We start from the raw sequence: 72,089 nt of genomic DNA, 5'->3' as shown, positions 1-72,089 counted from the left end.
AGACTATTTTGAATAAAATAAATTGATTTTGCCGAAAAAACCATTTGTTTTGTTTTGTTTTATTTTTAAGTCATGTTTACTTTGGAACGCACCTTGTATAAATTGGCCGTAGCGCTATTAAAGTGCAGGCCACTGAATTCGAATTTTGGTGGTAAATTTTAATAATTTCGACTCGCTGTTGGATATAATTTAATGTTTATTAAATTATTTTTTCTTTCAAATCATTTCTGGAAACCCTGAGCTCAAAACTCAAATATTGCCTTTAAGGCTGTCAAAGAAAGTCAAAAAAACTTTGCACCACCAATCATTGAAGAAAAACCTCTAACTAAAATTTTATAACATCGGCATTTTGTTGCTCCTCTCATATTACATTTTCTCATATGCTCGTACCACTTTATTCTTTTTCTTGTATTTTCAAAATTTCTTTCTCGTGTCATTAATTTCACCGTTCCAGTAAATATCTAATTGTTTTGTTATTGCACTTCTTTTATTGCTTTATTCTTTTTATAGCTTTTTAGGTATTTTTACGGTTTATTCATATACATTTATAAATACATATAACGGTGGTTACAGACTTACATGTATTCTCTGCTGGATTTTGACTAATGAGTCAGTGGCCAAATGTAGTACTTAATGGCAAAATAAATGAAATATAAATTTTTTGCAGATAGTTTACCCTTATTATACAAGTGGTGCAGATTTAAAAGTTTATAGCGAAAAAAATGTGATGGGTAAATTTGAAGAGAGCCGAAAAAAGGCTTCTGAGGTCGAGATAGATAGAGTGCACCACACCTCCATAATCGAAAACTACTGTCAACACAACCTTAATTTTTGACCTGCTTTGACGTGGCTTTTTCGGTTTCGGCGCACCTCCGCCGGACCTCAGGTCTACTGATCGTCTGTTTCCGGCTTGTAAGCATAGATCCAACACTCATCGCCAGTAAAATACGTTTCATGACATGCTGGTGGTCGGAAAGCAGTGTTTCAACCTCCAGACCGTAACGCGATGCCGTTTTTCGAAAAAAAATTAGAACCAATCTTTATTTCACTTTTCTTTGACCAAAATGGACTTTCAAAGTGGTTCTCCGATATTCCAACCAGTAAGATCTCTGATTGTTAATCGTTGATTCTAAAGCACCAATTCTTTTACTTTATTTTTTTGACTTGTTGTTCATCAGTTGATGATGATGACTGTCCTAGACGTGTTTCGTCGTCAACGCGTTCTCGACCTTCTTTGCATAATTTCTACCAATGTAAAACATTTGCTCGATATAAACATTTATCACGCAAGACATTTTCCAACATTCTGAACGTTTCGGCACCAGAAATTTGATACCGCACACAAAATTTAATAGAACTTCTTTGTTGAATATTTTCTCTCATCGTAAAAATCGCCAAATACACGTTTCATAATTTAGAAAGGCAAACGTATACTAAACACTAATCATTATTTTGATGTGACGTTTGGCACAGATGTCACTGACAGTCATACTAACCTAGAAGAAAATATTTCGACGATTGTATTTTTGCGCCAAATTTTTTATTTTTTTTGCCCGCATCTTATATCCCAAACACACGGTATTTTATCTTACGTTTCCGGTGGGCTTCAACCTACCATGCATTTTTTTTCTTTTTTTTTAAAGGGCTTCCGCACTAGTCTATAAGTGTGAAAACATACAGGGTTTGTCCGGAAAGAAATAGGGCTGATTTTCTTCCGCCGCGACTATACTTCGGAGCGTGCGCGCACCGACTGGACTCGATAGAGGGCGTTCCTAGATAACGAATGAGCAGCTAGTCAGTTGTCTCTGAGCACTTGGAGAGTCAGAACAAACATTTTCGCGCGACGTGTTTCTGCGAGTGGTGCAAGCCGAAAGCGAATAATTTTTGAATAACGTAATCACAGGTCCGAATGGACGAAATCACTCCAGCTCTGAAAGTATTCGATGTAGTACCCGACGGTGGAAGCAGACCTCAACTCCGCTGGAAAGACCATGTGGAGAAGGACCTGGCTTCACTTGGAATCTCCAATTGGCGCCAAGCAGCGAAAAGAAGAAACGACTGGCGCGCTGTTGTCAACTCGGCTAAAATCGCGTAAGCGGTGTCTACTCCAGTAACAAAGAAGAAGACTATTTCCAAATATATGTGAATACTTAAATAAGCTTTCGTCGCATGCGTTGAGCAGGGGTTAATTATCTAATTTCGATACAAAGTTATTGCGAAAGTATTTTATGATTTCTATTGTGTGCCAATCTACCAAGCCTCTTATAAAGATATTTATTATTATTTGTTTTTATTATTTCTTTTACGAGCTACGGAATTTCTCGTGCGATTAAATTTCTACACGAAATACGGGGTAGTCGGCACACCTCATTAAGGAAAAGAAGTATGACTCATATACTATGTATTGTATGTGTATATAAATATACATATGTATGAATATGTATCACAATTACGTGTATGATTTGAGGAGAAAATCAAAATATCAATAAATATAAATGTATAAAGTTTTTTGTTTTAATTGTGCAAATTTAAGGCTTAATTCATAAGAGAGAAAATACTGATACAGAAGAAACCGGTTACGCAACGTGGTGATAACTTCTAAAGAGAGATTTGAATCACTAAAAAATCCCTTTCTGGTCTAGTCTAGGCAACAAGGGACGTCAATTAATGCCTCTTTTAGACAACACTTGCCCAAGAACTTGGCGAACTGTTGCTCAGAAGTTGTATAACAAATATGTATTATAAATAGTTTTAAAGCCAAGCCAGTTTTGTTAGCCTTTAATATTTCACGAGATGTCAACTGAGAAAGTTTGGCAGTTTTCGAGTATGAACTATTCTTTGGATTAAATAAAAATGCGAATGAAACAATGTCTTTTACCCAGCTGCTACTAAAGTGGCAGTAGACGCACTGCTAAGAAGCACCGCTCGTTGAAAGAGGTGAGCATTCACTCCAACAGCAGAACGACAATACTAGCGCTGAGTTCGCTAGCTGTGCAGATAATCTTGCTTCAATGGTTTTCCTTTGAAAAAGTAGGGAACTTCGAAATGAATCATCCTTCATATGTTTATACCAATACATTTATATCAGTGCTTTGTTCTATTCTCCAGTTATCCAAAATAAAAGTGAAATGAAAGTGTTAAGTGAATTAACCTTCCATTAGTTGGTATTGAACACAAATTTGGTATTATTGCTAAGTGTTTTCTCTGCATGGTACATAAATATGTACTTTCATCCAGTACTATTGCCCTTAGGCAAGTATCTTCTTCAGCTGGTAGATAAGCAGAATAAAAGGGCAACAATGCTTACCGGATACGCTCACTGATCCGCCTACCTTTTCATTAGACATACATAACCCGATTAAGCCCCACAATGGTCGTTAGTGAATGCCATCAGCGGAAGGACATTTTCGTGCATACAGGTCGACAATGCAGACAAACTCACTTTCCGATGAAATTTCCAAAAATAGCGAAACACGAATGACAATATCTAAGAGACACAAATAGAGGCACTCTCGCTAACGGCACATTCCGGTAGTAACGGCAGCAGGAAGTTGGCCTGTTCGATCGTGTATATAAGTGAATAGTTTACTGGCTGATGACATTTCCCGTTAGACGGCATGGAAATGCCGATTTCGCGTACCAAATATATATGCATATGTAGCAAGTGGCAGCCGCAAGAGCTGATTGAGTCATTGCCAAAATATGCTTGCGGTTGCACGTATGTGATTTAAGGCATTGTATTGGAATCAGAATCGTCTTTTGTTTTATGTTTATTGAATTTTCTTGATATGTCAATTTTTTTTCTTTTGGATAAAAGAGATTTTTAGCAGCTCTTCGTCCGTCCGTCGTTCGCATATAGCCAAATTCGCTTAGGACGTTTCTTATAAGATTTATTACCAACACTGTGATATGGATGAAATCGTATGATAACTCCGCCCACTCCCCATGTAACGGTACTGTTAAAATCTACCAAAAGCCCTATAAATCAATAATCAGAGATCAGAGATATTAAATATTACCACCAAGATGGTATGAGAGCGCTTTATGGGAGCCAGTGTAAAAATTGGACGAAGGGCGTGCCACCACCCACTTTTATACATGGCTCAGGACCTGTTCGACTAATTTCAACCAAATTTGGGACATAACATTCTTATTTCACAGTGCGAAATGCTAGGTCTTTTTGTCACAAATGAATTGAATCGGGTCGATACTTCTCTTAGCTCCCATATACCTCACTTCCAGGTGAATTTATACCGTATATATCGACCAACACGTGAGTTATCTTTATGAAAATGAGAGAGTGTATCTTTGGATGAATCCAAGTATTTCGTAGTGGAGCGCGTGTTTCTAATCACTGGATCACGACGTTTATCTAAGAGAGATTCGGGTGAGCTTTTGATGACGAATGATAGACTGAGGCTAGCGGCAATATTTGCTCTTTTGGATGAAGATGAAGCAAGCTTATAAAGATTATCATACAATTTACTTCGAAGGTAATGATTGAGCTTATTCCTTGCAAGAGGGAACGAAGGTTTGCATTTATATTGTGTCAACGAGCCTTTGGGCATAAAGCCGTCTTTGATACAAATTCAGACTTTCCGACCTTCTCAATAAAACTGCACAGAAGTTTCCAACTAAAATTCGTTATTAGAAGAGAATAGAGGATAGGATGCGTGGCAAATCAGAGGTCTTCAAATCATAACCTCAAATTTCTAGATCCTACAATTTAGAATTTTAAAATATTGAAACCACAATATTAATAGCACTAATAAGTGGCTTACGTGTCAAATTCTTATATGTTTTATACCCTGTGTACGCGAGTATGAGAATATTTACGATTTATTTATTTATTTACTTCAGTTTAATTATAGCTTGCGAACTTGTTTTTAATTTTCCGCATACTAAACCGAATTATTTATTTATATTTTCAGAATTTCAACAATCTTCACACGCCTGCTCGACATCAGAACACGTCCCCACTCAAGAACTTCGCGAATTCCGCATAAATTTTAAACCCCCCACACACACACACACCAGAGACACGTCGAAAATGTCGGCGTCCCGCGCCAACACCCCACCTTCCGAATCGGACGAGGCGACGTCACACAACCACACCAATGGTGGTGAAACGAATCACAACAACAACTTAAAATTGAAATCAACACAAAATGGCGACGGCGGCAGCAGCAACGATAAACTTTCGCCGGATCAAGATATATACATAAATCAAGCCGATGGCTTACCCAGCCAACATCCCACATTACCCGAAGGAGATGTAGACAGCGACAGTGAAAAGGAAGCTGTCGATCCTGATTCCTTCGACGATTTGCCCACATCCATAATTGTGACTAATATACACTCGGAGGTGTTTACCAATCCAGAACTGAAACAACAAATGGAGGAACTCTTTCGCACCTTCTGCGATTCGGCGACCTTTCAGTGGTTACGTAGCTTCCGACGTTTGCGCGTCAACTATGACAATGCCATAGCAGCGGCCAATGCACGCATCAAATTGCATCAGTATGAATTTAATAAGAAGACGACGATAACTTGTTACTTTGCACAGCCCGTAACGCCAGTCTCGAATAAAAATCTACAACCACCAGCGCCGGTCAAGCAATTCCTAATCTCGCCACCAGCTTCACCGCCAGCCGGTTGGGAGCCACGCGAAGAAAACGAGCCGCTGGTCAATCATGATCTCTTGGCGGCCTTGGCCAGTCTAACGCCCGGCGAGTCACACGAGCTGCATCCCCAGACCGAAGATCAGCCGGGCATTATTGTGCACACGGCCATGTTGCCAGAGGGCGCGGTAAGCGCACCAACACTAGCGATCGGCGCCAAACCGACCATAGTGCAAACCAAATGTCCGGAGCGTGCGTAAAGCGTGACAACGGAACGTTCCTGCTTTGGATGGGCTGCTGGACGGGCTGGACGAATTAGTTTTAAGTACAATGGCAGGTGCTGAGCACCGAATTGAAAGTGAAACGAAGTTAAAGCGTAACTAGTTAATGCAAATACAAATTTAGTACAGCAATGAGCTAAAATATATATATATATATAAATACATATATAAATATTGTTGTAATTAGGCTGTTTTTGTAAATGAATTGTTCTGTGAAAATATAACTGGATTCCTATCACTTCGAAATTGTAGGCTCGCTCGGCGCATGTTGAGCTATAAACTGAAGTTTTTACATGTACATACACACATATGGTACATAGTACATATGTATGCACCTCTCACATCACTGCGTCTAACAACAAAACAAAACTAAGTGAGAATTTTAAAGAGTTTTTCGGAAACTTTAAATTTAAGCCTAAATGTATATACATACATACACATTTTTATGTACATACTTATGAATTTATTATTTAATTATGTTTTTTTATTACTACTTTATTTTTTTATTTTATTATTATTATTTATTCATCAATTTTAATTAATTGTAAAAAGTAAATTTGAGCATTATTTATATTAAAGTGTAAATAACTTATCCAAACACATTTTTTTTATTTTAATTCAACAATATTCAAAGTGTACATTCTTTTTATATAAACCAGTCCTTACAATAAATTGTATGTCAAAAGAGCGTTAATTAATTTTTTATGAATAAATTATTTATGTGTATATATTGAAGTGTAGCTTTTGTGTTTTTTTTTTTTTGAATTTCGTTTTTCATTCTATTTTTTGATAAATTTTTATTATTATTATTATATTTTGAATTAAATTTGCTGCCCAAAATCTCGTTATAGGATAAATGTTTCAATATTTTAATTTTGTATTATACTATGTTAACTTTTTTATATTTATTAAAGTATTTTATTCCTTTCTAAAGGGGATACATGGGTTTTCTCGGGTAAAATACAGCCTTTTTCAGCAAAATCAAATATTTTATTAAATTTTTTTTATTGTTAAAACATACACAATTAACAAAGAAATTCTGAAATTTTTGGAAAAAAAATATTTTTAATTCGGCCATTGCGACGCCATTTCCGGTGATCCCTCGGAAAGAATATTCACCCGCGTTGATAGGATAACTCCTTATCGGATCATCTAAAGGAAAAAATAAGTGTTTTAGTTAAAATCTTGACTTAGGACTTGGACGAAGTAGCAAAAACCTGAAAACTGAACTTTTGGAAGACATTTTTACAAAAAAATTTAAATTTCAGTGAAAATGAAGATCGGTTGAATAGTTCTCAAGAAATCTTGCTAACCGACTTCAAAAACACAGTTTCGAGAAAAACGCAAATAAAAACTGTGCACTTAGCCTAGCCTAGTGTCTCCGAAACTATTACTCAGATCAACTTAAAAATTTAGAAAAACCCTAGAATGTGTTGTAGAACTTATTAATACAATAAAAAATGGATTTTTAGAAACCCATGAGCCCATGTTACCCCAAAATTCTTGTTTTAATCTTAATTTTATATTTATATTTTAATTTTTTTATTTCAACATTTTTTGTTTTCTTAATCCTTTTATTTACTTTTAATATTTTTCATAATTATTTTTTTATTTAATTTTTTATACATATGTATTTATATAAAAATTTTTTACCAAAATTTTATTTCAATTATTCTAACCAGCTTTTTACCATTTTTTAGTTTCAAAAAAAAATAATAATATTATTTTGTTTTGTTTTTCCTGTTGTAATGCGTGCAGTGTTTTCTTAATAATTTTTGAAATTAAATTTTCTAATTTTTTAAATATTTTTTTATTATTTTATTTTGGATTTAAATTTTATTTGTTTCGAATTTTGTTTTATTTTTTTAATATTTTTTTTTCAACATATGTATAAACACATAAACAAAGCCGTCATTATTTTTAGACACAATCGTATCTCTGAAACTTCCAATTTAATGAATAAACATAAATACATATATTTTAAATGTTTGAACTTTACACCTGAAATCAATGCCACCAGTTACTCAATGGATGCAATGCACGCAGATCTTTCCACACTTAACAAATGTATGTATGTAAACCGGATGTATATATATATTTGAATATATACACATATACATGTATGAATGATCGTTTGAAACCATTCAAGAAAAAATTAATAAAAAATGTACATGAAATAATTGTTTTATTTATAAATTGTGAGAAACAAAACTAATAAAAGCAAAAAACAAGGAAATCTGAATTTAAAAATATAAAAATGAATTAATCACTGTAAATACATGAAATACATATTAACATATTAAAATAATGAAATTGTGATTAGAATGTTTAGGTACCATATAATACTATTATGTAATATTTAATTATCGTAAGCACTAAAGATGTTTCATTGTAAAAATAAATATTGGAAAAACAAACTAAGTTTTCTTCTATGAAGGTCCAGCTGTAGAAGATTGATATAGAAAAAAGTAAAAACATCGAGCCAACTCGAACAAAAATTAAGGAGACCTATAACAATAATGTATTACTCGTTGAGCAAAAAGTGGTGCCAAACCAGGTTTCGATACCAATTCCGACTAATATCTGAAAGTATTTGTGTCACGAATAAGATTCTCCTAAACTCCACTTGAAGCTCATAACAGATTTCAAAGCTTTAGCTTCCTCAATTTGTGGGTTTCCCTAAGACGCCTTGTATCAAAAGGAAAAAAGAAGTTCAACAAATGGTGTGACATGGTGTGATCTGAGCTTAATGAATTAGAAACTAGAGTTTTGTGTTCCTTTTAGCTGTCCCTTTCAGTAGAATCACCGAGTGTGCTGCTTAGGAAAATCGCTTCATATAGAAATGAGCAGCACAACAGGGCGAAAACACCTACTAATTAACAACTACATAATAGCGAGCGGAGAAGTGACGAGCGAAAAATAAAATGTTTGATAAATTGAGGTTAAGTCACTAACATAAAGTCGTTAAAGATATATAATGAAGACATCAAGCTAATAAACCATTTTTCAGAAATATAGTATATTTGGTCGGTTTCACTTGAAGCTTAGAGATGCGTTATTTCGAAAAATTTTTTGTATAAATTTGTTGATCTTTATTATTTATTTATTTTTAGGTAGGTTTGTTGAAAAACAGTTAGAAACTACTTATTTACCGCGAAATATCTACTTTTCGACTAGTGTCTCCTTACGTCAACTGAACAGAGTTTCACCCATTAATCGATTACGATTTTGTAAGATTATCGATAGAATTTTTTTAATAATCGATTTATGCTCATCTCGTAATTAGTTGCAATTAGATATTAGATTTACATTTTCAATTTCAGAAACTCCAAATAAAAGCCCCTATCATATGTAGCGCATAGTGCAAAAATTGTTGCTGAAGAGGGTTGATTGCCCCAAATTACTTTTTTTTAATTATTATATATAAACATATTAAAGTTTAGCAGAAACTGCGAATAAAGCTAATTTACAAAGCAATAATAATCGATTTTTTTCTATTTATCGACTTTTTATATTTATCGATTTTTTTACAAAAATAATTTTTTTTAAGAATCGACTTATGTTCATCTGGTAATTAGTTTCATGTTTCTAATACCATGTTCAGGCCGAAAATTTAAACGGACTAGATTACATTTAATTACATTCACTAATCAGCCCGTTCTCACTGCCGTTTGAAAGATTAAAAAACAGCTGTTATTGCCATTCAAGAATTCACATCGCTTAATATTTCTCAAAAGAAAAGATTGTCATATAGTATTTTCAAATAAAAGCCATGTCTTTTTAAATATTTTCCATATAATAGAAATAATGGATGCATTTTTTCATTTGTTAAGTCGATTTTCAGGTGAAATTAGATTCATTGCTTAAAAAAAATTGTTTGTTTACATTTTTGCCCCTTTGTAGTGTCTAAATCAGCTGTGATAATGTAACAGATTTCCAATGCTGACAAGTAGATGGCGCAAAATCAGAGTCGCACAGAGAGATTTAGCGTGGATCAGTTTCAAATCATTTCAATGAAGTGATTTGGAACTGTCATTTTTGTATGGCGAAATCTTGATAAATTTATAAGATTAGTGGGATAAACCACTCAACAGCCGAAATCGTGTGATTAAGTGTCGGTCTGAACATGGTATAAGTTCAGAAACTAAGCTCTCACATATGTATGTACGAGTATATCTGTACAGTAGTGGTAAAATTTCTGTTGAAAGGTGTTGTTTTAATAATAAAGTTAAAAAAAAAGCTTTAAAATAAATTTTTGTTTATGTAGCAATAATAATCGATTTCTTCTATTGATCAATTTTTTATTAATCGAATTTTTATATTTATCGATTAATTTAAGTTTACCGATTTTTAACTAACTAACTTAAGGATCCCACTTATTAAATGTACATATATCTGTTCCGTAGTGCGGAAATTGCTGTTGAACAGTGTTGATTGCTCCAAAGTTCATTTAAATATTATAAGCATAAATCAATTTGTGGTTTCCAAGCGTGTTTATTGTATATTGCATTTACTCGTACATACTTATAAATATGTTTTTTCCTTATCAAGTTCATTACACCCACGAATTAATCAGTCGAATGTTATTTATGTATATTTGAATAGCTTTAGCTGTAATTAGTTAGAAAAAAATTTTAAATTTTAAATATTAATACAAGGCAGAAGAACACATACATATAAATACATTGCAGCTAAATTTATCAATTAAGAACAAAACTGTTAAACTTGCACAAAAAATGTAATTGGGAAGAACAATGAAACGAATTACTAAATGTAACAACTAAAAATAAAATAAATGAAAATTATAAACATAATGAAATCACATGTTATTTGTATGTATGTATATATGTTAATGGAAAAAAATAATTGATGTGCACCATCGTGTGTGACTAATCCGCATACAGAGGACACTTGAGCATATAATTGTAATTTACATGTCTGTATGTACGTGCTGTGTCACACCCAAATTATCGTAAAAACCATGAATGAAAAGGGTGCTAAATGAAACAAATTTAAAAGCATATGTTCATATACATATGTGTGTATATGTATATATACTATATATGTAAGTATATCAGTGTGTATTGAAAAACTAAAGCATTGTCAACATATATACTTATGTTGATGCTAAATAAATATGTACACATAATAACATTGTTAAATTTTATGAGAAACAAATTAAAGAAACAACATTTATGAAATAAATGGAAATAAATTATTTAAAAATTATTATAAAGTGTGTGAAATATTAAAGTTTTTAGACTTTTGAAGCTCTATGCTTTTTGCGCAATTCATTTTCAACAAGTTCTGTCTAAGGCTTTGGTTTTCAGGGGGATTACTTTCAAGGAGACGAATTTGAAAATTATGAACATGTCACTTTTTTTTTTTGCGCATAGTACTATCTTCTCCACCGCTTATGATACATACAACATCCAGGACAAATTCTTTAATTTGTTTAACAAAATTCTCAATTAATTTATTCTTCAACATTATTGCTGATGTTCGTTGATACATTTGAAAATATCTGTAATGAAATTTAAGAAATTCATTATTTAATAAATTTCAGGTGTTTTTCTTAGACATGTGGCTTTCAATGAGACGATCAAGTTTTCAGAGTTGGTCTCCTTGATAGCTGTTACTTGTTTTATACTCTATTTGGCTTGCCATTTCACAATGAATGGACTTACTCCGAATGTAAAAACCTAGGTGCGTCGTCAAACAGCTGCTCCACCTACCTACCTGCTCCTGAACAACGTTTGCAAATCCTACAAATTTATTAAAATAAAAATTAAATATTGGTACAGAATCGGTAATGCGAGCGATCGCGGATCACTTTTCACCATGTTTACTTTAAAGAATAATGCGCGTCTTCAGAGACGCCGTACAGTGCGCAGTCCAAAGTACCACCTGTTGGCAAGAGTTGTTCTGCGTTGGATTTAGAGGCTGACATTGTTGTTGGTGTTAATATTGGTTACAAGTTAGACTTAATTATCTACGACTTCGAAGTTGTGACAGTCAACAATGACGTGGGAGCCAAATCGGGAGTGTGACGACTGTTTGTTTGATGACTTCGTCTTGACCTCGTTCACTATCAGACCCATTAGTGGAACCTGCTGATGGCTTTTTGAGAAATACTGCTGAGTTGACAATCCACTTAAAAATCAAAGAACATTGCGTGTTCGTTAAGATGGCCACCCTGGGAACATATTCGTTTTACAATTCATTACCAAATAAAAAATATAATTTGTTAATTTGTTTTTATTGTTTTATTTTACAGTTTTATCAAAATTAATAATATATGCGAAATATTACAGTTTTGTTCGTATCTAACGGGAATGTGTGCTATATTTAACTGCTTAGAAAACATCGTCATAAAATATTCTCTCCAACGATATTATTTCTTCTTCGAACTTCGTAACTCGTAAAGGATGTGGGTGTAAGTTCAACACTAAGCCGAGGTAACAATTTAAAAAACAATTTACTACTTATTTAATAAGTAATAACAATAAAAATATACGATTTGGAAATAACATACATAAGTAGATATGTATAACAAAAACTCTGAATATCAGTGGAAGGCGATTGTGTAGATTTCTGCTATTTCTGTATCGTTTTCAGTGGCACCATCTGTTCGGGGTCTTCCGGGTAACTACTGGCTCTTCTGGGCTTACGACCCGCGCATTGTGTGAACCATGTGTCACCCTTGCCAAAGTTCTCGCCATCTTCTAATGACTCGGGCATAGGTTGGTTCATTGTCTCCGGCAGGAACATAACCCAAAAACCAGAAATGAGTGAAATAATACCGAAGACAACGGCAGGAATTTTCGGATCAAATGAATCGAGTAGCGTGATTAGTGGCGTAAGGGCACCGGAGAAACGCGCGCACATCGAACCCAGACCCATCGCAGAGTTACGCACAACAGTGGGAAACAGCTCGGCTGAATAGTTGTAGATCACAGCAAAGGAACCGGCAATAAATAGTTTACCCATCATAACGATACCCGTCGACGTGTTACTACCTTGTGCAATAAATGCAGTTACAATGCAACATAGACCGCCAGCAATCATAAGCGTGCTGGTAATGGGACGGCGGCCCAAACGATCTAGTACCACCATAATTGTAAAGTAGCTGGGGAACTCTACGAGACCCATAACGAAGAGTATGAGGAAGGGATTGCCATACAATTTGCCAGCGCTGAGTGAAAGCCCGTAATAGACAAGTGAGTTGGCAAACCAACAAAGGCAAACATTAAGTGTCTTCATACGTAGATTGGGTGTACTGAAAAGACCACCCAAGCCGGCGGAGGGCTTCTCCTCCGCTGCTGTCTGTTGCTTGGATTTCTGTACATAGTAATTTTTATCCACCGGTATGCCAGAGCCGTTAATGCGTAAACCTCTGATAACAATATCAACTGCCTCCTCGGCACGTCCCTGCATCCATAACCAACGTGGCGATTCGTCTAACCACCACCAATGGCCGATGAAGAGCAGACCGTGTAGACCATAAATTATTTGCAGCAGCTGACGATCCTTGATGAGCGCACCCCAACCGGCTACCAACATGATGCCACCGGCGAAGACAGTCTGTAAATGTTAATTTTAGGCGTGTTTTAGACTAGAGGAAGCATGAACACTATATTATGATACGCACCTGGAATGTAATGCCGCAAACAGTACGTTTACTGGCGCCCACCAGTTCCATGGTGAGTACGAAGCCACATATGTATGAGCCCGCCGAGCCGAATAGGCCCAAGAAGAAACGCGCTGCCATAAATGAAAAATACTCCGGTATGAAAGCCACTGCGACACCAATGATCAACTGCAGTAGCGCCGACCAACAGAATACGGTTTTACGTCCAATTTTATCGGCTAGTCCACCCAAAGTTACAGCACCGGTGAATACGCCCAACATTAGAACAGTTTGTGCCACAGAACCGAGCCATCGGCGATCACATACTAAATTCCAATCAATAGCGCGTGTATCCTGATAATATGTACGATCATATACATACGAGGTACATGCGACCGTATTATTTTGCGCATCGTACATATGACAGTTATCCAACTCGCCAGTGGGTTTCAATGGTATCGCGGCGAGTATGTCCGAGGAGTTCCAAGGTGTGAAAGAGTAACTGCTATTATCGACGCCCTCGATGAAACAACGATGTTCCGGCACTGCGGCTATGGTAACTAGCGAGAGCAAATGCAGACCAGCTGTTAGGCCAGAGAGCACTTGTAGAAAGAATTGTATAGCCTGGTAGCGTCCAAACTCGCCTGGAAATTAAAAAAGTTGATAGTGGATAAATCTTATATTATTTGGAAATGCTAATTAAAATGTATGAATATAAATGCGGTAAAAGAACTATCAGGGTATCCTACCCCCGAAACATATAGAACCGATATAATTTCAATAGTTTGAAAATTCAGCCTAAATGGCGAAATCTGTTCAAATAAATTGAGGTGATCGACTTGGCAGGGGTCTGAAATATGGTTGTCTGTAGTACTAGATTCAGCAGAAGAAAATTCATCAAGCTGATAGCCGGATCGGAAAGTTCAAAACCAGATCAATAATGTTGTGACATACGAATGATGTGTCCCCATTGTCCTTGACGTAGGTACGCTCCACCGACTCGGACCACTATATTGTTTGCAGCCAAGATACGCACTCACCTCTGTGCAGCAAAAAACGCACGTCAACAAACACAAGGAAGGTTCGACGTCGAGAAGCTACAATAACAACCGACAGCTAAACGATATTTTATTCGACATGCACTCTTGCACTCAGAATGCACTCCTTAGCAACTCGGTATAAAGGAACTGTGCGTCAGAATTTCAAGCTTCTTAAGTACAGCTGCAACTGAAACCACTGGTTTTTCGGAAAGTTCGAAAGACAGCTGGTAGGATGAGGAATAACGTGTCGCAATAGAGAGAAACGGACGGCCTACATCGCAATGTTGCGATCGACCACAATACGAGCGGATAGATAGCGGGAGTTGAAGAGGGAAGTGAGATGCATTTGCAGACAAAAAAGAAAGAAGCCTTAATACGGGAGTATGAAGAACTTGAAAAGCTGGCGAACCCGATGATCCATCTGATGAGTCTGAGCTTTGCGGAAGATTTATGGTCCAGAATATCAAGAGACAGCGGCTACGCCGGCTACGTCATGTTGTCCGGATGGAAGAGAACATTTCAGCGTTGAAAGTTTTCGATTCAGTACCCGCCGGTAGAAGCAGAAGAAGAGTGAGATCTCCACTGCGTTTGAGAAATCAGGTGGAGAAAGTCAGGGTTGCACTTGGTATCTCGAATTGGCGCCAAATAGCGAAAAGAAGAAACGACTGACGCGCTGTTGTTAACTCTGCTATAACCAAGAGGTGTCTACGCCATTTAATCATTTTCAAACAATTGAAAGGAAGGTTGACGAATTTATTACTGCCCTTCAGTCTCTAGCCGTACGCTTAGTTAGCTGGCGTGTTAAGAAAGTCTCAGTCAGTCAAATAACACTGTGAGACCTTCCACTGAGTCCTTAGTGACTCATAAAGAGTATTTCTGTTCAACTTGGTCGTCAGTCAATTTGTGTGGAACAAACCGTACAAACACCTTTCGTAAGCCCAAATGTTTGGTCATGCGATAAATCGGTGTTTTGGAGATGTTCAATTCCGTTTCCATGAATTTCAATGATGATTTCGATGGAATTTCCGTTGATCACGGACCACTTTGAAACCACGTTGGAGCCACTCGTGCACTCTGCTACGGTATAGGCAATCATCGCCATGAGCTTGTTTCATCTATTGAAACGTTTCGGTAAAAGCTTTACCAATTTTAAAACAAAACCATTTCGCACCGATAACACAAACATACTGACCTTAAAACGCATTAACTTCACTTTCAATCAATGAAATGTCATGAAATTCTCACTGGACAATCGATAAAGAAAGCAGATTCTAAAGTACCAGTCATATAGAAGGCGCCACCAGATGGCGCTGGATTCAAAAAGTCCTGTTTACTTTTAAATGCATCTTGTAGATATAGATATTTATCTATCAACATCTCTTGTGGATCGTCCCAACAAATAATACAGCTCTACAAAAAAATATCTTTTCATGTTGCGTTGGCTATCTTTATAAATTTTGTTGGTTTCAATGGTCTAGATTACGAATTTCTTAAATAAGAGATTGAATGTGCTCTCGAATTTTTAATAATTATATTTCTTGCATTTCGATCACTTATCGGCACTCTCAAGCTCCTTACCGAAAATAAGCAAAAAATTATGCAGTCGCCTAAGTGCCCTGTTTAACTTAATGAAAATGTCTTATGAAATTCTCTGAAATCAGTTCAATCGAAAGTTAGTTTATCAAAATGAATTTAAATAGTATTGAATACGTGATCAATTCAGGAATGATAAAACAATTTTTCAAAACATTGGACGTTGAAAGATTTCTTCTTAGTTACATTTATAAACAATTTCGGAAGCTTGGTATGGAAAAGTGGATTACGAGTATTTGTTAGTTCTCAAAATATGCTGACAAACTGAGAACAAGTATCAGTGTCAAGTTAGACTACATCCGCCAGCATCTGGATAAAATCGCTATTTTTATAAGTACTTGATCCGATCCGCTCGTTCAGTTTATATTGTGGCTTTATGGTAAAGTGGTCCGATATCGGTGGTTCCGACCTAAGTACATGGTTCGCGTATACATAGACAGACAGACGGATGATGCACATCGCTAAATCGACTCAGCTTGGCATGTTGGTCATTTAAAAAGGGTGTCTCAAAATTAGATTGGAATTAATTACAAAATAACGCAAGATTTTAAATTGCCACCATTTATATAGTAAAGTGTTGGCAACTCTAAAACAAAAGAATACCGACCGCTGACAGCTTACGCTTAGTAAAAATGGATTATTGAACAATATTTCAAAAATTATGAAAGTTCGGCGACCGCAGTTCGAAAATTTCATATAAAATATGGTAATTGAAATGGCCGCAAATTTAAATTTTGCCTTAATTTTGGGACCCCTCGTATACATACATATTTTATAGGGCCTTTCCTTCTAGCTGTAACAACCGTCATGGCAACATAATGTACTATGTTCAGGGTATGATAAAAACGTTGAGTTAGTGTCATTTATTTGAAAATTGGCGAACTTTGTTACAAATGTATTGCATGCTTTTAGGCGTCATTGTGAAAATTTAGTAAAGTTGTTACTATATTAATTGGAAACACAGTGGAGTCTATCTTAATGAAATTTTACTGAAGAATCTGCGAGTTCCCAGCAAAGAAAAACAAAAAAATTAAGAAAATCGAAAAAATTTCAGTTACGAAAATAATTACAATTTAACACTGCCTATTTAAAGTTTACGCGTAGTCAGTATTACAAATCATGCTTGCTTGACAATACTTTCCAAATGTGTAAATATACCGCAATGTACCTTTGAATCCACCTTTTAATGGATACCAACTACTTATTCATTACTAATGCGCGCTTCATCTAAACTAATGCTTTAATTTAACTCTCTGTTCCAGTGATATAAATGGTTATGCAAATATCTACATACATATATAGCATAAAGTTATTCAGCCATAGTGATTGTCAACCATAATGTATAATTCATGATAATTACATATCTACGCTTATGTGGGAAGCTCTCCTTCAAAATTTCTTACTTAAGCATTATTATGTCTCTAGGTCTAAGCGAATATTAAATTGTGATGAATTCAGCAACTCGCATTCACTACGCAGCTTAACTAACTGTTTACTATTGTAATGCAAAAAAATAATATATTTATATACATACATACATATATAGTTAGGTATTTTGTCTAACCAGTTATTGATTTTCCATTCACTTAAGTATACCGCTAATGTGGTTAACTTCAAATTTGCATTGGAAAAAATTATTATTTGTGGTTACGGTTAGTTTGCAATGAAGTGGGCTTAATTTAAAATATTTCAGTAATTCTGCCAGTATATGATATTAAATACGTGTATATAGATTCGTATATAGAGAGTGCGAAAAATAATCATTATACGATTTAACGAGTCCCTATGTATCATTTCATCATTGAAAGACTTACGTCTGAACAACGATTTCAAATTATTCAGTTTTGTTACGAAATTTCATGTTCTGTAAAGAATGTCTTCGCGCACTTTGCTCAACTTATGGTCGACATAACCGGCGCCCTACGCAGCAACTCGTACTGAGGCTATGGGACGGCATCAAAAATTGGACTCAACGGATGGACCATCTGAGACGTAGCCGCGGGCCAACATATGAAAGAGATAATCTTCAAAAGATAAATGCCAATTTTCGAATACTAATTAACATTCCCCATTAAATTTTAATTTTCTGTGTTTTTCTTTAAAAATTAGAGAACCTTTAAATGGATCACCCTGTATATCTTATATATATCAAGAAGACTATTATGAGGTTAGCGAGTATAAAAAAATTTTATTAAAATACGTACTATGCAATATTTTTTCTGTTTCGCTCGCACTTAGCTCATTGTTTCTGATTAAAAAGTGAAGAAGTAATTATTATTTTTCAATCAGTCTTCATTCGCTTTACCTTTGAATCGTTGCGAATTCAACAAATGACTGGTATAACTCCAATAAACTGCCATAATCAATATAAAGTGGTTATGCCACTTTAAAGAGGTACTCAACATACTCTCTCATTGCTTTCACTTGCAATTTTTTTTTATAAGAGAGCGCTGCTCTGGCTCAACAAGCAGAAAAGTGGCGTATGGCAGACGACTGTCTGTTAGTCTTTTATAGTACATACATACATATATTTCAATATCTTTATTAAAATTGTGTTTATCAAATGCAAACAATTATAATGTTGAGCACTTAATAGTTGAACTAAATTTGTATTTGCTTTTCCAACCGATTTGTGATTTTATTGTATTTATGAGAGTGTAAACAAGCTAAATAGCGCATAAAAATGCAACGAAAACGCTGGCTAAGCCATGTTGTTCGCATGGAAGATGATGCTCCAGTGAAACACATGACATGGGACCCTTAGGTGGACAACGGAAGTAAGGGCGTGTAGGCCCAATGGATGGATCAAGTGCATAGCGACTTGGCTGCACTTGGGATGTACCACTGACGTGAACTCGCAAAGGTTAGAGGCAACTGACGAAACTTCGTGTTCTCGTCTCAGACCGGCTTATGGTTGTACTCGTAGTGCCATAGAAGAAGAAGTACGCCAATATTTTGAGGCAATAATATTACATCTTGTTTTTCAAGGATAACACGCGATATGGAGCAGAAGCTCGAACGAATATCTGGCAGTGATTATATTATATTACAATTATTGGAATTTAAGCTTTATCAGTTTTAATTTTATTATTATATCATCTTAATTTCACACTAATATTAATATATTATATATTTTACTGAAATATTGTAAAAACTTGTATCTGTGAAACGATTCCACTTCCCACAGTGAAGCTCATCACCACTATCTCTTTTATTATTTTATGCAAATAATTCATGATACTGAAAGTACACAACATTCTCTAGTAATATAATAAATCAATGACCTTGTGCATAATTCTAATTGCCGTTACTCGTGTAAATTGAGTAAATGGCCTCGAAATTAAATTATAAAAATTTAATTACGCCTTTCAACAAATACGATTGTAACTCTTATAGCGTACAACCATGCCATAAGTGTTTACATGTGTATGCACATACGTATATGTTAATATTATACATTATATAAATACAATACATAGACACAGCTTTGGCTAAAACGCTGGTTTGTTAAGCTTGACATACTTAGTTGTGGCGAAATCGCTAACTTTAAGGTATTAACTACTATTCGAACTGCAATGTTTCATTAACAGACTGATAATACATATGCATATACATATACGTTTTCATATTAGGATGGGTAAAAAAACGAATATCTTTTCGCTGGGTACATTGGAAAATTGGTAGACAGACACCTATACGAAAGTTTCAAACAGTATGAGCTCATAATTATAATGGTAAGTACCAAGCAAGAAACAAATATTCTTTTTCTGAACTGCTCTGAGTATAAGTAAAAATATGTAAATTTAAAGAAAATAATGTACTAACTAAATAACTAGTTCAACACTAATATCGTATCATAGTACCATCATAATCATTGAGCATAAGCTTGGTTGCTGAGCCGTGTTTGAGGGGTTGCATGGTTTTACGGATTTAAAAAAAATTAATTTTTTATTGTGTTCTTAAATGCTACAACACTTCTAGAATATTTTCCTTAGTTAATCCGAGTAATAGTTTCGGAGATACAGTCTTGAGAACTGCGCCGTCTTTAAACGCGATTTTCTCAAAACTGTATTTTTGAAGTCGGTTGGCAAGATTTTTCGAAAACTACTCAACCGATCTTCATAAAATTTTGAACAGTTCTTTGAGATACTATTCTTAAAGGCTTGGAAGAAGGATTTTTTCGATAATAACTGTTTAAAAAAATATCACGAAATTTTCATTTTTTTGTAAAAATGTCTCCGGAAAATCCAATTTACAGGTTTTTTCTTTCGTCCAAGTTCTAAGTTAAAGTTTTAAATAAAATTCGTATTTTTTTCACTTCAGATGATCTTGAAAGGAGTTATCTTGCCAACGAGGGCGCCGAGTTTAAAATATTTTTCTTCCAAAAATTTCAGAATTTCTTGGTTAATATTATATGTTTGTAACAATAATAAATTCTAATAAAATATTTAATTTTTTATGTGAGAATAAATGTTGAAAAACGCTCTTTTTATCCGAGGAAACCCCTTGTCTAATGGGTCAGGTATAAATCCAGTCTTTCATGCGTGGCTGTTCGCTATTTTATTAGTGGATCAGGTTTGCCACCTTTGCTGACTCATTTTTTATACTTCCCTCGATTGTCTTTAACCAATATTTGGCGCCGATGGCTGATATTATCTACTCCTTCGATATCAACGGGCGGCATAATAAGTAATACTTTGCAGCGTCGGTTGATATAGTTCAGATAACAATTATTACTCGTATTACATAAATTCGATGCAATATGTTTATGGATCTACCATACAATTTAACATCTACAGCCAAGGTCCATATTGGAGGCGCATAAAATGTTACTACTTTGCGATAAGAGGAGACCGGCGGGAAAGCACGTCTCTATTTGTTTACAATAACATTGTCAACGCGTTATAGATCTAATATGCTTTACGCCAGGTGTTCCTTAAATTTGAGTCAAATATTACATTGAGATACTTCAATTGTTTCGTATATACATATTTATTTATAAGTACATATGTTACTTACAAATAAACGGCTCTACATTCCAAAACGGAGACCTCTATAATGCATAAAACTATTAAGCAGTAACTACGATTTTTAAAAAGACCGATTTTCTATCAAACGACCCAAAAGGGTTCGTTGAATTTATAGATCTCTCCTGGCTAATTGAAAGCGAACAATATATTTCAAGTACTTGAAATGCAGAAAAGATTTTGGCACTGCCTTTAATAAATAGAATCACAATTCTGAAGTTGAAGCAGCTTAGAATAAAATTCAGGAAAATCTAGACCTCAAAAATTCTATCGAGAGTAACTAGCCACCGCATGTCTAATATTTGCTTAGTTATATGAAGAATTCTCTACAACTGTCATCCACAAAAATCGAATTTTGAAATCCACAATTTAATTTTCCAATACATAAATGTACATATACTATATATATCAAGAAGATAACTGTGTTGGGACATATTAAACGCAATTTATTTACGCTTATTATGGTAATATTTCAAAATGACAATTTGTGTGTCAACATATTAATAAACAATGATTTTTCAATTATTGAGACCACAGCAATTCAGTCCACGTACAATATTTTTAGCTGTCTTCACTTCTCAATTGTCTGTCGAATGAAAAGAAGCTCAATGATTAAATACTAAAACAAATGGAACCATAGAATTTAGCAATAGTTGCAGCAATGCCGTTATTTGACGTCGATTGTCCGTCACTGATGACTGTGGTAATTGAGTGCGTAAATTAAACAAGATTGCTTACAGACACACATTCTAAAATGCAGATAAATATGTAGGCATATGGAAAAAAATATTCGATACACTTACAACGCCCATAAATTGGGCCAATCATTGTAAATTAGATGACCATTTCAGAACAATTAAAACAAGTGACAGAAGCCACTTGCACTAATTGACTCTTACATACATACATTATTACATAATGATCGCTGAATGTAGACATACTTACATGCAGAAGTATGTGTTCGAAAAATAACATGTGATCCAATTTGACGAACTCATTCAGGAAAATAATCAGAAACGGATTAGAAAAGATTTCATTCTCCCAGGCTAGCACAATCGCATTTGACAGTTGTCCCGCCAATATGCCAAGTCCACAATATCGAAGAAAATGAAAAACAACAAGGTGTTAGGAAGAGGACAGTTGGATGAAAAAGTAAGAGGCGATTAGAATGTGTGTGCCGTAAAATGGATGCATACAAAGGCCGTGACATCCATGTCCAGGGTGTAAAAGAGAAAAGCAAAAATAGACGTTACTCGGCTAGCAGCAGTCATAAATTACAACAACTGTATTGGTGGAATGGACTTGTGCGACAGACTAATCGCTTACTATCGAACTGCAATGCGAACAAGAAAGTGGACAGTAAGAACATTTTGCCAATTTCTTAATTTGGTTGTCGCAAATTTTTGGATAAATTTTGGATACAGCCGCTGTGGCATCGAAAAAGATGTCCAACGAAAAGCCAAGTTAGGCTTACTCTAATACCAACTGAATCTGGTCTAAGCGAGGATGAAGTACAGCAGTGCAACGGTCCAACCTAACATCTTGGCTCCTGGTTACAAAACCCGTCCCAGCGCCAGTACTACGAGAAGATCCAGCTCGACTTCCAAAAGCGATGCACAGCGGGCTACTGAATTGCCAGTAATAGTTACACTTATACATCTTTTGTGAAGAGAAAGCTCTGCTCACACACATGTCAAACATGGCAAGCAGCGATGTAGCGAATCGAAGGCGGCTTTGGCGTGTTCAAAACGAACCGCCTTGACTTTAGCGACATTTTTAATTGAATATTAGCAAATTAAACAATTCAATTGTACTTATTAATTAATTTGACTCAAAGTTTCTATTCGCATGTGTATATTATATTGTATATGTACGTACATAAGTACAAGTATTTATATACTCGTATTACGTGCTAAGCTTTTATGTATACAATATGTATATTTACTAACTTTGGCACTAATAAGTCTATGATTCAGATATGAGCGCGTGCCAACATTCAAATAAATTTATGAATGAAGCCGTTTTTAATTATATTTCTAGTCTCGTCTTCCGCAGATTTGTTAATTGTTTTAATTAAATATTTCCTATTTAGAATTTAAAAAATAAATATAACTTAAAATTGTTACATATTTAAAATATTTTTGACCCACGAAAGATATGTTCAAACCAGTGGAACAAAATACTTGCTTTTCAGGCCTTTATCCTCTGGAAATTAAATTGTGCTATGCAGGCCGAAGTTGCAAGAAGTTATGTTTGTACCCGTATATACATATATATACTGTATGCTATAAGTGAGTCGTATCAATTAATATAAAAAAAATTAATTTCTCGCAAAAACCCTTTAGTCAAAATATTTTTTTTTAGGTTGGTATGACTGTGCCTTATGTGTCATTAAAAAAATTATTAGTGTTTAGTGCATTCGGCAATTTTTACGATGAGTGAAGTTCCATTAAATTTTGTGTGCGGCATCACATTTAAGGTTCCGAAATGTTCAGAAGGTTGGAGAAAGTCTTCGGTGATAATTTTGATTGCTACAAATTATTCGGAGAGGGTCGAGAACGCGGTGATGATGAACCACGTCCAGAACGGCCATCAACATCAACTGATGATCATCGACGATCAACAGTCAGAAATCTTTCTGGTTCTGGATTGGTTCGAAAATCACTAATTTTTTTCAAAAAAACAGAATGTCATGAAACGTATTATTACTGGCGTTCGCGTAAAGCTATTCGTAGAAGGAGGCTGGAATTATGGTCCGACCACTTCGACCGTGTGACTTTTGGCTATTCTGCAAGATCCATCTACCGCTCCGGGTAACCGTTTTGAGTCAATTGAAGACATTAAACGTGGTCCGCTAATTGAGGTACCTCCAAACCATTTAATAGAAGTTCAGATAAAAAGATTTAATTGACAAATTTAACTGTCAGTTCAAACAAGCTATTAATATAGTTCTTTACTATTCTTACTTGAATTGAGTATTTGTACTTTTCTAATTTATTTATAATCGATAAATTCCACAGTCATTGGTCTGGGTGTCTAAATATTAATCAAACCTCAACTATTCTCCGAAGCAATTACGAAAGGTCAGTTTCCTATAGCATGCCGCTACTGCAGTTAACAGTATTATCAATAAATACCGTTGCTATCAAATCGATTTATCAGTATCTATATACAATCGCCATTTAATCAATAACAAATATGAAAATGTTTGTATAGATTTTGTGTGCCACTAGAATGTCAAAGTAAAGCGCGTTAATGACTGTCAACAAAGGCTACCGCTTAATCCCGTTTGACTTATAATTACGGAATACACTGATTCCATACTATTTGCTGAGAGGTATGTACATACTTAGTTCATTTGTATTCGCTTATTTAACAGTAAGCTAAGATTTAGTCATATAATCACATAAGTACAATGATATATAATATATGTTGATAACTATAGCTCATACAGACTTATCGTACTATATGTACTTTTGTTGGTGCACTTAAGTATCTGTATCACAGTTAGTCGAGAAGTATTATTTTGGTTTTAAAAACTCAGACGAAATATATTTACGAGCGTATATGTATGTGTGTACAAATGAAGCATACAGTAAAAACATATATATGTACATATGTAAAAGTTGTACTTCAACACCGTGATATTTACATTACCGATTAGACAAAGGTACAGATATCGCATCTATATATAGTACATACATATGCAAACAGATAATAGAATTTTAAGTGTTACGCCAACAGCTGTTGTTAACTAGCAAATATTTTAGCTGGAACATACAATCGTGCTAAGTAATCTAGATTGAGTTAATGTATATTTGAGAAAGTATTTTTATAGGGTGCGAAGGAAAGGTTCGACGTCGAGAAGCAATCACAACAGACAGCCGAACGATTTTCTACTCGACTTGCACCCATGCTCTCAGAGAGCACTCGTCAGCAAATCGGTATAAGGGAACTACATACAGCTGCAAATGAAACCATTGGTTTTCGGAAAAGGCAAAAGAATAGTTGAAGAACCTCGCAACGTTACAATCGACGACTACACGTGCGGGATCGGATAGAGACCGAGAGCTGAAGAGAGAAGCGAAGCGTATTTGCAGACAAAAAAGTGAAGAGCTTGACAAGCTAGTAGACAGGGGTAATGCTCGAAAATTCTAAAAAACGATGCGGCGACTAACAGAAGGTTGCAAGACCGGAGGATACTCTTGTAGAAACCCCAGAGGAGATCTAGTGGCTGATGCCCAAAGAATACTAAAATTATTTAGAGAAAACTTCTCCAACCTGCTGAATGGCAGTGAAAGTATAACGCCAGGAGAAGGCGAACCCGATTCCCCAATCGATGATAATGGAGCAGAAGTTCCATTGTCCGACCATGAAGAAGTTCAAATAGCAATTAGCCGTCTGAAGAAGCTAGGTTTTCTTTTTATTACAAGGCCGTAAATGTGCTCAAGTGTTTCCGATATTTATGTGTACTTAAAATAATTAAGTTTTTCGAAAATGTGTCTTTGATCACGTTTTTCAAAACAGCTAGCTGTAAAAAATACTACTCTCTTTACCACTATTGTTCAAATCATATTAGTAAACATGGGCAATTGCCACAATATAAAATCTAAGTAATGAACTCAATAAAAAAGAATAAAGAAAAAATATGGAGTAAAGACTCAATCAAGACTGATCTCAAATTATAATAAAATATTCAATAGACTTCAAAGAAACTCGGAACATACAAGGTGCGTTCCAAAGAAAACAGGACTTAAAAAAAAAGCACAACAAATGGTTTTTACGGCAAAATCAATTTATTTTATTCAAATAGTTTCCTTCTGAAACAGACATACAGCTTTTTGCACGGTCCAAAAGCATTTCGAAAGAGTGTTTTAGCTCATTGGCCGGTATGGCCGCCAGTATGACGGTGCAAGCTTTTTGAATGGCCTCTACGGCTGCATAACGCTTTCCTTTCATGGGCAAATGCCTTTTTCGAAAAGGAAGAAGTCGCACGGTGCCATATCAGCTGAATACGGGGAGTGGTTAATGGTTAAAATGTGATTTTTGGTCAAATAATCGGTCACAAGATGTCCTTTGAATGTTGTTCACTTCCAAACGATGAAATGTCATGAAATTTCCACTGGACAATCGATAAAGATAGCAGATTCTAACGCACCAATCATATAGATGGCGCCCTATATGGTACTTACATATATTCTGATCTTCAAAAACATTTAATCCCGAGGAATACATCAAAGAAAAAAAGACTCATGAGAAACCCAGAAAAGTTGCTATGTACACTTGATCACAATGATTTCCGGTATAAATGATTGTTTGTGGGTAAATATAAAGTTCTTCGAGTCATCTATTCAAAAGCTATGTAAATAGACCAGAGCATGAAAGAAGCTGTGGTACGTAGTTATAGTCCACGGACTCCAAGTACCAGATGTTTCATAATCTCCTTTTTGATAACGAATCTGTAGTCTAGAAAGAAGTTAGACAGTCAACGACAATTTGAGATCCCATTAACTGGTTTGATGTATGAAAAACGGTAAAAGTCAAAAACATATCGACAATAGAACGTAATAAAACTTGAAATTCAAAGTCAAGTTTATGTAATATTACAATAATAAAATGATTTGAAAACTCTATACCTAAATATAGCGAAAGTTGCACGCACAACACATAATATATAATATATACAGTACATAGACCCATCGCTCAACAACAATTTAAAGCCCACACTTGTATTTTTTAGCCGTGAGTGTTTTAGCAATGAGATTAATTAATTAAAATTGCAAATCAATTAAAAGGGTTAAATAAGGGGTTCGAATTCATTAGATGGCATACATATACTAAGTTTAACAAGTACATACATACATACTCGTATGAATGTGCATATATATAAGTAAGGAAATGATAAGCTTTACATGTATACACAGTACATATCACGGGTTATCACGGAAACCTACTAAGTTCGCTTTTTTTAACTTTTTCCACAAGGTTGTTGAACAAACTGAATACTATAATCCTATCTCATAAGATTACACCCAAGGAAAAAAATCAGATGTTAAGTTTATTGTTCTCTGTTCTTTTTAAAAAATTCCTAGGATAATTCAAAAAACTTGTGACTTACAAAGTTGTAAACAAATTATATACCTGCTTATAATATTGGGTATTCGAAAAAGTCTTTTCTTATTTCTAATCAATCTTCAACTAATTTGTTTTTATAATTATAATAATAAATAAATAAAGAAATACATATGTACCAATTTGGTCGACCTCACCTTTCCAACTCTATGCAAGTATTATACGACATAATGCGATTGGTCTATAGATCACTTTTCATACAGAGAAATATAAATCAATGACTAAATTCAGCAAGATTTTAAAAGTTCCAAGAAACACTTTCACTATTTATGCTTAACATGATATATAATTGTGATCACTTATATCATCGTGACGAGCTGAATCGCTTTAGCTAAATCCTCTCTCTATTTATTTGCCCGTCTGTATATACGAGTATGTACGCGGATTGGTCCCTCAGTTCTTGAGACACACGTCCTTTTCTCTCCAAGAAGCCAAGATGCATTTATCGGAACCACAGATGTTAGACTGCTATAACATATAGCTGCCATACAAACTGAACTATCAGAATTAAATGCTTGTGTGTTTTAATTTGAGGAGATTAATTACAAGCTGAGTTATAACTAAGACTCTTCTCCGGTTAGAGATCCCCTTCTTCAGTGAACTTTTTAAGCATTCATTGAGTTTTCAAAAGCTTGCCTAAGTATTTTATTCCTAACAGCGTTTAATGTGTTAAAGCATTCGGATCGCTCAGCTGAGGCAAGAAAATTTTGGATCCCTCGTTTATTTTGTTTTAGATAGCACCGGTTCCAAGGGGAAGGTTCATGTAAAGATGATACCGAATATTGTCCCAGTAGCCAATGTAAATGAATTTCGATTTACTTTTCCTTACCAACAGAATAAATTGGTAAAGTTATGCCATCTTTGAGGGCTCTAGACTAGCTTAACTCTTCAATATTGACTTGTGTCGACAATTGTGTACTAGATAAAATGGAATTAAACCCAAATTTACGAGTTATATATGTAGTAAGTTTAATGTTCTAATAATACGATCGGTGAACCCGCATGCCTAATATTTCAAGCTTAATTTATATATTTATATTACCAGTTAGCATTATTAAATACTTTTCAATAAATGCATTTGTAAATAATTAATTCTCGAGTGTGCTGCATCCGAGCGCTGTTCTCGACATGTGTTGAACAAATTAACTGTTTAAAGTTTCGTAGCATTCGCATTCCAGTTTTATGGCTTCGTTTATGGTTTCAGAATGTTTAATTACTTTTTAACTGGCTAAACGGGTTTTTTACGGTCACGTTGCCAGCTTTTCGCATAATTTCCAGGTAATAGGGGATTTCTATTGTCACTCATTTAATTGGTGATTATTTGTTAGAAATCTATGTGTTTCAAAATAATTCATAAAAAAAGCTAGAATTGGAATATTGTAAATAAAATTGAGGGACTTCATTCCTGAAATCATGCTATTATTAATTTATAACTCTTTCAACTCAAATGCCCTCCTAACCTCATTAGTGATACGATGAACGCTGAACAAGTACCGTGTTTTTCACGAAAGCCGAAATGATTATTTGAAATAGTTTCGTATTCGTGGAGAAAAGGAGATATTTTGGACAGCAATACCTACTTTTTCAAAAAGCTTTGAGTGAACGGGTAACGGCTAATTGGTCGATATGATGACGGCAGCGTTGCGTCTTTTCTCGGTTTGATTATCATGATAATCTGCGAGTTTTTGCATGTTTTTGTAAATTAACCAAGCTTTAGATTGACGTTGAAAAGTTGTGATAAAAAATTTAAAGCAATATTTGGTATATCTATTAGCACTTGCGGTGTTATGTGGTCGTTACCAGGTGACTTTTTCATTCAATGTTTTGGTTATGACTTTTATCTCAGATGGAGTTGCATACACTTCGGGGACATTCCTCAGTACATTGTTGGGCAGATATGGAATAGAAAAATTGTTCATTGCCATGAGTGGTTGAAATTTTGGCAAGGATGATCGCCAAAACAGTTTTTTTCTTCAGAACAGGCCCAAACACCTGTGCGGGGAAAACATTGTGACTTTCTTTGAGAAGAATTCAGCGTCAAAGTAGAAATAAACCTTTTTAAGTGCTTTTCGTAATTGGTTCTCAGCAACCTTCAATTTTAATTTGGATGATGGCTATGATGTTGCTTCAGTAGCCGCTGTTGAGAGCAATCCGTTGAATAAGTTAATATTGTACTCTATATCCATTTGAAATATAACGTCAGCCTTTTTCTAAAAAAAATTTTGTTACAAACATACACTATTGACAAAAAAAAAATTTTAAATTTTTGAAAAAAAAATATTTTAAACTCAGCCATTGCGACGCCATTTCAAAAAAGATGCGCCCGCCTTGGCACGATAACTCCTTACAGCATCATTTAAAGTGAAAAAATATATGTTTTGGTTAAAGCCTTAACTTAGAACTTGGACGAAGGAAAAACACTGAAAATTGAATTTTTTAAATAAGCAATTATTTGAAACATGAGGAGTATTATACTTGTATTAAAAAGTATTTATACTGTTTAATATCATGGTGGAAAATTATATCGATCTTCTAATATCAAATCTTATTAATTTGAAAAAAAAAACAATATACATATAATACTATAGTCAGTTCGAATAGAAAAATTTCACAAAACGATGTAGGCCAATTTTGAGAATCTTGTGAGAACTTCTTTTGCAGTGGCTGCAATGGCATGATGCGCGTGCAGTAAAGCCAGGCCGATCAATCTATCTTGAAGCATGTTCGTCCTCAGGCACGTTTTCATGCGGCGAAGTGTCGAAGAAGAGCGTTCAGAGCTCGCAGTCGTCGCAGGAAGTGTGTGTGCGAAGAAAACTTTCAATTATGGGGTATAGGTCTACATCGCAGTTCTTCAATGTTTCCAACACACTAATGGGTAACATGTTGTCTTTTGACCAGTGTCTCCAATGGCACTGTCAGTGATCAAATTCAGCCTTGAATTTCCCAGAATACAAAATATATTTGAACTCAATATTATTCATTTGATCAGTAACTTTATAGACTAACTAGCGACTTGCGACGAAAAGCAATAAAAATGTTGTTAAAGCCGATATCACAGGCTGTTTTTCCTACAGGGGATGTCCATGTATTTATACTTATTGCTAGAAATCTATTGTTATGAACAGCAGTTTGCATTTCTTATTGCATAGTGCAAAAATAACTTGCAGATGGCTATGTAAATATGTATATGGATATGCAAATGCGCTTATAATACTTTTATTTTAATGCTAGACACATGAAAAACCAATGATGTCGTTCTTCAGACTGCAGTTAAAACAGAATTGAAAACTTGAACATTGGCACATGTAAATATAATTACATATACACATGTACATGTAGGCAGAGAGTTGTAGATATTTATATAAATACTTTGCCACTTATAATAATAAAATTTGAGTACAATGAACTGGGATGTTTAAGTAAATACGGTGAAAATATATGTATATACATACATATGTATATAACTTTGAAACACTTGTATAATTCTTAGCCAATAAAATGCAAGTTTTACAGAATTTAATAAGTAAATGAATGTACAGATAAAGGAGGCTTTATGGATTTATTGAGAGATCACTTCGGTGAGCAAACAATTTCACGTTTTGGGCCGGTCGATAGGCTACCAAGATAGTGTGATATCACACCGTTAGACTTTTTCCTGCGGGGATATGTAAAGCCTAAAGTCTATGCGAACAGTGCGCTTTGATTCAGACTTTGGACAAAAACATCACGCGTGCCTTTCGCCAGTTAGTAGTTGAAATGCTCGAACGAGTCATCGAAAATTGGACTCAACGGATGGACTATCTGAGACGTAGCCGCAGCCAACATTTGAAAGCGATAATCTTCGAAAAATAAATGCCAAAGAATGTTTTTTCAAATGATAATAAACATTGTCCATTAAATTTGAAGTTTTTGGGGTTTTTTTAAGTAGGAAACCTTGAATTGCATCACCCTTTACTGTCAGCAACACAATTTCGGTATAGCGGAACGGTTTTGTTTGCAAGTCTGAAGAATCTAAGAAAGGTCATCTTCAAATATACTTAAGTCTTTCTAGAAGAAAAGCAAGCAACAAATATTCAATAATACAAAACACCTGAGTTCACTTGACAAACGTACCATCTGCAGAAATTGGTGATAAAATCGTTACTAACCTAATTTTAATTGCTACATTTTGGTCGCTCAACAACAAAAAAATATTTGCGGATGCAAAACATTGATAACTACAAATGGATGTTTAATAAGTGTTCTCATATATTTATTACAGATTATCACATTACAGATAAAACACTTCAAACGAAATCATAAGACCTCTTGAGAATTTATAATATATTCGATAGATAAGATCCAATCCTTGAACTAAAATGATGCCAGTCATATATGTACGTATAATACAGAAAATACATAGTGTACAATTAATCTGTTATCAATCGTTTTATGAACGTTCTATATACGAGTATGTATGTATGTCCCTACTATGTCATAAACAGGGTGGTATATTTGGTGTTCTACTTTTAAAAGTAAAATGATAGTAAATTCAATTCAAACAACGTATAACATGTTTTGTTTTTGTTTTATTTTCTTCGTGAAAGAAAATCTTCCTGCTATTTCTGTAGCGCAATTTCACGCCATTGACTGCTCAGGTGGACTACGTAGTAGTCATTCTGTTAATTCAGTTTCCAATGCAATGCAATTCTCCAATGGACGAGTGAAATGATGAAGTCATGTTTCATCTATCGCCACAAAACGATGCAAAAATTATGTTATGTATTGCGTTTGAACCTCTCCAAAAACTGCTCCGAAACATCAACTCGTCGTTGTTTTTGGTGAAAAGAGAGTTCGCGCGACAACCACTTTGCACAGAGCTTTCTCATACCCAAATATTTGTGAATGATATGATATACACGTTCAATTGATATCTTTAGAGTGTCTACTATCTCAAACAACTTTACTTTACGGTTATCCAAACTTATTTATGGGACTTTTTTGATCATAATCTATACCACCCTATATATTTCTGAAAAATGTATGGCCGTCGGTACACTCCTGGCAAAAGTAAAACATATGTATACATACGATAGATCTGTTGCCATGTTCTGGTTATGATAAGCTGTAAATCAACGGGAGGGCAAGTAAATACGAAAACTCGTACAAAAGTCGCGACCACAAACACAATTCTATTGATAAGCCAACTCTGTAGACACACCTTCATACAAATGTATGTACAAACAAAGCATTGAGGCAATACTTTTTTGCAAAAATATTTAATTAAGGCAGGCGTTTTATATACGTATATATATTTACACAAAAACATGCTATTTTAATAAGAACTTTTCCACTGCTCAAAAATATTTGACTGCCTAAAGTAATAATGCTCTTGTCTGACATTTATAAAAGTGGATCAGTTAAGCTGTGTGTTAGAAATTTATGAATGTTTTATAAATACTCGTATTTAGAATTTTAAATTAAATGCGTCATAATTTATGACAACAAACAATTTGATAGACGCTGAGCGAATTTCTCACGCGTGAATGGGAAAGGTGAGAAACTGGCAAAGCATTATAATAGGCCATAATAATAATAATACATGTAAGCTGAACGACAAAACTAAGATAACGGGTGATCTAGTAGAGGTATTTTTTTTCAATAGACTTTTTTTACGGAATATATTGAGAGAACTTTTCGGTGAGCAGATAATTTCACGTTTTGGGCCAGTCGATTGGCCACCAAGATCGTGTGATATCACACCGTTAGTTTTTCACTGTGTGGATATGAAAAATCTAAAGTCTATGCGGACAATCTCGCTTCGATTCAGGCATTAGAATAAAGCATCACTGGTGTCATTCGCCTGTTAGAAGCCGAAGTCCTCGAACGTGTCATTGAAAATTGGGCTCAACGGATAGAGCAACCTAGACGTAGCCGCGGCGAACATTTTAAAAGTGATAATCTTCAAGAAATAAATGCCAAAGAATGTTCTTCCGAATGATAACTAACATTCCCCCGTGTTTTTACTTTAAGAAAGTAGGGAACCTCAAAATGGATCACCCTTTACCTAACAAGCGCAATGATAAATTTAGCAAAAATTATACATATGCATATACATTTTCTTAGTCGAAAGTTTGCGACTCTTAAAATAGCATATTCATAAATTTTATAGATAAAATACTAAGACTAAGGAGTATAAACGATTTCTTAAATAAAAGTGTGGAGCAAAAGTGTAACAGGTAAAAAAATAAGAGAAATATTTTAAAATAAAAAGTGCCAACATTTTATTAGAATTAAAATTTTATGAAAACAAACTAAAGGTTGTCTAGCTTAAAATAGTTTTCTCAACAACAAACAGCAATTTAATTTATAAAAGTAAAAAAGAGGGGCACCAAAAATCGTTAAAGATTTTTCGTGAGATTATGGGTCTAAAACCGATTTCGGAACCGCGATTTTTTAAACGAAAAATTAATACATTTGAAAAAGATTAAAAAATAATACCGTAAACAGGTCTTTTTGGACATGCTTGATCATATGAACTCCGATCCCACATTCATGGAGATCATTCTAACTGTCGATGAGACATGGGATTATGAGTTTGACAAACGAGTCAACAATCATCGGAATGAAGGGAAAAAAACGCGCCGAAACCAAAAAAAAAAAACAAAAACACTCCAAAGCCGCTCAAAAATCAAGGTAATGCTCATTGTTTTTTTCAATATTCGTGTTTTGGTACATCAAGAATTTGTTCTGGAGGGATTGTTAAAAAACAATTCATGGATTTTACACGATGATAATACACCATCGCATCGAGCCACAATTGTGACTTAATACAATGAGTACCATCGATCAACCACCGTATTTACCAGATTTGACAAAATTCGCAATAGGACTGGAAGGCCATCCCAAAAAAGGTTTATAGAAAATCGTTGATATAAGTGTATTACATCTGCTGGGGACTACTTCGAAGGCTACAAAATAAATGTTGATGAATAATTAAATATTTTTTAATTTCTGGGTACTTTTTTTGTCACAATTTCGAGAAGCATTATATAGAAATGGACTTAGAATAGAGATTCGTATATTAATTTATATTCACTTAAGTATTAATTGGGTAATTAGTAAATTCCTCTATCTTATTGGAAGATGCGAACAATTAATTTATCAAATTCTGAATAAATAGCAAAATGCACTTAGTAGTCCTAATTGGGAGTCTAAATGGACATGGAATACTATATTATATATAGTACTTTCTCCAACCGGAAGCGCTATGGGCCAAATGATAACTTTGCTCCCTTTATTTTACTATCTGACAAGCCTATATTTTATGATTTGTAGCAAAAAATGTATGAAGGTTCTGACTTCAGTTAATTTCGTTGAAAAATTTAATGATATTTTACAAAACCAGATCTTGGAGAGTGGCTTATGGAACAAACAACTGGTATAAATTGACATAATTCATTGAAGAGAGAACAATAAGTGATTTACCACTCTATGGAGTAACCCATAGACTAACTTTATTATATAAAAATTTACCAACTTTCTTTTATAAAATAAATAAAATAAAAATTTTTCCGCAAGCGACTAGAGCTCAAACATTTAGCAAACAAAAGGCGACACGGATGGACTATAACAAAATGTGTTTCTAGTTTGATAAAAAATATGTACACATTTCTTGTAAAAACTTATATTTTTTATCAGGTTGGGTATTTCTGCCAACGCACTCTTTTATTGAGAAATCAATGTCAAGTGCCTGAATATTGCTTATTACATACGTTTTAAATGTATGTATGTACATATGTATGTATATTAATTTCTAATACATTGAAGTGGTATTTAATCAACAAAAGCTAGACAAAGTCTTATCAGTAAAATATGTAACTTTTTGGTTTTCTTGTCACTGGGTCCACGCGTTACTTTAATGGAACAAGAATGAAAATGATGTTAATTACCTTGTTTAATTATAATTATTTATTTCATTTTATTATAACAGAAACACAACGCAATTTTTTATAAAGAAATATGATAATTTTCATTATTCTGAACATTAATGAAGCTGAGAAAATAAGAGTTCCAACACTGTGAGGGTTTATTATTTAATAACAACTACAATATATACTTCTTTCGATTTTCAAAGTATGGCGCTTGTTAATAACCGTTAAAGATCTCGACTGCAATTAAATTAGGCTCGACTGGAGAAATAATGCACTTCTCAAGTCATAAAATGTTTGCTCTCAATAGTACCTTAACTTTTCAAATTACTGAGCAAGATGAAATGATACTAATTATGAATCGTAACTTGGTCGGATGAAAGCATGCCTGACGATTGGAACCTAAGTGTGCTCTACCCAATCCACAAAAAGGAGGACCCCACAATCTGCTCCAATTACCGTGGGATAAGTCTCCTTAATATCGCATATAAGGTCTTATCGAGCGTAGTGTGTGAAACACTGAAGCCCATCGTCAACAAACTGATAGGACATTATCAGTGTGGCTTAAGACCTGGAAAATCTACTAACGATATTATTTTTACCATACACCAAATTTTGGAAAAGGCCCATGAAAAGAGGTCCAACACATACCACCTTAAAGCCGCCTTCAACAGTACGGAAAGGTCGTTAAGCCTTTATGCTGCTATGTCTGTCCCTATTGGGTCACTTTGTCAATCTACTGCTGGAGAAAATAAGACGAGCTGCAGAACTATATACAGAAGATACGCCGATGATATTGATGTCATTGGCCTCAACAACCGCACCTTTAATTCTTCTTTCTCCAGACTGGATACGGAACCGAAGCTTATGGGTCTGGTTGTGAACGAGGACAAGACTTCATCAAACAAACATTCAACGCATTTGCGTCTTAGTTAGTACGTCATTGTTGACAGTCATAAGTTTGAAGTCGTAAATAATTTCGCCTAACTTGAAACCGATCAACACAGAATCGCTCTTGCGTACAGGTACTATGTACTTTGGACTGAGTAGGCAATTGAAAAGTAAAGTCATCTCGCCACGAACAAAGCCCAAACTCTACAAGTTACTCATTATTGCCTTCCTGCTATATGTATGTTGCGGAGCCATGGAAAATAACACCATCTGATTAGTCGCCGTTAGAAGTATTGGAGAGAAAAGTTTTGCGGAACATTTATGGTCCTTTGCGCATTAGCAACTGTGAGTACCGCAGTCGAGGGAACGAGCTGTATGAGATATACGACGATATTGACATACTTTAGCGAATCAAGAGACAGCGGCTGCGCTAATTTGTTAGTTTGTTCAGATGGAAGTGAACACTCCAGCTTTGAAGGTTTTCGATTCAGCACTCGCCAGAGGAAGCAGAGGAAGAGGAAGACCTCCATTCGGTTCGAGATATCAAGTGATGAAGGCCCTGGCTGCACTTGGTAGCTCGAACTGGAGACAAATAGAACTTGAGAGCTATAGAACTTTTTGTCTGACAATATGACAAATACCATAAGTACGGTAAATTACTCAAAGATTCGGAAACATATGTACATATGTATATTTTTGGTGTTTGTTGGGTATTCAAAAATACATATTCGTATTTCACTTCGCCTGCCATCGTTTCGGTTAGGCTTTTGTATATGCTTACATACATAAACGAGTATGTAGGCAAATGTACATATTTATGTACATATTTGTAAAATTTTATTAACTGATAACATTTTATACATATGTATATGATTATTTATTCATGCTTATTGTTGTTGTTTTATAATTTCAGTTTGATTTTTAAAATCGTTGGTATGGTTGCTTATATACAACGTGGCAGCTATAGACTTTAGAATCCCTATACTCACCAAGTTTAGCCATTAGGTCTTCAAGAACGTAATCCACCGCCATTTTTTTAGGTTATGTTATTAATTTCAATTTAAAAATATTAAATAAATTTTTGCATGCTCAGCACCTTGAACTTTAACAGCAGAGACGCTATATTTTTGATGAAAAATTATGTAGAAAACTTAATAATAAACAAAATAAAAAAAAATGTGCACTAAGAAACAAAACGATAATCACTAAATATAATAAAAATATATTTGTATACTATTTTATTTATTTTTGTTTGAAGTCAGCGTGAAAACGCGTTTAATGATTTTTTGTTTTACTACACATAAATGCTTTCTCAAAACAAATTAATGCACATGAAAAAAAATAAATTAATTAATTGTTTTTCACTGACAAATCAGCAAACGCACTTTCGCAAATACAAAACTTGTCCAACCACTTTTGCTAACAACGAACAATTTTGCAAACAAAATATAAAAGAAAAATTCAAATTTTATACGACTTTAATGGCACTAAGCGTTAATGATGCAACATAACTGTGAAATATGTCTGCAACATTTTTATTTCTATTTTTTATACATTTTGCAAATTTATTTTATTTTTTTCGAAACCATTTCACCATACACAGAGCGTTCACAGAAAATTTGCAAGTTTAGTACATGAATACCGACCACAATGAGTCGAGCGCGCGTGTGCGATCCACTGCTGCACGCGGTACACAAACAGCCAACACGAAGCGCCACAGACTTGAGTACACGCCACCGGTCAGCGCCACAATGAAACTGCGTGCGCGCAGCGACACCGTTAAGAGTTAAACCCAACACACAGTGAGCGCTGTGCGACGGCGGCAGCATAAAGTCATTTCAGCGTGGCGCGCAGCGTCAACACACAGTTTACCAGCCTACAACATTTTGCCAACATCACGGCGGCCGTGTGTTAGTGTGCGTTTGAACTGAAAACTAATAATCGCGCTGCAAAATACTCACGCGACAATAGCGCGCTGCGCGTCCGCAGTTATGGAGTGCAAAAAGCCACAACGCGCACTTCAAAACCGACAGCCGAAAGTATGCGCGTCGGCAATTATCAGCTTGATGTCGTTGTTTTAGCGCTCTCTGTGCTGCTCCATACAGTTGCAAATTCTTCCGTTACACACTCGTAGCTGCTGTTGGATGCGCGCTTATCTGCCGGCTCACCATATTATGGCAGCATCGCTCACACAAACACGTGCGCGCGCTCAATATTAGCGGTGTCAATGACGTCATTACGAGGTGTTAGGAGCGCTGTTTTATTAACACTATCGCGCTCGAAATACTAAATTTGCTGGGCGCGCGCTAACTGTTGATTGCCGCTTATTGCCGCCAATGTTGAACGAGCCGGTTATCACCACTTGTGTAATTAATAAGTTTTGTTTATAACACAACACGTGGTAGTGAACAGGGTAACTCTAAGTCACATGATTACATGGAAAGCACATTTGAATCTGTGGTAGTAGTATGAGCATACAGCTTACGAAAGAAACCACACTTGGCGGCCATAAGCCTTAAGAGCCTGAAAGCCACCAGTCTATTGGATAAAATAATAATTATTAGATAATAACAATTAGACAAAATAATAGTTTAGACCTGCAAAATGTTCTCCTTTAGTCGATAAGGCATCCTTCGGCCTGAATTGGAATTTAAGTACTCAAGTCCTTTTTAACTTTATTTACCAAGCTATCGATTCGGTATGTTTACTTTAATATTTCGCGTCACGGCAGTGTTTCTGACTGAATTTCTGATAAAACTGTTTATTTATTTTCTGCTTCCAATAACTCAAGAAAGTAAGCTCGAAATTTATTCCTGAAAAAGTTAACTAGGAAACTATAGTTAACCGTCAAAACTCTTCACTGGGAAACTGTGGTTACACTGTCTCTTTCTCTCGCTCTAAATAAATTTGAGGTTTCAGGCAAAGCGACTAAGGAAGCAAAGCAAATAGGTCTGCTAGTGAAAGAGGGCAAAACAAGATATCTCCTGTCATCAAAGAAACAGTCGTCGTACTTACTCATGACTTAGCACCCACGTCACTGTTGACAATCATAACTTTGAAGTCGTGATAATTTCGTTTATCTTGGAACTAGTAACATCAACAATAATGCCTCGAAACCCAACGCAAAATAACTCTTGCCAACAGGTGCTACTTCGGACTAAGTAGGCAGTTGAGAATTAAAGTCCTCTCTCGACAAACAAAAACCAAACTGTATAAGTCACTCATTATTCCCGTTCTATTATATGGTACAGAGGCATGGACGATGACAACATCTGATGAGTCGGACTTAAGAGAGTTCGAGAGAACAGTTCTGCGGCTAAAAGTTGGCTACGCATTTAATGGAACGATGAGCTGTATGAGATGTACGACGGCATTGACATAATTCAGCAAATTAAAAGACAGCGGCTACGCGGGCTAGATCTAGTCATCCAAATAGACGAAAGCACTCCAGTTCTAAAAGTATTCCATGCAGCTCCCACGGGGGAAGCATAGGAAAAGGAAGACCTCCACTCCGTTGGAAATACCAGGTGAAGAAGGACCTGGTTTCGCTTGGAATCTCCAATTGGCGTCAAGCAGTGAAAAGGAACGACTGGCGCGGTGTTGTAAACTCGGTATAACCGTAACCGTTTAAGCAGTTTATACGCCAGTAAAGCAGAGGAAGAAAAATTTTAATAAGTTATATAGTCTCCGTTTGCCATCTTTCGTGCAAGAGATTGTACGTCCGTAAAATTTTTAATCCTTGCAAGCTGATCCAAGTAGTTTTTGACATCATAGTTTGAGGTGAAAGCTTTCCCAACCCAAAAAGTTTTGTAGAGACCGTAACAAGTAAAAGTCCGAAGAGGTGGTAGGGTAGTAGACATTCAAGCTGGCAAAGCTTTAGGCGAGTCATCAAACTTGTATGAGGTTTCGCATTATCCCGGTGGAACACTAAACCTTTTCCAATATCTTCTCTTTGAATGCATCACTCAGTTCATCCAGCTAATTATATGTAGTACACTTTGGTATTGTCGTGCAAAACCTGAAAATAATTATTTGCCCTAAATCGAGCTAAACCGTTTTTAACCCTTAAAAATTCGACCACTTCCATGAATTAATTTTCCGTTTTGTTTTGTTATTTTATCTTTTATTATCCAATGTTTTTTACCTAATAAAGGATTTTTTATGTTTTCAAAAATGATTTGTCCTGGTCTAAAATTATTTATTTTAATAGTAATTTTTTTGTTTTTTTTCATAACTGCCAGAATATATTATCAAATTTAGGCCTTTTTTGAGCTCTGGAATGATCTTACTCCTTAAATAAAATATTCACGTAATTATTGATCCGACAAAATTTATAAAAGTATTAGACAATATATGAGGTTATGCGGATTCTAACTTATTTACAATTACCTTAAAAATTATTATCTCTTGTAGCAGAAAAAATCTACACTGCGTATAAGTAACGTATGCATTTAAGTAAATCGAATAAACAAACATACTAAATAAAGAAAAAACGTCAACTCAAAAAGTGTGCGAGAACAGACCGATATCTCAAAATCTAGAGGGCTCCTTAGTGTCCATACAGAATGGCGGAAAACCTTTTGGCACACTTAATATAAATATCAGGGTATAAATATCAAATATTAACCATAACTTTTTTGAATCACTCAACTTCAGAAACTTATTGAAAAACATTTCAAACAGAGATTTAGCGAATGAAATTGGGTAACAAATGTTTTTATTTTTTATTTATTGTTTTTGAAAAAAATATCGGTTGAGACATTCAGTCATCATTCAGTGCCACTATACGGAGGATGACTCATCAAGTCCATGTTTAAAGTGTTCAAAAATGCAATGGTTTCAGTCAATGGTTGGAGCTGCCATTATCGTGGTAATGAGTGTTCCGTCTGCGGCGGTTGGTTTTCCTGATTTCTTGAAAGACAACTGTCGAAAAAAAAGTTGTGTATCACTCAGAGTTTAATGTACTGCGTTGTTTCAGTGGTATGATTGCAACATGTGCATTTTTACAAAAAAGAAAAAAAAACAGGCAACTATTTGCGTGGAAGTGCCTCGTGTGCGAAAAACTTTTATTGGCTCCGGATCAGCTTGAAACACCCATACAGAGTCGACTGTTCTTTACCTATGGGTTCATACGCATAAACCCACGATGAATCACCTGTCACGAGGTCATAAGCGTGTTTCGAAGCACTTCTATCATATTTTTTTTAAATATTTTTCTCGATCAAACGACACGAGCATTTTTATGCGATTATTTTATGCGGCTGAAACCACAGCAAGAACAAAAATACATTTAATTTAAACAGATGTTAACCTAAAAATGTAATTTTATTATTGGGGGGCTACATTACTGTCACAGGGCTCTATTAAATTTTCTATAAAAAATGCGACGTAAAAATTAAAAAACCATTTAAAAATCATCAAAATTTCTATAAATAAAAATCTGCCTTTCTTTACTAGGCAAGTAGGTCGCTCGTTCCCAAATGTGCGTCGCTGGCAAGTAAATGCATATTATAAAATGTGCATTATTTTGATTTTACTGAATGCCTACTCATGTGAGTGTACATATATAGTACATATATGTGCATTTTCTTTTTGTTGTTGTTTTTTTTTTAGTAGGTTGAAGCATCGAAAGCCGGAGTGTGCAACTTTAATCCGTTAAATCTAACTAACTTCCACCTCATGTCTCTCCCACGGGACCACTGGACTAAGTATTGCTTCAAAGGAGAGAAGAAGACATTTAAGTCGCCTCTATTGTACGGTCTGACGCCTAATCTGTTCTAAATGTCTCAATCTTATAATAATTAATTAATTTTGCTAACCAAATTAACACTCTTCTAAACTCTATTTTAAGCCATATCGACATGCAAGGAATACTCTAGTAGATTCCGAAGCAAAACTAGCAACTACATCTTCCTTAAAACTTATAAAAAGCATTAACAAATATGAGATCAGAAATGTAGTCAAAAAATTTTATCGTAAAGCTGGAAAAGAATGCTGGGCCAGATGTTCGCACTATTACAAAAACATAAATCCCTACCGCTGTCCTTCAATCTTTCCTACAACTCTATCTACGAGACAGTGCATTATATATACTGGCTTTCGATTTGGTCACTTCAGACTAACTCACAAACATTTATTGGAAAAGAGCCAACAGCCTGTCTGCCCATATTGCAACTTGGAGAATATCACAGTTCAAAATTTAATAGAAAACTTTCAATCTTTAAAATACGTCAGAATACGTGTGGTTTTCAGCGTTTTCCTTATACTTAAAAACCGAGGGCAATGCTAGAGTACGTGTTCAAAGTCTTCTAAAGACTCTGTACACGTCGAACAATATGGACTAAAGTCATGACGATATTTGCGTAGGTAGCTTCTAAAGTACTCATGGTAACGATTAGCTAATTCTCGTCGTTGTCATCGACGTCATCCAACAGTAGACCCAAAAAATATGCGTTTTCGACGGGGTCGGACCAAGGGAGAGGAGTGTCATATGAGATGACCCATTGTACGCAGGACCTATATTAAATTTGTCAAGGTCCAGAGCAAAGCTGCGCAAGGGTCACGCTTGTTTCTCGCTGCAACTTGAGGTCTTCGTCCTCATTGGGTAGTAGTTTGACTCCAAGTATGCCATTCACTGGCGGTTCCGCGCCAAGAAGGTGACTGCAGGGATGATTTATGCGACAGCATCCCAGCAGGAATTGTCTGGTGAGGAGTTCGTTATGCTCCTTAACTGGGAGCATACGGCCCTCATTATGCAGGTGTTCTATAGAAGACATTAAGAGGCATCCTGTCGTAGTCCGAAGTGCAGTGTTTTGAAAAGTCTGGAGCTTCCTCGTCTGCGGTGCACTGCATCCAGGCGACCATGCTGGTGCGGCGTAGTTAAGTACCGGCCGACCGATTGCCTTGTAAGTTGTCAATAACGTCTCATTGTCCTTTCCCCATGTGCTCTCGGCTAGAGACTTGAGTATTTTGGTGCGGCTTTGTACTTTGGCGATAATCGCGGTCGTATGAGAAGTAAAGAAGCAGAGACTGTCAGAAGACACACCTAAAATTTTAGGGTTAATGACCATCGGCCTTTTACCTTTAAACATATACCATCGATTCCATTGCCCGAAGTCAATATCGTTCAATCATTAGCGTAGATGTGGGAGTTTCGCCATTTCAATTCCCACAACAGTCGGTTCTACGCACCGAATTTGAATTGATTTTATCCTGCCAAGGGTAATTTACCAGTTTAGATCGGTCTCTAACCTCAACAGCGTCGTTTGATATGGTTCCGCATACAGTAAAACTGATTTCATTATCTTAGCAATTAAATAATGTAGACTGGAATGCACACAGGCTCTATTTGCCATCATGCTAGATTTTATTTGCTTTGCCGTATTTTCCAAGTGCTTCCTGAATTTGAGTCTTAAGTTAACTATTACACTAAGGTACTTCAATTGTGACGGTGAAGTAATGTCAAATACTCCTATGCTGAGCGATATCTTTTATTCAATTTTCCTGGAGTTTATGTGCAAGAGGCGCAAACCTTTTATGCAGTCATTGCATTTGATCCGAAGGCCATCCAGATGTTTAGCCACTGCTACCACTATGAGCTCATCCGCATATGCGATTGTTTTCACATTTTTTTGGTTAATGTATTCTTAGCACTCCGTGGTATATCAGGTTCCATAGTACCGAGCTTAGCAGTACTTCACTGTGGTTAGTGTAGCTCTGAGTGCCTTTATCCGTGTCGCATAACAATCTCCTATTTTGAAAGTAGCTCATTATAATATTTATCAGATAATGAGAAACGTATGAGGTATAGAGTTTTTATTATATTTGTCCACTTTGCGGAGTTAACCGCATTCTTCACATCCAGGGTAATTAGCGCGCAATATTTGTTTGTACCACCTTTCAATCTCTTCCCACTTATTGCACACTTCGCCGTATCAACTACTTCTCTTAGTGCGTCAATAGTGGACCTTTTTTTATAAAGCCGTATTGTCTCTCTGATATTCTGATAATATGTACATATATATATATGTATATATGCATTTATGCATATGCACGTTCTATATATACACATACGTAGATGCATGAAGCCCATGGGTTTTTTATGAAGTGCAATTTGCACGTCTAGTCACGCCTAATCACTAATAAGCGCTTTACAAGTACCTGGTGTCCATCCACAATGAGTAATCATAAATATGTATATAGAATACAGTTATTTACATATACTATATAAACATACACACGCATGCAATGCAGTGATTTGAATAACAAAACAAAAGTGTTGCAATAAATGAGATTATTGCATTTGCTTCCGCTGGAATAATTATAATGTGAATATGTACATATATACAAGCTAACCTCTGTGTCAAATTAAGTCATAATGAAAGTTGGAATAAAATAGAAAAATGTTGATACAGATTTTATTGCAATGCAGTTAGTGAAATAATAGTGTTTAAGGGGGGAAGGGAGTAAATTCGTGTAGAATACAGCTCATTCCTGTGAATTTTTTTATGAAAAGGTTAAAAGCTATTTTTGAAAACCGTGGCATTTGAAGCATACTCTGTCGAATTGCTCGATGGTGGGTCATCTGAAATTAAAAATAAAAAAAAATTATATTGTTTGATATCGCGTTGCTCAAAGAGTTATATACTGTTAGAATGCCAAAAAAAAGCGATTTTTCCAGATTTTGTTTTGATAAAAATTTCAAATTCTCTCTCTTTTAACTGTATTTTAAGACTTAGTATGAGTACAAATATTTATTTGAAATGAAACTACGGCTGATCTCCGGGAATTCCTCTCAAAAAAGACGTTTTGCGGTGACCAATATATCTCAGAACTGAATCCTCTGAAATTATAAAAAAACCAAACAGATTTCGTTAAATATATAATAATGTATATTTTAAATATATATTTTTTACCAAAATATCGGTCTTAAATTGTTTATAAAAATAGTTTATCGGTTAGAAAAAATCTTCGATCAATTGCTAAAAAATATATTCAAGAAGCTCGTGCTAAAATTTGCGCCTAATCTGTTAAGCCGTTTTCGAGTAATGTTGTACACCGACTTTGAAAACACCATTTTCAGAAAAATGGACTTCCAACGACTTTCCGAAGAAAAAATGAATAGAAAAAATACTTACCTTTTTTACGATATTTCAAATATTATCTGAAACTCATGCTTCGAGTTAAGAATACACAGTTAAATTCTGAAATCAGATCAAAAACGTAAAAAAAATGCATAAAAATAATTGTAACTTCGTCAATTGCGTTCCCATCGAGGAATTGAAAATTTTACACAATTTTCCTAATATTTAACATTTCGTTTAAGACAAAAGAATTCGAAAAAAACTTGAAAACCTCACTGCTTTAATTAAGTTTTTGGTGCAGAGTAGTACATTTACATCTTGTAAATGGATCCAATCCCATAACAGACAGGTCTAAGCATATAATCGAAATGCACCCAAATTTCTACTAATTTTACACTCCAAATCCAGTCTTTGTTTCTTATTGTTTTTGCCTCTCCAATAAAGTTATTAATTTTTTATAAACAAATCACGATTTATAATAAGTTCATTATAAGAGAAAAAAACGGATACCGTCTTTTCTATTGGGTTATCATTCATTTCATTATAATCAAATTCCATTTATTTATGTATATTAAGTTGACAAACTTCGAAATAAAATATTCCAAGTTTTTGCTATTAACGTTAATATAAAATAATTTTATAAAAAAATATAAAAAATGTCAAAATTTTGTGGTGTAATTTCCAAACGCATAAATTCCGAAGAAGTGGAACCACTGCGCTTCAGTCATTTGGAAATGCTAACCAAATGGTTGGCGAGTGAAACTGAATCGCTTCAGTCCGATTTCGCCACTAAAAGTGAAGCGGTGCAGGATATGCAAAAGCAAGTCATACAGAACGAGCAAAAAGTAAACAAAATGCAACGAATTGTATGTAGAAAAAAATCTAAAAGCACCTCAACCTTTGCAGCTTATTGAAATCAATGATATCATGGAAGTGCTTAAAGAAAAAGTAATCGCCACCGAACATGAAGTGGCGGTGAATGACGCGAACATAAAACTGCTTGAGCGCAATATCACAGCGCTGGAAGATTATGCGAATCGGCCGCTAACAGCTGCCGGCATAACCTGCGGTTGCCCAATTGTACATGAGCAACAGGAACAACGACGTATGCTCAATCTGTTGCAGAACACAGATCACACTATGGCACAGCTCCATCTGTTGATGAATGAGTTTCAGGAATTGCAGCCATACGTGCAGCGTATGAGTAGTCCGTATTACACAGTGCGTCCTGCATAAGTGTTTGCTTGCTGTTTTTTTAGTCTAAGAGTCAGTCACAGCTTATTTATAATTTAGATTAGCAGCATATTGGATTGTCATGTGAGTACTTTGAAGCAAACTGAAAATAATCTGGACCGTTTAGTTGAAAAAATGCATGCGGTCGATGGGATGTTACGACTGGCTATGTGTGAGTGTGTCACTGTATTGTTATTGCATTCATAATATTATATTTCCACATATCAGTATTTTTGCGCTTAATTTCATTTATCATTAGTACACCTAGCTGCTTCGCGTCAACAAAGATCACAATCTGCGCCGCCGTCTTTCTGCAAACCAATCGGTGACGGTCCTGCAAATATGCGAACTTAAATTCATGAGAAAGAAAATATTTCAAAATTGTTATAGAATATTTGAGGTAAAACGTATTGCTTTTCAAAAATCTCCAATAACGCGCCACCTAAGAAATTACGGTCTCTACCAACAAAAAAATACAATTAATAAGCTTTTAGTAGAGTTGTATTACTGCAACATTTCAAACAACACTTTCCACTGTTCCAACAAATTTATTATGCAATAAAAAAACTAGCGAATAAATGACTTCTCTTAACCATTTTGGTGTGATGATGTTTAAATGTATGAACTTCTATTACTAGGTGAAACTTTTAGATTTTTGACACTTTAATCATTGAACTTAGCATATGTAACATTTACATAAGAATTAATGTGTATAAATGCTTAAAAATTAATTGAACAAATTGGTTTCGCGTGATCACGAGTCGGTACGGAAGAAGATTACATCATCAGCAATTATGCTGGTAGTGGTCTTTTGATTACCTTGCTGATCGGTAATTTCGCCATAGGTGATTTTTCCCTGCACCATGGTGCGTTGACCTTTTTTCAGATGTTCCATAACTGTATCGCGCAAATTTGGCTTGAAAACAACAACGCGATGCCAGTCTGTACGTTGAGCCCAGTCGCCACTCTCATATCTGCAAGGATAATAAAAAATTGTTTTAAAACACTTTCTAATTTCAACCATAGCATAATAATTTATATGTATACATTAGTACAAGCTCTCTAGTATGTAGTTTTATCAACTAAAATGTAAATAACCTGTAATTAGTATGCGTTGCTACCGAAAACATAACAACCGGGTGCTCGACGGAACCGCGCAATTGTGGATCTGCACCGACACGCCCCAGTATGGTTACATTATTGACAGCTGAAATAAAAAGTAGATATTATTTTATTGTTTCAACAAGTTTTCAAACAAAAATCCTTACTTTTTTCAACACGAACCGGCGCTGCCTCACTGGAGCTGCAACGTGCTGCTTGCCTTAGCGCCATGCGTAGTGGTGATATTAACTAAAAATGAAATGGAAACTTCTAATAATAATTTATAAGTAATGAAATAAATGTTTTACTTACTGTACGTGCACTTTGGGAGAGCATTTTTATCCAAAATATTTAGAAACTTGCAAAAAAAAAACAAATCGTATCAAAATATGAATCTCGAATGAATTGGAATTGCGCCGGTAAACAGCTGTTTGACAATGGCTAACGCTACAGTGGCGACATCTGCCATTAAAATTGAAAAACAATAACACTTGCGCCAGCAGGTGTAGCAACGGTAAGCAAGCCTAAAGGTTTAAGGAGGAACTGCGGCGTTATAAAGAATTTATAAATAATTTGTGAAAGTGTAGCATTTTAAATTAAAGTAATTAAATATAAATTAAAAATATTAGACTCCACATTTATAATGAAGACAAAAATATTTTTGCTTTAAAGGTATTACAAAAGAGTTATAGGAAATATATTCTATTATGCCGCTGTTTACCATAAATTACAGGGTACCGCTAATGAAATACAATATTTTAAAATTTTCACATTTCCCATCGCTTTGCTAACTTAACAACTATCCTCGCCACAGGTAACTTGACTTTTAGATGTCACTGTGCGGTATTTACTAAATTTGTGCGAAAAGTAAAAGTTCCATTGACAACTTCTCATCCACTCATCATTAAAAACGTTAACTTCTGTTCAAAAGCTCAAAATCCTTTTTTGGTATTTTAGCGACATAAAAGAGCTGTGAGTGTTGGATGAATGCGGTTGAATTGAAAGTTTTTGTGAAATAAAATTTCTGTAGCTGCAGAGCGATTGGTTAGTGTATTCGTCTTGGCTACTTGAAAAAGATCGTGGATTACCTATGCACAGTACTTTGTCAATCTAGAAGCTGAAATTCTGAGGACTTTTTCCTTATTACAAACTCTACAGGCACTAAGAGGTCCTTAATAAGAATCCTTAGTATTAGTGGAAGTCGAAACTGACTTATTCATCAAAAGAACCAAATGATTTGCGACAGAGCTATCGAAGCTAGATGACAGTATGATAAGATGAAGTCTCTGCTATTGTGAAAGTCGCGGAACTGGCCTCCAATGCAATGTGTTAGGACGCATAACAGCAGTGGAAAGTGTTGCTAGTAGCAAGCAACTCCATTTCTACTGGGGACCAGGTCACAAATGCATCGAGGGCAATGAAATAATGGATCTACGATGATCTGGAAAGAAGCATGGTAAAGAAAACCAAAACTCAATGGAACGAGCTACCTGAGTGAAAAACTAAAAAAGTCATGTGTAAAATGATAGATCAGTAGAGGCTGTAGTGGCATGATTGGAATACTAGCTGGTCACTGTGTGTCACGTCCGCAGAATGGGGCTGATAGATCTAGAAGACTGCAGGAAACTTTTTGAGCAAGGCACCAGAGAAACAATGGAGCGTCTCTTGTGCACTTGTATCTGGAGTTCGCACAGTATGATACCCTGGAATAGGTATCGATAATGGGACCACAGAGTCTGTTGAAATTCGCGTCAAGCGCTGGCATCCTAAAAGTTGACTACTCCTCATGGCCCTATTAACTGAATCCATCTGGTATTGTAAAGGACCAAAACTGGTCTATTCGTGGCTCAATTAGCTACCAAACTGAACCAACCTAACATTTATGCTGTCTAAGGACACAGTTTTCGCTTTCCAATGCTGCCGTTGTTTGCTCAGATACTTAGAATAGAAGAAAGATTCGTTCGAAAATTTAATATGTATTACGCAGAAAGTTAAAATTTCTTACAAATTGTATACAAATACACTTTCGGAAAATTTTCCTTTAACTTCAAACCCACTAACCAACAATGTCGGCCTTGTACTCCCACGTCGTAAATAAAATGAAAATGTTAAATGTTGGCGTATTACGCACAATTTCTTACCCTTGAAATCTATTTTTGTTTCTTTTCACATTAATTTTCTGCGTTTGCGACTGTGAACTCGCATCGACCGGCCCTTTTTTCAATATCTGTTTGTATGCGTGTAATTTTTCTTTCCACTTTTATCCGCATGGTTGTGTTGAGCTGCCGCTTTGGCTTCGCCATCAATCATCCCTGAGCTTGCGCTAGAAAAGCCCACTCCAGTTTCCGTATTAGCTAAAGTGGTACAGGAGCGGTTCAGGCGCGCTGTCCCTTTGTTTCTTATATTTGTTATTCATTTACGTGAATTTTCAAAATCTTTTCATGCTCTTCTTTTGAAAGATGAAAGAGTGGAGGGTGTTAAAGTGACGAAAGATGAGAGAAATGCTCACGTAATATCTTTACGTATTTTCGAGGTTTAAAATTGAGTAATAATCTAAAAAATTTTCATGGATGTTCACTCTAGCAAAATACGTTTTCGAGTAAATTCTTTCAAAAGAAATTCTTTTACTTAACAATCTCCTTATGGGCTTATAAGCTATGGTTTGAGGATTGACTTCGTTAAGCCTATAATGAGAAATTTCATATGAGCGGTTTCTAAATATCAAATTTTCAACATTTGAAGTGATCAGTTTCTTCATCAAGAACCCGAAAATTTTAAAGAGATACAAAACTCTGTAAATATAACAGATATCTGCGAGACCCTATGGATATTGAAAACAGATCAATAGCACTTTGGGTGGGTTTTTCTTGAAGAGATTTTTTAGAACAAAAATAATAACTAAGAATCAAATCGGACCAACAGTTTCTACAAAATAATGCTCGCTATATTCCATAAAACGGAAGTTTTAAACGCGTCTTACCGTCGCCATTGACGGTTACGTTCTCACCGGCATCATTCTTGAAAAAATATGAACCGATGATTCCACCGGCTCAGAAACTGGCACTTGAATCTCTTCAGGTTGCTCTTCGTCCCAAAGGTGGCAGTTTTGCTTGTTTACATAACCAGAAATTGGTCTCTTCGCTGAACAAAATTTGGCTCCAAAATGTCCGATCTTCTTGGAAGTTTTCGAGAGCCCATAGACCGAAGCGTTGTCGGCTGGGAGGGTCGGACGGGTCTTCTTGCACAAGCTGCATTTTCTAGGCTTTCAATTTAAGATCTCGACGTAAACTAGGCCAAGTTGTTCCATACGTCAGTCCAAATTGCTGCGAATGGCGCCGAATCGTCACCTCGCGGTCTTCGTGTACACTCTCAGCTACGGCTGGTATATTTTATTCACAGCGTACTGGACGTAGTCTATTCGGTCCAATATTATCCAATAATGAATTCTGGCTCTAAAGATGGGTGATGGTGTTACGAATAGTAAGCTCAGTAGGACGATTATGTTGACCATAAGTTGAGCGAAGTGCGCGAAACACATTCTTTGTAGAACTTGAAATTTCGTAATAAAATTGAAGTTTTTCAGGCGTAAGCCTTTCCATGATGAAATGCCAAACAATACTGAGTAAAATTAACATGGCAGCTTGACACCACTCAGGCATGATCTGTCAAAAAACAAAATACCTTTACTCCACAACAGAACAAAGTACCGAATCCGCCACCGTTTCCCAAATAAAAACAGTTACTAATACACATCCACACCCATACATGTTACATACAAACAATATGTACCAACATATTAACACATCAAGCTTTCATTCCGTAAGGCGGCTACTTTTCTTGGCGTAGAAGAAGGTGCCATCTGCTAAAACCAGCTTCCGTGCGGTTTTTTGCCGCTACACTCATTTCCACGAGAACTTAAATAGAAATAATTCTTCGCTGTACGTACATATGTATGTATGTATGTACGAGACGCCTTGTGTGGCTGTGTGACAGTAGCTTTTCCAGCTTGCCACTCCAGCGCGCTCGAGGCAGATTTATGTGCGAATGTGTGTGTGTATGTGACTACGTCGCATTGGGAATTGTGCTCAAGTCTCAACGCGTCGTTCAACTGGCATTACAGCTGCCACCGCCACCGATACCAATGACGTTGTAGCTGGGCTGCACGTGTACCACGAAAGTTCGCCATTTCTTTTCCATCGAATGCACAGTGGCACAAGCGCAAGTATTTTGGAATAGGTTCAAGTTTTTGGCTTAAACCATAGATTCCATAGAAGATTGATCTGTATAATGTCGTAAAATTTTATAAAATGCAAAATTATAAATAGACTAAAAAGCCCTAAAGTCAAATTAACGTGACTGCTATCTTTAATTAGGTACGGTAGATTAGAAAACATTTGAAAGAATGTTGCAAGTGTGAACTCTTTCTAAAGGTATGCATAGTCCTCCGATTTGGAGTGCGCTCTAAAGCTCAGGGAAGCTTAATGAGCTTTATTTGAAGGGGTTCGAACGAGGACACTCCGCAATGAGCTTTTGGACGAAGTGGGAGTTTTCTGAAAAGCAAGGCCGCCTTGTCTTCGGCGAAACGAAATTGACATCAGTTGTCTTAATACTATTCGTACCTCGTCCTCTGCTTCCACAGGCATATTTTGAATCTAAAACCTTCAAAACTGGAGTATTCTTGGATTGGGCAGAGCACACTTGCACATCATCGGGCATGCTTTCTTCCGATCATATCTTGCAAAGAAGCTAATGCATGAACCTTCTCAGTTCTTCGCCGCCGTATTTGAATAGCTTGGCTCACTAATACCTTGCTGAGAGAACATAAAGCTGATCACTACCAAAGCTTTTTTCAGATTTCATTAGAGCTTTTCGAGGAATGTGTTTTCAAAAGTAAACTGTTTCATGGGTATGGCATAATACAAGTCAAAAAAACCGTTAGATGGCCTCAGTCTTTATAACTGCGAAATAGCAATTGGTAACTCCGTTAACTTCTTGCGGGTTTTTACTGGAATGGTGGGCCTCAGATCAGCTCAGCAAAGACCTGGTGAACTGCTTTCACTTGTGCAGTCGCAAGCTATTTCGGTACCAGGATAAATCGTAAGAGGTCTAATGAACTGTTTGATCTCAGCAAAGTCCAACGTTCAATAGTTGGAGGGGTTCTAACTGGACCCTTTCCGATCGGGAAATTATTAGATATTTTACCGCACATAGTAGTCTAAGTGTGGTCCTGCAACATGTTGAGTGATTAGCCATCTAACCTAACCGTTATATGACAGGTGAGCCGATTTCCATAAATTTTCGCTGATAAGTCGAAAAAATCCTACTGTACAAAACGTAGTCATTGTCTTCATTGGCACTTTTTGTGGTTATGGCTGAGCGAAAAAACGCAAAGCGTATTTTCACCACCACCAAACACTCCCTGTACAAAATTCGGCGCGCCCTTCAACGCCATCACACGGTTCCTTCACATTTATTCCTACATACGTACATATGTATTTGTATTTGCCTTCGTCATTTATGTTGAAGTTTCCAATTTTTTCCAACGGCGCAAGTTTCGTTGCTGCCACTACACATGCAACGGCCACGGTTTTTTAGGTCAAAGAAAAGTAAAAGTTATCAAAAATTAAAGGAATTCCGTTAAGCAGCCGAAGCAGGAATGCCAAGCATGCAGCGTTTTGTTGGCAAGCTGCGAAGAACCGGCGCGCTGATGACGATTGCGGGCACGACACGCAACGAGCAACGAGCACCGAATACCGTTAAGGGGTTACGATGCAGCATCATGGGCGGCAGGATATGCTGGGAGGCCGACAGTGTAAGCAGGCATAGCTTAACGTTTGCAGTTTCCACATAGTCGAACTAATAGGCATCCATTCTGAAGTGAATACGAATATGCCGCCCAACGCTACACTATGAGCACGGAGCTTTCTTATCGCTGTTGGTGAAGTAAGTGTGCAGCCAATTTTAACTTTCCTTTCGTTTTCAACTTCATGCGTTTGGCGGCGTCGCGTCATGTGACTGTGATAAGAGGCAGCCATTCATGCATTCGTATGTGAGTGGGTGCTTCTTCAACATAACGGCACTCATATACAATACACCATAAGTATGAGCCGGGGTTGGCCGTGGCGTGCTAAATTGGCGAACTGTCGAATGGGTTGCGTTGCGTGGCCTTGAAATTTCATTATGATTGCTTTCGCTGCCATGCGAAGGCCATTTAAATGTGCCGAAAATGGTGTGCCAGTCGTACGAGTGAGTACGAGTAGGCATATTGCGTCCTTTGGTCGGCACATCTCTTTGTGCCTTTTCCACTGAATTCCTTCGATATATTTGGGTGCAATTACCGACCTTAATTTTCATTTCATTATTGTTTTCATTGCGTGTTCTTTGTTTGTTTTTCCAAAGTTTTTATAACCGCATAATGGTGATGTGTACATATGTATTTCAGAATGTACTTAGGTACATACATATATAAAATATTTGGGCGCCAAAAAGTTTGACCCGGCTTTTCGCCGGCTGTCAGCTAGGGTCGTTGAAATACAAGTGTGTGTAAATATATATGTACATACAATCATTTTTGATGAACGACTCTCGTGAAAAATTAGTTTAAGTAGGTCAGTAAAGCGCTGATTTCAGCTGAATCCAGGTACACAAGGAGTGAGTGAGTTTTTATTAATACTTACATTTTTAAATTCGTGATATCTTTCGAATGAAACGTCCGGATCTAATAATTCAAAACGTCATATAAATATGTATATTGAATCGGTCTCAAATATATAGTAATTCATTTTGGTAAGAGATTTTACAGAGTCGTCATTTTAATTATTATTTTTAGATAAAAACGAAACTATGATAGTGTCACCAATATTTTGCAGATAAGTAAGGTTAAGGTGATCCATTTGGAGGTTACCTACTTTTTCAAAGGAAAAACACAGAAAATTCAAATTTGTTGGGCAATGTTTATTTTAATTCGAAACAACATCGTTTGGCATTTATATTTTGAGGATTCTCTCTCTCAAATAGTGGTCGCGGCTACGTCGCAAATGGTCCAATTTTCGATGACTGGTAATTGGCCTGAATCAAAGCGGGATTGTCGCATATTAACATGTCCCACAGGAAAAAGTCTAACAGTGTGATACACGATATTGGTGACCAATAAACCGACCCAAGACGTGGAATTATCTGCTCACCGAAGTGTTCTCCACAGAAATCCATAGATCGATGCGATGTGATGCAAGTGGCGACGTCTTGTTGAAACCAAATGTCGTCGAAGTTAAGTGCTTCAGTGCCAGGCATCAAATAGTCGTTTATCATAGCGTGATAACTGTCCGCATTGACGGTTACATTCTCACCACCATTATTTTTGAAGAAATATGGTCGCAAACTACACCAAACCGTTGTTTTTCTGGATGAAATAGCATCTCTTGAATCTCTTATGGCTGCTCTTAGTCACAAATGCGGAAATTTTGCTTGTTTACATACCCATTGCGCCAGAAATGGGTCTCATCGCTGAACAAAATTTGACTCGAAAACGTCGGATCTCCTTAGAATGTTTCAAGAGCCCATTGAACGAAGCGATGTCGCTTGGGAAGGTCGGCTTCAGTTCTTGCACAAGCTGTAGTTTGAACGCTTTTAATTTAAGATCTAGACGTACAAGGCGCCAAGTCGTTCCATAAGAAAGTTCCAAGTATAGAGTAATGGGTAGAAGTTCACGCAAGTGAAGAAAGTTCTCGGAGCGTCATTCACTTAGGAGTGGTGGACAGAAACGATTCTTTCACATATGTCTCTAGTAGCTCACGACATCCGGCCTTAAGCCAAGTATCCTCTGGTTAGCCAAAAAACATCCGTTTGAAGGCGATCCAAAGTCAGAAGGCGGAACATCCCAGAGCTGTTCGCTGGGTTTGGGCCATGCTTCTTAAAGTCAATATATTGGTATAGCTGAAATATTGTGCAAACCTGGCTATGTATATGCGGTTAAGATTGAATTCTATGAGACAGCGAGCAAATTCATTACTCGACTTTCACTTTTGCTTCTTAAACCCAAAACTCAACGAATCGCAGTAGGTCTGTGCCGCAAACGCATTCCTCACTCTGTTACTAGTTAGAGCCGTAAGAACTGTATTAGTCTCGTAAAAAACAAATAAGAAGTAAAAATAGAGAGGAACCTATATATCTGTTTATATATAAAAGATTTAATAATTTAAATCTAATACAATTGTAATTTTATAATAGCATCGCATATGTACATACATATACATGCCAACATACTTACATATATACATATGAATGTCTCTATTTCGATGAACATGTTGCTTACGTGCTTGGTAGCACATTTCGTAAATACGCGCGCACCACACACCATGGCACGTAGCTTAAAACAAAGGTGGACCAAATATTATTGAGCATACCCTAATATGCAAGCTCATCTGTCCATTAGGAGCGAATCGAGCAATTTAAATTTTTTGACAAGAGAGCAACACCCAAAGCTGGTCAAAAGAGAAATGGAAATGATGAATCGAAGATGGCTGTTGCAACCGCTGCATGTGAGAGTCAATAGAATTTGAACGTACAGAAGTTTGCTCAAAAAGTCGATTTCGGAGTGGTAATACATTTTCCTTAGAAAATAGTATACTTTCGTAAACACCACAGAGAAATGATTCACACTCTTTGTGCCTGGAAAGTGGAGATCCTGAGTACAATAGGATTATGAGTCATGCCACAAATGATATCTTGAGCGTCAATCTCTGTAATCGTGACGAGGGTCAAAGAGGATCCATTTAAATAGCTGGTTGCTAAATTTTACATGGCTAGACTTACCAATTGAGTAATACCAAAAGACCCAGTAGGATCGGGAAGAACCTCTTCGAGCCGCTTGAAACTAAAAGAGGTTTCAGACAAGCCGACTCTCTATCGCGCGATATCTTAAATTTACACCTGAAGAAAATAATTCGAGCTGCAGATCTGAATAGAGAAGGTATAACCTTCTACCAAAATGTAGAGCTGCTTGCGTACGCGTCGTTTGTTCTGCTCTCTTCTGGCTGGAAAAAGAAGAGAACCAAATGGGTGTAGTTGTGAACAAAAATATCTCTTGTCATTGAACAAACAATCGTCACACTCGGACTTGGCTCCCACGTCACTGTTTACAGTCATAATATCGAGGTCGTAGATAATTTTGTCTATTTTGAACTAGCACAAACTCCAACAACAAGGCCAGCATCGAAATCCAACGCTGAATCACTCTTGCTAACGGATGCTTCTTCGGACCGAATAGGCAATTGAGAAGTAAAGTCCTCTCTCAAAGAACAAGGAAAATCCTACAAGTCACTCATCATCTCTCCTGCTATATGGACGATGACAACATCTGTTACGAGTTTTCAAAAGAAAAGTTCTGCGGAAGCTTTATTTTGTGCATTGGTAACGGCGAATGTCGCAGTCAATGGAATGATAGTCTGTGCAGGATATACAACATACTTATTTCAGCGAATTAATCGGCTACGTTATATCGTCCGAATGGATGAAAACACTCCAGCTCTGAGAGTATTCAACCCTGTACGTGCTGGTGGAAGTAGAGGAAGAAGGAGACCTCCACTCCGTTGGAAAGACAAAGTGGAAAAGGACCTGGGTGCACTTGGTGTTGTACTCGGCTATAACCGCGTAAGCGTTGTGTACGCCAATAGAGAAGAAGAATAAGACTCGCATATTTTTGAATAAAGAGGTTACATGCAGAGTGGGTTCCAGCAAGCACAGGCAAAAACCCATATATGGAAGTATTTTCCCATTTGCCAAATAGCCGATTCCCTTAATTAATATCGAAAGCTCTCCACCTGAAAAATTGGTTCCGAGCAAAGATACATACATATGTATGTACATAGATGCACAGAGAAACATATATTCATACATGTAGGTAAGATGAGAATTCTCGACAGAGCACACGTGCCAGATGACCTCTTTTATATTTCTTCAACTCAAATGAAGCTTTTTCTGGAACAAAAGAATAACAGCCCCTCGAAGCAAAACATTGAGTTTACGCAACAAAACCAACAGCTGACAGCTGAGCGATCAACCGGACGAACGATGTACAGATCGCTTGCTCGCTAGGTTAATGAACATCAAAGCTCGGAGTGCCGAGTGAAAGAAGCGCTGCCGCTGGCGCCGATGTTGTGATGAACAGCGCAAATGTGCAGAAGAATTAGTTTGGCCAACTCACGAAGCAGACAGAGTCATAACAGCTGTAGAAGAATTATTGCCGATGCAGCTGTGCGCGAGTAAAATAGAGACATAGAAAACTCGCGAAGAAAGCGGCAAGCCAGAACACCAAAAAAGAAAGTATAACTTGTGGATTGCTGCTTATTTTCACTCCAACTATTATTTAAGAGTTCAGAGCACAGCAAATGAAAGCTTAATAGACAATGTCTAACGAGCGGCTGTCGTATGATACAGTTATTGCAACACCGGCTGGATTGTGGGGCGGACAGGCGATTTAATGAGCACATAGTACGCTCCTAAGCAAATGCCCGAAGCGAAGCTTATCACTACACTATGTGTTTAGTGTTGGGAAGCTGCGGGAAGCGGCAGCTATTTCTGCTTCTGCGTTCTTACGAAAAAGCGAGTCTATAAGGAATAAATGCACGATAATGCGTGCGTTCTGCGTTGCTCGAAAAAAAAAAATATTTTTCTTGCTTGAAAAATTCCGATGATGCTGAGTGTCGTCATCACGCTACCGTCCCAACCGACTCGACCAACCAACAGACAGTCTGCCGTCCACAGGATGAACCCAAACGCAATCAAAGCTAACGCAAAAAGCCTTTTCAATCTTGTAACACGTTTTTCTTTGACTTTTTTCCTACGCATTTATACAATTTGGTTTCTCCATGAATATTGCCATATTTTTTGTTTTTCTTTTTTTCCTTTTTTTTCCTTTTTTTTGCACCATACATGCATGGCACAACACAAATGGCGGCAGCTGAGACTCGGTAGCCTGAGACCAGTGCTGGTTGGTTCGTGCCTCTGTGCGAGTATCTGCTAGCAGTCGTTTTGTTGGTGCTGGCGAAGGTGATGCCGTTGTTGATGTGCCCATTAATTTATTGTTGTTTTTGTTATTATTATTTTTGCATTGTTATTGTTGCTCTTTGTTCGTAAAGCTGTTGATTATACTTATGGGTTGTATACATATACATATGTATGGCTGTGTAACTTTTATGCAGTCACTGTACAGTGGATCGATGCAGCACTTTACGTGGAGTAAAACATAAAATTGTATGCGAGTGAAAATAAAAAAAGAGTAAAAACGTTAACTTCGACTGCTCCGAAGCTATAATACCCTTCGCACATAAGCAATTTTCCATACAAGAATTTGATTTTTAACGGTCAGTTTGTATGGCAGATATATGCTACAGTGCTCCGATCTGAAAAATTATTCGGAGATTGCACCATTCCCTTAGACAATAACTGATGCCGATTTCGAGAAGATATCCGCCAAACGAAAATGTTTTTTATACAAGTACCTGTTTCCGATCGTTCAGTTTCTATGTCGGCTTTGTGGTCCGATATCGACGATTCCTACAAATCAGCGGCTGAGGGATATATTCGGGTATAAACAGAGGGACATCGCTAAATCGTCTCAGCTCGTCATGTTGATCATTTGTATATACAAGTATATTTTATAGAATCTCCGACGTGTACTTCTGGATGTTGCAATCTTAGTGACAACTTTAATTAAAAAATTAATTTCTTAGCAAATGTTTACGAAGATCAAAAGAGATCTTGCACCTTTGTCGAAAACCTAACCGAATTAAATGTCCTAGTAGGGATTCCAAAGGAACGAGGTTCAGAAGTCCCTAATATAAAATATTATTTAGTAGATTTGCCAACGATCTTTAACTATATTTTGTCAAGATAGATATTTATGGTTGTTCTTTCTTTTTCATTGGTGGCGTTTTTTACGTGTCGAATCCAGTGCAGAACCCTGGGAAGACCTTTCCACTTCTGCTGGCCTTCAAACGAATGTTCGTTGGCTTGGCCTAATACCAAAAAGCTGCTTGAGCCATAAGTAAAAGAAGCGTTTCTAGCCACTCCAAAGACCAAACTCTATAAGTCATTCATTATTCCCGTCCTGCTGTGTAGTGCAGAGACTTGGACGATGATAACATCTGAGTTTTCGAGAGAAAGGTTCTGCGGAAGATTAATGGTCTTTTGCGCATTGCCAACGGCTAATATCTGGCTAGGTCATGTCATTCGTATACTTAGATGAAAACACTTCAGCTCTGATTGTATTCGACACAGTACCCTCCGGGAGATGCAGAGGAAGAGGAAGACTTCCACTTTGTTGGAGAGATCGGGAGAAGGACCTGGCTGTACTTGGAATCTTCAATTGGCGCCAACTTGCGGAAAGAAGAAACGACTATGTGAGTAAAGAAAAAGAAGAGGTTCCTAAATGTTACCAATAATGTGATTGAGTGATATTTAAATGCGGCTTGAAGAAAGGGAATCTTATGAAACCAGTTCTTCACTTCTAAAAGCTTTTCAAAATATATCCGAGATACAATAGCAGCTCGGTTAGGTTCGGTGTTTACCACTGATACATTAAAATTAACACTAAGATCCTTAGGAGTTGGTAAAAAAGAAGTTTCGTTTGTAAATATTACGAGATCAAGTTAGTCTTCATGGCGGCAGGGTTTAATTTTTGTCCAATTTTCATGGGCGTTCATTCAATAGTGCGATCATGATCAATGTTATATATTGTTCAGAAAATAATTTTATTTCTCCGTAACTTTTGATGGAGGGGATTCATATTTATAAAACTCTGAGCTTCTTGTCTAACCCTAAGCCCTGCCATTCAATCGGGTTAATCCATAATTCTTTCATATTCCCTCCTTAGGTTATCCGGAGGAAATAGCTGAAAATAATATTAACCAGTAAAAATCTCTACTATTCGAGAGGGAGCACCTGACCCAATCTAAGTTCGTTTCAGCTCGGAACTCCCTTGTAGCTTCAAACCTCGTGAATTTCGGCAAACATAAGACATAGATAAGTATACCTAGAGGCTTCGACATTTATTAGAACTTCACCAGCTACAAAACCACTGTCGACATAAACCAAAGTGCGCACATTGCTGCTTCGCATCAGCCAAGCCACTTCAGCCCAGTCCTAGTCACACGGCATTGCGGTGCTAACGAAGCAAGCATTTATGCCAACAACAAGCCAGTCAGCCTTATGGCAACAAACACTGAACATCACAGCGCAGCACAGTTCCAAACGGCGTTGTTGTATACTGGTGCTTTGGCTCCTACTCAGTCGAGCCACAGTGGCATCGATTATAGCTGGCTCTTACCATTGCCACCATGGTCGCAGTCGCTGGGCTGGTTGCTGCTGTTACTTTTGTTATTACTGTTGTTTGCCTGAGCCATCGTTATTGCTCGATAGCTTGTTTGTTATTGTTGCCGCCGGTGCTTTGTATACACTGGGTTTCGTTCGAGGACGTTCCAGCAGCGAAAAAGCGATTCGACCAACGAGAAGGCGACGGCAGAGTGCGAGCGAATATGTGACTACGTAAATACATAAATGTATAGCTGTCGGTATGTATGTAAGTATGGATATATCTACTTTACTTCTTTCTTACGTTTTTATGAGTGGCAGTAGCATTGCCGTGTTGTTGTGTACCACGCGCGCCAAAGTGAAACTCGCAACGACTTAACGGCCCTTGCCGGCAAGCAGCCGCACCGGCAACAACTCCACCTCTGTGCAATGGCAAAGTTTTTGTTGTCGGTCTTGGTTGCGAAAAGTCGTTTAACTTGAAAACTTTGATTTTGAGAATTTTTTTTTATTTTTTATTTTTTGTGTTTTTTTTTTGGTTTGATAGAGAGTTTCACTACAACTCTCGAGAGAATTTGTTTTAGGTGGCTTCTTACAGTTAAATTGGATTAGGTTTCGTGCTGGACCACCTGGGCTGTGGAAAAATCGGTCGGGTAATGCTAGAAACTCTTAGTTATAGATCCTGATTGTGTCTTCCTATATGGACGAAGCCTTGATATAAAAAATCCGTTAAGGTAGTTAATTCCGATTCTGAAGAGTAAAGTACTCTCTCGGCGAAGAAAAACCAAACCATAAGTCGCCCATTATTCCCGTCCTGCTATATGGTGCAGAGGCATGGTCGATGACCACATCTTATGAGTTGACGTTAATAGTTTTCAAGAGAAAGGTTCCGCGAAAGATTTATGGTTCTTTGGCCACGGCAAATATCACATTCGATGTAATAATGAGCTGTTTGAGATATACGACTACATTGACATAGTTCAGGGAATTAAAAGACACCGGCTACGCTGACTAGGTCCTGTCCTCCGAATGGACGAAAACACTCCGGCTCTGAAAGTTTTCGACGAAGTACCCGCCGGGAAAAATAGAGGAAGATTAAGACCTCCACTCCGTTGGATAGACCAGGTGGGTAAGAACCTGGCTTTGCTTGGAAACTCCAATTAACACCAAGCAGCGAAATGCGGTGTCTACGCCAATAAAGTAGAGAAGAAGAAGTCTTCACCTGTATAAAGATCGTTCCTTAACTCCGATTTTTATCCAGCTCAGACGGGTTTTATGATAGAAACTGCTGTTTAAAATATAATTTGTGATTTATGAAATTTCAAAATTATTGAAAGTCAACTTAAGCACTTTTCAGATTAGTGCTTTTTCAATGGCTCTACGAAGCATAAAGTATATTTCGAAATTCAGCTGCTAACCGATGAACGCCAAACAAAAAGTAAACTTTAATACATACATACCTACACATATGCATGCTGTGTGTATATGTATAAAATGAAACCAACAACAAACAAAGAAAATAGAAAACAACAATAAAGTTGAGCTGAAATTACGACAAACAACAACCACTGTACCATATGTAAGTACGACGACGACGGCGACGACGAGAAGGAAACCAAGAAACTCCGCACTGGCAAAATGTTTGCCGCAACACCGTGCTCTGTACCAAGCCGCTCCGAACCGAACCGGGCCACATCACAACGACGACCAACCAGCCAATATGCGCCAAGCTGACTTGAGTTGCAGCTGAGTTGAATGGTGTGCGCCGTCGTTAGCTGGCTGACTGACTCGATGCCTCTGCTTGCCTAACTGGCTGAGCAAGCAATGTACGAACGAGCTGAAATGCTGATAAGGGTGTGGTATGGACACCCGAGCGGGGTAAGCGTGCCGGCGGGTGCTACGCGGCGTTGAAGGTGAAGCATGCTATGGCAACGACAGTGCCGACCAACAGCCCAAGCACCAAACAAATGCACATTTCCAGAGATATAAATATGGGTGTGTATGTGTGTATATGGGCTTGCGCAAAATTACAAACAGAAATGTGTAATAAAAGCAGCTATAGCAGCAATGTTGAATTAATGACAGCAAAAAACAACAACAACAGCAACGGCAACAACGGCAATGGTAAATATCAACACAGCATTTATAGTACAGCAGCAACGAGCGAGCATAAGCACTATGGGCATCACCGAGTGATTAACGAAGAAACCGATTCCAACTAGAGTGGTCTAATCTGATGCCCGTTGGTTCAATTACACCTACCCAAAACCATCTCATCTAACTAGGTTTCCCGACCAAGTAAGCTCCGGAGACTTCGATTCTTCTTTAAATTATCGCCATCTGATTAACGAGGAAATGGATTAATGTAATTGAATGCGACACATTCCTTTTACAACACTTTGAAGGGCTATACAAGTTGGAAAGCTATTTAGATGAAACTTAGTACCCGTAGGCCTCAAATCATTTTCTTATGGAATTTCATTTAGGGCTTATCGAGTCTTAATCTCACACTCAATCTTCTCGTATTATCAAACCAAGGTAAGCTTCGAAGACTATGGCTACACTAAAGAATAATTTCTAGGCGATAACTAACTTACATTAATAAATAGTAAGGTGATTGCAATCTTTAAAATGTGGCCGATATCAACTCAAGTGCAATCATTTTCGAAGATGTTAAGCTAGACCCTAATATTTCGAAAAAAAGTTTTTGGAGAGATTTATAGGCGCGTCAGTGCACGAATACGTGTAAATATAAGGCCTCGAGTTAAGATTTTCAGTGAAAAAGTGGATATTTCCATCGCCGGCCATCATTGCCAAATTTAATTGAAGGAAGCTCTATTTCTTTTGAGTGGATCTTGAGTTCCCTTTTCAGTTTCATCCAGGTGCAAATTAAAACCAAACCATTTTCAGATAGTGGCTTAGACCAAAGGAGCTATTCGATAATACAGGCAACACAAGCCATTACAAATTTATGAAAAGAACAAGCCTAGAATGACATGTTCGGTTGAACAACAATAAAATGCATTCGGTACAAATTATTATCGGACATCCGCGTTACTCCGAAAGGATGCGCATTTGTATTCGGTCAGGAACCATAAAATCGCCAACTCGTTAAAAAAAATATTTCTGGAAAACTGTATGTCACTATACCAATATATGTATGTATATTGTTATCATCATTTTTCTGAAAAAAATTTTGTTAACAAGCTTCTTACAACGGTTTTGTATGCAGTACGAACTCATTTAAATGAGGTCACCAATATAACCCGAATTCATCATTGATGATCCCACTGTTTCATTGCAACACAACATCAACGAAGCGAACGTACTGGCACTTGAGAGCTCACAGTTTTGTTCGGTCCAGTCCAATTCGGTCCACACGACTCATCCCGCTGCAGTGGCCATCAAGCTAGCAAGCAATCAGCCATCCGTATGCGCCAGCCAGTCCGGCCAGTTCAACACTCAGCAAGACTCGCAGGCCAGCAGGCAGACAGGCAATCAGCCAAGCAGCACCACAAACTGCCAGCAGCCGGCAGCAAAGGCGCATTAAAGTTATAGCAGTAAAGTTGAAATTCCTTTTTTTGTTTTGGCTATTTTTGCTTTTTTTATATTTTTTTGTAAGCAAAATAAAAGAGAACTTGCTCAAGAATTTTTACAGTGTTCACAGCTCGATTAAATTATTTGTTAGGAGTTATCAGTTGAACTTCGAAGGTGTTGATATTGACTTCGGTTGTAGCATAGGACCAAAATAAAAACATTACGTCATTTCAGTTAATAAGAGAGTCTTTGAAAGCGGAATCTATCATACACCATGAAGTTTTCTGGACCCTTGTAGATTTCAATAAAGGGTATTATTGTGTAGTGTATGTCCTAACCAGCTGTAGGTTCATTGGTTTTCTCCAGTAGACATTGATTTGATGTTGAGCGAGGTGGACGTCACCAGATCTTGGACTGCAGTTTCTGTGTTTGATAAGGACCAGGATTCTCAACAGTAAAAGAGTAATCATAGAGTGTTTAAACCTTCCAGTATCCAATTCGGTTAACCTGTTTCATGCTAAGTACATATGATTGTCATTGTTGCTGTTGGGTTTTGTTATTTCAATTCTGAGTTACACATACTCATTATACAAGATTTTAAATTGTGAATAAACGATGCGTTAGCTTCGAAATTTTGAGCACATATTTTTAGATCCGTAAGACTCTTAGGCCGAATTTTGCTATGTGACAATAAACAATGAATAAAGGAACGTATGTATAGCTGAAGAACTAACACCGATTTGTCGGCAACATCCAAATTAGAGACCGACTATGGGAGTAATCTTATAGAAAATACATTTTTTTACAAAAATTTGTATGCTTAGGTTATTTCCTCATTTCATTTTCCTCTCCCAAAACATATCACTTATCTCATTCGCCGCAAATGGCTGTATTCATCCCACTGTGTCGCAACAGCAAAGCGCAAATGTCAAGACGAATAAGAACCGTAAAGTGAGTTGATTGTCAGAATCTACACACATACACATATAAACGTACGTATATAGGGAGCGAATAAAGGCAAGAACCCATGAAAGAACGGACGTCGGAACATACTCGTACATACAAGTCACCTCACTGCTTGGTCTGAAATATTCCCCATTTTATGTGATAAAGGAAATACCATTCTGCTATACTGATTGCTACGAAAATACATTTTATGGAGCCAGCCAGTCAGCACACCGGCACCGGCACCAGTAACAGCAACACCAACAGCGCAATAGCAACGACGATGACTAAAGCGGATGATGGTGCCCAGTGCTAGAGCACGGAGCTGCTATTGTCTCAATGCCAACGTATTGGTGTCGCTGTGCTGCAGTCAAAGTAAAATTTGAACTAAGCATGGCACCGACCAGCTCGACATGGAAACGCCGAGGCACACTTCTCAGGCGAATGTGCTGACTGACAGACGGGCTGGTCTGTTGGCTGGCTCGTTGGCTGGTTGACTGGATAGAGCAGCTGTGCGAATGGGTCGCATGGTACGGTGTCGGCGTTGAAGTGCTCGAGACACGCGGTGCGGTGTTGAAGTGTCGGTGTGGCAGACGAAGTGAAGCATTTTGGTATAGAATTTTGTTTTCCTTACGTTCTTCTATTTTCAGCGGATGAAATGTTGATGTTGATAGTCGGACGGTCGACGGTCGACGGTCGTCGGTCGTTTTGTGTGTCGGTTGCTTAGTCGCTGATGGTGTTGCTGTTGGTTGGGTCGGTTTCGGTGTAGTAGAGTATTAAGTTGTGTGGCGTGAAGGGATAGGGTGGCTGAGGTGACGTTGGAGCTCAAGGAAATGTTGTGGACAATGGGATTTTTGGTAACTTAATGCAAAATAAATAAATATGTTCCCTATTTTGTTTTTAAATCAGAGACTAGGGTACAGGAGTAAAAACGTCTAGCGTTTTTTTAGAAAAAGGGTTTCTTGAACTACAATGTACCACATAACATCCTCCATACAATTGTACTAGATGATTTTCAACTGCGGTTTTGTTAATATCAGAAGATTCCGAAACCTCCAATAGAGTCAACCACACTTTCCCCAAAGGAGATAACATCAATATCTTCTTATTTATTGGCGTAGACACCGCTTACGCGAGCCAAGTTTACAACAGCGCACCAGTCGTTCTTCCTGTTCGCAGTTTGGCACCAATTGGAATTGGTGGGTTCTGCGTCGAATATTCTTAGGGCTGGAGTTTTTTCGTCCATTTCAACGACGTGAATTAGGCATCGTAGCCGCTGTCTTTTAATTCTCTGAGCTATGTCAATGGCGTCGTATATCTTATAGAGCTCATCGTTCTATCGAATGCGATATTCGCCGTGGCCAATGCCCAAAGCACCATAAATCTTCCGCAGAACCTTTCTCTCGAAAACTCGTAACGTCGACTGATCAGATGTTGTCATCGTCCATGCCTTTGCACCATATAGCAGGATGGGAGAGAGGACTTTACTTTTCAATTGCCTATTCAGCCCGAAGTACCACCACCTGTTGGCAAGAGTTATTCTGCGTTGGATTTCGATGCTGGCATTGATGTAGCTGTTAATACTGAATCCATCATAGACAACCAAGACAGAACAGTTTTATAAAATTGGCTCAATAATTGATCCATACTCGTTTTTTTACTTTCCCCACACTAGCAAGTTTGAGCTGGTTCCGTCAGTTATGATTATACAGATCCTGCCAATGCCCTGAAGAATAGGTCTATGTACCAAAATTTGCATGATTTTTAACCAAGTTTTCCACTTATTCGACTACTGTTCATAATACTAGTACGGATACTTCTTAGTCCGCTTGTTCACCACTACCGATTTTAGTTTATATGTAGTAATAGATGTGTGGCAACTTCCCACCAACACCAGCACCAAACGTAATACTCGAGTGCTAGCATTACCCGCCGTCGAACTAGAGTTTTAGTTGTCGGTAAACAAAACTGCACAGTATTTTACGCCGAAGCTGTAAAAAAGAGTAAAAGACAGAATAGAAATTTCCATCGATCGAAAGAAGGTAGAAGTGCTACGCTGCCGCGTTGTTCAGTTGCTTGGTAGCTTTTTGCTTTGCCTGACAACCAACGCCAACTCGAGCAACCGACAGACGGACAGAACGACGCAACTGACTGACTACTAAGTCGCTACTAGCACTTGGCAACTATTCAAAGTTGCTGGTTGTGTTGGTACACTTCGCATGCTTGGCCGTGTCTTCGTTGCCATGGCGCGCCAGTGCTATGGACGGAACCTCGGAGTCACAGCAATGGCGGCAGTGTTGGTCGCATATCTGACACGAAAATTCCACTTTGGAATGGGAAAACACCAACTAGCAAGCATTGCAACAGCAACAACAACTGTAATAATAACAACAACAATAGTAACAAATGCCATTACGTCCACGACGTAATTTAGAATTCTGATGTTCACATGAAGCTACCATGGTCCGGCCACGGGAAAGCACAAGTAGCAGCAGCAGCAGGAATAGCAACAAAGCCCAGGCATTAAGCGAAGCACCAGCTCCACTCGTCGCAGCGGCAACGACACCAGTGCTGGCACCGGCACCGGCACTAGCACCGATTCGAGCGCACAATCTCCTAATGCCAGTGCCTGAATAGCAAGAACAAAAATGAGAGAAAAAAATAGGTATGCAACAACAATGGCTGCAATTGTTGTTCGGTTCCCTTAGCTTTTTCCGTTCTTATTTTCATGATTTGAAATAATTTTCTTTCATTTTCCTTGTTGTCCGTGCGTCGGTCGTCTTTTTCATTTCGTTGATGGGATTTTATTAAAATCCACCGACAACCGACCGAACCAAGCAGCTAACGCATACATATGCGCTCATAAATATTGCATGTGGGTGTGTGTGTATGTACGTATGTACGAGTATGTTTGGAGTCGTGCAACGACATCTCGCCGAACAATTTAAGTTTGAATGAATGAATAGCAAAGCACGTGGTAAGTGAGTGTGCGGCATTGAGGCCAAACAGAGTATTTAATAATAAAAAGTAAAGCAATGCATTGAAATTCAAATACGATTCGATTTATAGTTGTTTTTGTTGCTTTTTTTTGGGGGATTTGAACGATTTGCTGATAAGGTGGCATTGACAAGATCGCAAGGTCGTTCATTGAGCAGCTGATTGGTGTGACTGCGTGGGAAGAGGGCGATAAGGTGAGGGAGAAATAAAAGGGGAGAGAGCAAACCAAAGCGAGAGAGAGAGACAAAAGTGGTAATTGAGCACGTGGCAGGCTATATGAAAATATATATGTATGTATATATGTACATTGACATACAAACACACACATTTATACAATAGGCGACTATTTACCGTTTTAATATCAACAGGAATCATTTAATAGCATGTCGCTGTAGCTTAAACAATGTAAATTTAAGGGGCTTGTGCGAAAAATTTGACATCTCATGGGAACAAGGTAATTTTTGTACAAAAAAATTAAAAGAGAGAAGGAAAAATTTCTCAGAGAACCAAATTAAAAAAAAAAAATTTAAATTATGGATTTTTGTCGACTTCCTTTTATATAGAATAATAAATCTGCTTAAAGCCTTTTAGATATCACATTTATTGCATAATACGTGGATTGATATAAATATTCTAGATCTAATAGTGGAAAAGTGAGCATTGCTGGATGAAGACGAGGTAATTGGTTGGTTGGTTGAAAAGGGAGGCATGTGAGCACCATCATTAGGCCCATTGCGCTTCCGATGGTAACTAAATTAAGCCTTATCGAGCAACTCAGTAGATTTGGTAAACAAAACTGATTTTTCCAACCCTGCTCTCCAATGTCTCTTAAGTTGGAGTATTGGGAGCCATGGAATATGTCTTGTCTCATCCGGCTTGGGTATTCACAAAAATCATGTTCCAGCAGCTCATGCTCTATATTCCGCCGACTTCACTTTTTCCCATTTTCTGATGACCCCTGTAATGTTTTTAATCTCCTTTTGGACTAGAAAAAGGAGCTTTTTGGTCTGTCCATCATCAACTCTACCCAAAAGTAACTTTGTGGTATATGTGCTGACTGTGTACCAAGATCTGAGGAGTTTTTCTAGGCTCCATTGCTTCAAACAACACTTAAAGGAGATGAATGGCATGAGGTAGCTTAGGGAATTGTTTCTCTAGCTGCTCCCGAGAGAGCTGGCTCGTCTGCCATTTTATTTTCTTCTAACGGATTACCTGCTAAGAGTCTAGTTATTCCCTGCTTGCAAAACATAACGCAGAAAAGCTTACTATTGGTCTTACGGATAGCATTAATTGGCAATAGGCTATACACTAGAATGTTTGTGGACTTGCTGGTTTGAGCAGAATCCTGTTTTTTGGCAAGCCCACAATTTCGGCGCGAAAGACTAAATTGAAGCCATTAAGTTTGAAGCAACCTTCCGTGTATGAATTACCAGAGAAGAAGCCCGCTCCTGTTTCTATTTAACTTTTTCATCCGTCGATGAATTTCGCTTTGGAACTGTCGATGACAGAACCATTGGTTCATTCTTCTCTTTTGGGGAGTGAAAACGTTGTGCATTGGCCTCTCTTCCCCGGTCGCATTGCCACTTTAGCCCGAGTTCATTAACAAGGTCGGGTATGATATCATGCCTGTTGAGACACCAAGTCTGCCCCCAATGACCTAAAATCATTAGCTGATTGGCCGTAAGCATTTTCTCATACTTGACTTGTATATACTATATTAGTATATTAGTCGATCCTTGACGGATAACCTCCAAATTCTTAGTTGAAGTGGTTTTCATTGCGCCCGTAAACCCCAGCAACCAGGCCCGTATCAACTATTTTAGGGGTTTAATACGACACTTTTCCGAAAATGCTGTAGCGAATGACACTTTGAGGTTAATTAGTGTTCTGACTATCATATTTCAATGCTGTTGAATTCATTTGAATAAATTTTTATAATAGTTCCGGCGCCATAATTATTGGTTTTTGATGTGAAACATCAAAAAGTCATTGGGCGACTAGACTGTTGAAGGGATCGCACTTGAATTCTATACTTTGGTCATCGGAAAAACTTTTGTCAGTGACGATTGTAAGAGTTAGTATTGTCTTGGTGAAGGACAACGGATTCTAAAAAAAATAGTCACACAAATTCCTTTCTTCCATTATTTCAGAAAGCCGTTTCAGAGAAACCATTTGTCATATGATAAACTATAATACGTACTAAGAACTTACAGATATAGTTGCAAAAAATGCCGCTGAGTTGAACGTTTTTACAGCTTCTTCTACTTATGTCACAAATAGATCCATAAATTACTTAAATAGAACCCGATAGATATTCGAGTAAGGATTGTCAATTGACCAAAGCTTCCATTAAGAAATCTCCGAGTAAATAGTAGTCCCTACTAAATGTTGTTGATTAATTTCAAGTTAGGACTATAGGTTAGGTTATAAAGTACTCGTATATTGATACAAATTAAATATGTGGTTTTATTTTACAACGGGAACCAGGCAGCCCAAAAATTCAATTTTCAAATTCAAAATTGACTTATACTATAACACATCTATTGCTCTCTAAGCTTTCAGATTCTAACGTCTCTAGGAAAACAGCAAGAAACCAATCTAAAACTATTCCAGAAGCTTGACCAACATTATTCATTATTAATTTTTGGTTCTTTTTTACATTGTATGATCAATATGAGAGTAAATATTCTAGCAAATTGCGAAACCGGTGGCACTGCGCATGCAACAACATAAAAACGCAATAAACACAATTACACAACCAAACCGCTTAATGCACTTGTGTTGTGTAAGTTGAAACCAGTCATGTAGGAACCGGAAATAAACGCCAACTTTAACGTCATCATCTCCATTGCAGTTAATAATCGTTCACACAACAGATACGGTAAGACACAGCAATACAACAACACATATAAACACTGCGATGGTCGTATGGTTATGTGCGTGTGTGCGTATAGATAAATGGCCACTCGAAGCAACAGCGTTTCGCGCTAAAAATTTAAATTCGTAAGTCGCTTCGTATGTGTGTGTGTGTTAAGGAGGTTGTAGTTTGACTAAAGTTGAATTGACTTGACTTGCTTGACAAGTTAGCTGCGCGTTCTGCTAACTATTTTGCTTGTTGAAACTCGAAGCCATTAACTAGCATTTTAAGTTTCGAATATTTGGGTGCAAAATTTTCGTGTTTTCTAAAAATGTTCGCAATTTTTTTTAGTAAATAGGCAGGGGAGCGATGGATACAGAATTAGGCTTTCATCGATATTTATTTGTCCAAATTATCTTTTTGTATTTTTCTTCCTCCCTCTCTCCTTTCTAATAATGAAAAAGCGAATATCGACAATATTTGATTGATATTGACTTGCGATGTTAAACTTTTTTTCGGAGATTGACATGTTGATTTAGATAATAACCCATGTCGAATTTTGTGAAGATATCTCGTCAAATGAGAAAACTTTGCATACATGGACTTGTTTTTGATCGGGCAGTTTATAAGACAACTATACTATATGCTACAGTGATCCGATATCTGCGGTTCTGACAAATGAGCAGCTTTTTGAAAAGAAAATAATGTTAAAAACCGAGAAACTAGTTCGCGTGCAGACAGATGGGCAGGCATGGCTAAATCGACTCATCTTGTCACGCTGATTATTTATGTTGGATTGCTGGCCGAGTTATTTAAATACGGCGGCGAAGGACTGATAAGCGCATGCATCGACGATTGGAATTTAAGTGTGCTCTGACCAATCCACAATAACGGAGAAACCGCAAG

The 72,089-nt window shown here is 36.9% G+C and overlaps 4 protein-coding genes across 7 annotated transcripts; 2 read left to right on the top strand and 2 right to left on the bottom strand.

Moving 5' to 3' along the window:
- Positions 1 to 5,031: 5,031 nt before the first annotated feature.
- On the top strand, positions 5,032 to 6,863 carry LOC105227071 (protein sarah; the record flags this gene model as incomplete). Its single annotated transcript, XM_049461256.1, is given in 1 exon segment — positions 5,032 to 6,863. A coding segment is annotated over 1 exon segment (831 nt). The 3' UTR covers positions 5,882 to 6,863.
- A 5,282-nt stretch (positions 6,864 to 12,145) lies between these two features.
- Positions 12,146 to 37,932, bottom strand: LOC105227070 (organic cation transporter protein). Of its 4 annotated transcripts, none has more exons than XM_011206238.4 (4): positions 37,772 to 37,932; positions 37,115 to 37,244; positions 13,554 to 14,176; positions 12,146 to 13,486 (listed from the first exon to the last, which is right to left on the bottom strand). In XM_011206238.4, the coding sequence occupies exons 2-4, from the start codon at positions 37,155 to 37,157 to the stop codon at positions 12,500 to 12,502; spliced, it is 1,653 nt and encodes a 550-aa protein (XP_011204540.1). In that variant the 5' UTR covers positions 37,158 to 37,244; positions 37,772 to 37,932; the 3' UTR covers positions 12,146 to 12,499. The 4 variants fall into 4 exon arrangements, with proteins under 4 accessions (XP_011204540.1, XP_049317211.1, XP_011204542.1 ...); XM_049461254.1 differs by having other exon boundaries at positions 37,725 to 37,880; XM_011206240.4 differs by having other exon boundaries at positions 37,511 to 37,802.
- A 7,836-nt stretch (positions 37,933 to 45,768) lies between these two features.
- Positions 45,769 to 46,841, top strand: LOC105227068 (uncharacterized). Its single transcript, XM_011206235.2, has 4 exons — positions 45,769 to 46,053; positions 46,115 to 46,429; positions 46,502 to 46,613; positions 46,701 to 46,841. The coding sequence occupies exons 1-4, from the start codon at positions 45,865 to 45,867 to the stop codon at positions 46,793 to 46,795; spliced, it is 711 nt and encodes a 236-aa protein (XP_011204537.2). The 5' UTR covers positions 45,769 to 45,864; the 3' UTR covers positions 46,796 to 46,841.
- Positions 46,842 to 46,969: 128 nt separating this feature from the next.
- Positions 46,970 to 48,010, bottom strand: LOC105227069 (single-stranded DNA-binding protein, mitochondrial). Its single transcript, XM_011206237.4, has 4 exons — positions 47,855 to 48,010; positions 47,710 to 47,791; positions 47,540 to 47,648; positions 46,970 to 47,415 (listed from the first exon to the last, which is right to left on the bottom strand). Exons 1-4 carry the CDS (start codon positions 47,876 to 47,878, stop codon positions 47,196 to 47,198), a joined length of 435 nt encoding a protein of 144 aa, XP_011204539.2. The 5' UTR covers positions 47,879 to 48,010; the 3' UTR covers positions 46,970 to 47,195.
- Positions 48,011 to 72,089: the final 24,079 nt, after the last annotated feature.

The sequence above is a fragment of the Bactrocera dorsalis genome, unplaced genomic scaffold, assembly GCF_023373825.1.
Source record: "Bactrocera dorsalis isolate Fly_Bdor unplaced genomic scaffold, ASM2337382v1 BdCtg017, whole genome shotgun sequence".
Classification (NCBI taxonomy): Eukaryota; Metazoa; Arthropoda; class Insecta; order Diptera; family Tephritidae; genus Bactrocera; species Bactrocera dorsalis.
Note: the sequence above shows the minus strand (reverse complement) of the source record. Positions and strands in the feature narration are given on the sequence as shown.

What these genes read in the sequence shown, in the direction of transcription:
- LOC105227070 (XM_011206238.4), bottom strand. Translation starts at nt 37,157, where the DNA reads ATGGCGGTGGATTACGTTCTTGAAGACCTAATGGCTAAACTTG. An exon ending in AGACCTAATGGCTAAACTTG is followed by an intron (nt 14,177 to 37,114) that starts GTGAGTATAGGG and finishes TTTAATTTCCAG; the next exon opens with GCGAGTTTGGACGCTACCAG. An exon ending in TTTGCGGCATTACATTCCAG is followed by an intron (nt 13,487 to 13,553) that starts GTGCGTATCATA and finishes TAACATTTACAG; the next exon opens with ACTGTCTTCGCCGGTGGCAT.
- LOC105227069 (XM_011206237.4), bottom strand. Translation starts at nt 47,878, where the DNA reads ATGCTCTCCCAAAGTGCACGTACA. An exon ending in TCTCCCAAAGTGCACGTACA is followed by an intron (nt 47,792 to 47,854) that starts GTAAGTAAAACA and finishes TTTCATTTTTAG; the next exon opens with TTAATATCACCACTACGCAT. An exon ending in GCAACGCATACTAATTACAG is followed by an intron (nt 47,416 to 47,539) that starts GTTATTTACATT and finishes TTATCCTTGCAG; the next exon opens with ATATGAGAGTGGCGACTGGG.
- LOC105227068 (XM_011206235.2), top strand. Translation starts at nt 45,865, where the DNA reads ATGTCAAAATTTTGTGGTGTAATTTCCAAACGCATAAATTCCGAAGAA. An exon ending in TGAGTAGTCCGTATTACACA is followed by an intron (nt 46,430 to 46,501) that starts GTGCGTCCTGCA and finishes TTTATAATTTAG; the next exon opens with ATTAGCAGCATATTGGATTG. An exon ending in GATGTTACGACTGGCTATGT is followed by an intron (nt 46,614 to 46,700) that starts GTGAGTGTGTCA and finishes ATTTATCATTAG; the next exon opens with TACACCTAGCTGCTTCGCGT.